Source organism: Palaemon carinicauda, chromosome 43 (genome assembly GCF_036898095.1).
Source record: "Palaemon carinicauda isolate YSFRI2023 chromosome 43, ASM3689809v2, whole genome shotgun sequence".
In the NCBI taxonomy this organism is placed as follows: Eukaryota; Metazoa; Arthropoda; class Malacostraca; order Decapoda; family Palaemonidae; genus Palaemon; species Palaemon carinicauda.
In genome coordinates this window covers 11,396,684-11,465,307 of record NC_090767.1, presented here as the reverse complement: position 1 = coordinate 11,465,307, position 68,624 = coordinate 11,396,684, and the positions used below count along the sequence as shown (strand labels likewise).

The 68,624-nt window shown below is 47.8% G+C and overlaps 2 protein-coding genes across 5 annotated transcripts in view; one reads left to right on the top strand and one right to left on the bottom strand.

Annotated features, from left to right (window-relative positions):
• The window catches only part of LOC137634033 (neuroligin-4, Y-linked-like), a 53,335-nt gene extending 44,317 nt beyond the window's left edge, over positions 1–9,018 (top strand). The window contains exons 4-7 of the mRNA XM_068366290.1: positions 1,667–2,565; positions 2,898–3,055; positions 3,839–3,954; positions 6,695–9,018. Coding sequence (XP_068222391.1) covers positions 1,667–2,565; positions 2,898–3,055; positions 3,839–3,954; positions 6,695–7,857 — 2,336 coding nt within the window. The 3' untranslated portion in view covers positions 7,858–9,018. The remainder of the gene's footprint in view (positions 1–1,666; positions 2,566–2,897; positions 3,056–3,838; positions 3,955–6,694) is intronic.
• An 8,340-nt stretch (positions 9,019–17,358) lies between these two features.
• Positions 17,359–62,470, bottom strand: LOC137633928 (DDB1- and CUL4-associated factor 5). Of its 4 annotated transcripts, none has more exons than XM_068366162.1 (12): positions 61,392–62,470; positions 57,226–57,406; positions 33,484–33,623; positions 32,595–32,724; positions 32,068–32,212; positions 30,486–30,615; positions 22,163–22,302; positions 21,594–21,728; positions 21,072–21,381; positions 19,924–20,108; positions 19,173–19,354; positions 17,359–18,791 (listed from the first exon to the last, which is right to left on the bottom strand). In XM_068366162.1, the coding sequence occupies exons 1-12, from the start codon at positions 61,615–61,617 to the stop codon at positions 17,396–17,398; spliced, it is 3,300 nt and encodes a 1,099-aa protein (XP_068222263.1). In that variant the 5' UTR covers positions 61,618–62,470; the 3' UTR covers positions 17,359–17,395. The 4 variants fall into 4 exon arrangements, with proteins under 4 accessions (XP_068222263.1, XP_068222264.1, XP_068222265.1 ...); XM_068366163.1 differs by having other exon boundaries at positions 19,173–19,351; XM_068366164.1 differs by having other exon boundaries at positions 21,603–21,728.
• Between the last annotated feature and the right edge of the window lie 6,154 nt (positions 62,471–68,624).

Genomic DNA, 68,624 nt, shown 5'->3' with positions numbered 1-68,624 from the left:
TTTACATTAAGTCTGTTACACTTGAAAATATTAATACACGAACTCTGAGACAGTTGAATAACTCCCGGACAGAAATATATCAAACACTGAATATCCAAAGGTCTCTTAAGTACACTTAATTCAAACTGAGTAATTATTATTACGAATACTCAAACAACTTTAATTCTGATCATTAACACGACACGAGCGAATATGCATTAACCCTTTTACCCCCATGGACGTACCGGTACGTCCTTGCAAAAAAATGCTATAAAAAATTGTTTTTCATATTTTTTGATAATTTTTTGAGAAAATTCAGGCATTTTCCAAGAGAATGAGATCAACCTAACCTCTCTATGACAAAAATTAAGGCTGTTAGAGCAATTTAAAAAAAATATACTGCAAAATGTGCTGGGAAAAAAATAACCCCTTGGGGGTTAAGGGTTGGAAATTTCCAAATACCCCGGGGGTAAAAGGGTTAAACACTGATGATTGAAATAATACTCTTTACAAAAATAAATATATTCTATATAAATTACACTTTGAAAAGAATTTGCATAAAACAAATATATCACTTGAAATATTAAGTCTGAACAAAACTTAGATTAGGACAAGTATGTTACGATCTGAAAATTATATAAAAACTTGACTTGAAATATTATATCTAGATAAACGTTAGACTAAAATTTTACAATCACTTGTTTCACTTCAAATTAAATCCGAATACAATATTTAAGTTTGACAGTTAATGAAAATAGATAACTCGTTCACAATACAAGAACCTATCACCTTCCTACAGGGTCGTTTACAAAACTCTTAAGAGAATTTTTATGAGTACTAACTATGATTACAAAAACTTATCACACCAAATCTTCGATATTTCACTGAACACTTTTAAAACAATACACTGAGCTGCGTGCGAGAGTGAGAAGGGGAGATGGCTGTCTTAAGGGTGGAATTCTCTATCTATCTATGCAACCCTGGGGTTGCCTTTATATATGAAACTTAGCTACTTCCAGAAACTTCCGAAAGATCTTGGAAGTGTGAGGGACTGGGCTAATGCATCAGAGTTACCATGTATTGCTCTCTCAAATGTGTACTTACGCAACGCCAGACGGCTCTCGTAGTCAGCAAGCTCCAAACACCCTTTGCGTATTCTCTCAAAAACATGACACAATACCTCATAAAAATTTTAAAAAAATTACATAAGCCCTTGTTCCTATCTTGTATGGTCACATAACACTCTCAAACAGCTTACGTAAGACTTCGTAACAAATAAACGAGAAATAAAAAATTAATTCTTCAAAATAACGTAAATACACTTGAATAAAGAATACAATAAAATCAACGATGTAAATCTTACGTAATTTACATAGTAAACTCTTGTCTACATGAGAGAAACTTATCTTAAGAGCTAGCCATTCATCCCTTCAATGCACAAATGAAATATATAAATATATCATGAATAAGCCATTATATTTACTCTACACTAGACCAGCTTTGTAAGAATATATAATATATATATATATATATATATATATATATATATATATATATATATATATATATATATTATATATATATATATATATATATATATATATATATATATATATATATATATATATATATATATATATTGATCCTGCTTAGCACATCTTACTAACCTTGATGACTTTCTTCTCAGGCTTTTTAAACACCAATGCTGACCCCAGAGGAAGAGGTCACGTCATGAACCATGGGCTCATTGACCAAATTGCAGCACTTCACTGGGTACAAGAGAACATAGGGGCATTTGGGGGTGACCCGGGAAGCGTCACCTTACTGGGACATGGAACTGGAGCGGCCTGCATTCACTTTTTGATGGCGTCGACAGCCGTGGCTCCGGGCCTCTTCCATCGTACAATACTTATGTCTGGTTCTGCTCTTAGCCCTTGGGCAGTGGTGGGCACGCCCATCCATTACGCCCTGCAGTTTGGCCGTGCCCTGAACTGCACCTCCAGCCTGGCTCCTGGTATAAACCTCCTCCACGATTCCCAATTGAAGCCATCTAACGAGGAGCTGGACCAAATGGTTAATTGTTTGAAAGATAAGCCTTTGGAGGAGTTACAAACTGTGCACGTGGCCTCACCGCAGTTCCTGTATGCCTTTGGCCCCAGCGTAGATGGCATCGTCATACGTAACGACTACAGGAGGGAGATCCGAAAGAGGGCGGACGAGCAGACCAAAGAATACGACCTGCTGTTCGGGGTGGTCCCTCACGAGTCGTACAATGCCTTAAGCAACGGTGCCATCGAGAGTGGCATAGATGTGGAGCGGCGAGATCAAATATTCCGGACCACAGTCCGAAACTCTTACGACTATCATCTGAACGAGGTCTTCATCTCGGTTGTAAATGAATACACAGACTGGGAAAATCCGGACGCCTCACCAACAGCTGTCAGGGACGCAACGTTGGCCGCGCTCAGTGACTCTCAGTATGTGGCGCCATTGCTCAAAACAGCTAACAATCTCAGGATAGGAGACAAAAATCAATTTTTCTATGTTTTTGATCACACGACCACATCGGAATCCGAGTCTGCGGATGTGAGTATTTGTGGACGAGTTTAGATCTAATCTTGACCTCAGATGTACCGTTAGACACAGGAATTCCTGCCATGGGAGGTGCACTCTGTTACGCCCTCACTTTGTGTAAGGAGAGATGGCAGAGGTAGTGGGAATCTTGCTATGTAGCAAGAGTAGGATGTGCCAGGAATTCCTGTTCCAACTTTAACTTTGTGATGATGAATAGACTTAGAATTCACTTATCCCCTTTGTTGATGTCAAACAGGAGAAAAACACACAACTTTAAACCATAAATGAAACAAAAAAAGGATAAAAATCACTCCAAAGATTTGATGGAATGTTTTCTCCAACAGTCGGTGAGAGGAGCTGTTCACGGAGATGAATTGGCTTACATCTTCGGGGCGCCACTGGTCGGCGAGTTGGGTGTGTTCACTGCCAACAACTGGACGCACCAAGACACCCTGGTTTCCGAGACCATGCTTTTCTACATTGCTAACTTTGCAAAGACTGGGTAAGTAAGGAGAAGACTTTTGTTTTCATCGTAACCAAACTTGAAACCTCTATAATTCCTAGGATAAGAATAGGTTTAAATTTGTTCATTGGGAATGTGTGCTGTGTGGGTCATAGCTACTCCTTATTAACCATAATTCAGTGGCATGCTCCCCCATACCCTTCTTGCTGCTGTATCCAAAACTGAACCTTCAAAGGGGGGGACCATGATGTTTCTGGAATGGGTTTTATCTCCTTGGAACAAGCAACCGGGACAAAGAAGAAGGTTGCTGAACATGCAAACACAAAATTGACTTCAATAATAGACAAAATGAATGATTATTCAGAATTTTCACTTGATGAATGTCTCTTACTCAACCCTTTTACCCCCAAAGGACGTACTGGTACGTTTCACAAAACTCATCCCTTTACCCCCATGGACATACCGGTACGTCCTCGCACAAAAATGCTATAAAAATGTTTTATTTCGTATTTTTGATAACTTTTTCAGAAAATTCAGGCATTTTCCAAGAGAATGAGACCAACCTGACCTCTCTATGACAAAAATTAAGGCTGTTAGAACAATTTAAAAAAAATATACTGCAAAATGTGCTGGGGAAAAAAATAACCCCCTGGGGGTTAAGGGTTGGAAATTTCCAAATAGCCTGAGGGTAAAAGGGTTAATGATCCTATATAGATGTGAGTGAATGAATGGAGACGATAATGGTTTCACTTGACGCCAGACACACTGACGTGTCATTGATGATACGCAGACAATCATTCTAACTTGATTTTTCTCTTCCAGGAATCCCAATCTGAGACCGGGCCAAGAGCTCACGACCAACGCCAAGGATAAAAGCAAGTTCAAAAAACTTGTCTGGGAAAAATACGATCCCATTTACCAAAAATACTTGTATATAGGTTAGTATATCCTATATCTAAGTTTTCAATCCAACATACAAACTGGGACTTTTCATCTACTAATAATAATAATGGTTCTTATTATGGCTAGTTTCAAAGTCACTCCTCTATCCTTCTGCTATATACATGTATACAGTGAGCCCTCGTTTATCGCGGTAGATAGGTTCCAGACCCGGCCGCGATAGCTGAAAATCCGCAAAGTAGTGACACCATATTTACCTATTTATTTAACATGTATATTCAGACTTTTAAAACCTTCCCTTGTACGTAGTACTGTTAACAAACTACCCTTTAATGTACAGAACACTTAATGCATGTACTACAGTACCCTAAACTAAAACAGGCACAAATATTAAAGGCGATTTTATATCATGCGTTTCCTAAACACGCCAAAAAGCACGATAAAAAATGGCAACCAATGTTTTGTTTACGTTTCTCTGATCATAATGAAGAAACAAACGCATTTACTGTACACATCTGTGTATAGGTTAGTTTTTGCATCGATTATATTGATTATTCAGTACAGTATGTTGATTTTGTTATTACCAATATGTATATATATATGGGTTATGAAAAAAATCCGCGAAGTGGTGAATCCACGATGGTCGAACCACGAAGTAGCGAGGGACCACTGTATTCCAACCCAAGTTTTTCTAGTCTTCCCTTCTATTGTCACTTATGATCTATGCTTAGATATCCCATGTTTTCTTTTCACTGCTCCTCCTTATTAGTCTTTTATGCTAAGGTTCATTAGGCTGTTGTCTCACCACTCATCAGGGGACCTTATACTTTCTAGTCTGCTCTTCAAGGGTTGATTCACACTATATCGTTCCAGTCCCGCTCCGCTCTCGCTCCAGTCAAGCTCCGGTCAAATATTATTACATAGAAGCCTTCACACTGGCACACCAGTCCGTTCTCGCTCCATTCTCACTCCGGTCATGATAGAAAAAATTCAATATGTACAATAACAGGCTAATAATGTTCACTGCATCAATACATTTTCTATTATCACTGAACTTTATTCCTATGCAATGATGCTTTTTCCTTCAATTCATAATTTTGCCAAGACCCTCATTGGACCGAGAGCGAGGCCAAGAAGAAGTTGTAAGCACCCTAAGTACCTAGACCAAACCTTTCAGAAGTATTTTGAGCAACTGTAACAACTTAGGAGGAACACTATTATCTAACAATAGGCAATGTTATATGGTCACTTCTTAACCTAACCTGATACGGAATCAAACCTTGGAAACTGCTGACTGCTTTGTTAATTAGGTTGAATTCAGGCTCCCTTTTCCTATTGGAAATCAAACTAGCTCCATTAATGAATAGTACCATCTCAATGTCGAAATGAAGTGAGTGATTGGTTTCCGATGAGAGTGGGGCTGAGACAGGGATGTGTGATGTCGCCGTGGTTGTTTAACTTGTATGTTGATGGAGTGGTGAGAGAGGTGAATGCTCGAGTGCTTGGACGAGGATTAAAACTGGTAGACGAGAATGACCATGAATGGGAGGTAAATCAGTTGTTGTTTGCAGATGATACTGTACTGGTTGCAGACACAGAAGAGGAGCTTGACCGACAAGTGACAGAATTTGGAAGGGTGTGTGAGAGAAGGAAGTTGAGAGTTAATGTGGGTAAGAGTAAGGTTATGAGATGTATGAGAAGGGAAGGTGGTGCAAGGTTGAATGTCATGTTGAATGGAGTGTTACTTGAGGAGGTGGATCAGTTTAAGTACTTGGGGTCTATTGTTGCAGCAAATGGTGGAGTGGAAGCAGATGTACGTCAGAGAGTGAATGAAGGTTGCAAAGTGTTGGGGGCAGTTAAGGGAGTAGTAAAAAATAGAGGGTTGGGCATGATTGTAAAGAGAGTTCTATATGAGAAAGTGATTGTACCAACTGTGATGTATGGATCGGAGTTGTGGGGAATGAAAGTGATGGAGAGACAGAAATTGAATGTGTTTGAGATGAAGTGTCTAAGGAGTATGGCTGGTGTACCTCGAGTAGATAGGGTTAGGAACGAAGTGGTGAGGGAGAGAACGGGTGTAAGAAATGAGTTAGCGGCTAGAGTGGATATGAATGTGTTGAGGTGGTTTGGCCATGTTGAGAGAATGGAAAATGGTTGTCTGCTAAAGAAGGTGATGAATGCAAGAGTTGATGGGAGAAGTACAAGAGGAAGGCCAAGGTTTGGGTGGATGGATGGTGTGAAGAAAGCTCTGGGTGATAGGAGGATAGATGTGAGAGAGGCAAGAGAGCGTGCTAGAAATAGGAATGAATGGCGAGCGATTGTGACGCAGTTCCAGTAGGCCCTGCTGCTTCCTCCGGTGCCTTAGATGACCGCGGAGGTAGCAGCAGTAGGAGAGTCAGCATTATGAAGCTTCATCTGTCGTGGAAATGTGGGAGGTTGGGCTGTGGCACCCTTAGCAGTACCAGCTGAACTCGGTTGAGTCCCTGATTAGGCTGAAGGAACATAGAGAGTAGAGGTCCCCTTTTTGTTTTGTTTCATTGTTGGTGTCGGCTACCCCCCAAAATTGGGGGAAGTGCCTTGGTATATGGATGGATGGACCATCTCAATGAGATATTTGTCACATGTAGTTGGAAAGTATAAGGAGGACAAAGGGAAACATTATCAAAATACCATGAATATCTGTCAATCTATGTACACATATATATATTATCCATTGTTTATATTACTATATAGGTGTATAATTATAGCAGGAATAATTCACGACAATACTTATTGCAGGTAGTCGCCCTAGAATGAAAGATCATTACCGCGCTCACCAACTCGCTCTCTGGATCTGGCTGGTGCCCCAACTACAACGAGTGGGACGTCTGGAGTTCCTGACCCTCAGGGACCCAGACAATCAGCACCTAGACGACGAGGAGAGACTTCAAGAACTCTCCGTTCTCCACCATCTTTTCGCGCACTTTGACTCGCCCGAGTTGTATTCTGGATCCGTTCGGCCACTCCAGCACATGGCTGGGCATTACGTTCTCCCCCCCACCACAACCACCCCAATGCCTACCACTACCACCACCCTTCCACCACGGGAGTTCTCCCAAATGTTGACCACCCCTCGTATTCCCCGTCGCAATCCCATGTTAGATCCCTTTCCAGATGTTCTCTCGAATGCCACAGCTCACGCAGAGGCCACCAAGCCCGAGGGCGTTGGATATATGGCCTACTCGACTGCCCTCTCTGTCACTATTGCCATTGGGGTGTCCTTGCTTATTCTGAACCTGCTCATCTTTGCCGGGGTCTATTACCAAAGAGACAGATCGCGGATGGGCAACAAACAGGAACAGCAGCAGCAGCAGAATCAGCACGACAGCAGTCAGAGCAGCTGCAGCGGAGGCGGTGGTGGTGAGCAGCAGCATCAAATGGCCGCAGCCATCAGCAGTGCCACAGGTCCTACATTAGGATCGAGCAGCATCAATTTAGAAGTGATGAAGTTGCCCATGCCGGTGGTGACGTCGTCGTCGTCGTCGTCAAAAGCCCCCCCTCCCCCTTCTCCCCTCTCACATACTCCTCATCCCTTTGCGCATATCTCTGCCGAGTGCCCCCCTGCCTTTGCCGATACCCCGTTAACTTTAGAAAGTCATTGTGTTACCATACCCCCTCCACCAACTATACCCAATGGTAGTGCCACCATGATTGATGGAGGAGGCCACAAGCATCAACATCAGCACCAGCAGAAATTACAGTCAGATACCCTGCAGAAACAGCATCAATACCAACAACAACTGAAAAGACAACAGCAGCAGCAGCAAGAACAACAACTTATGATGATGCCCCGGCCACCACCTCCACCGCGGCTGCTATCAGAGACTCAGCCATTACTGCCTGCTCAGGTACCGGGTCCACCTCGAGGAAAGATACCACCCTTTGAGGAGCTACAAGTATGACCCAGGAGCCCTCTGGTGGCGGTGCTGTCCACTGCTAAACATCCGCAGCAGCAGCAGAGTGGTGTCGCTAGACCACAAACTCCACCTGAGCCACATCGTCATGCCCAGGTGGTCGACTATTACGGCGGCACTTTCTACCACGGACAGGATATGACAACCTCCTTCCGAGGTGGTGGGAGTAGGCCACCCGTAGTGGCTGTACCTCCTCCAACTGTGATCTGCGCGGGGGGCAGCTCGTCCACGTGGCCGCGCAAGGCCCCAGGACCACGCACCTGGCCAGAGGGTGATGTAACAACTGGATTTGATAGCACAGATTCCATACAGCAGCAGAAACAACAGTGAGAGGAGCTGAACTTCAAGTTGTTGTTGTTGTTGTTGTTGTTCTGTTTTCAGAGAACCATCATTCATCGCCTTCGGTAGATAGAATTCTTCTATTACATTACAAGGCAGGATTCTATCGTATCGAGGGCTGACAAATTTTGAGCTACGAGCGTATTCAATTTTACCATACCAATATCTGAAAAAAAAAAAAAAACAGCCAATTCTTGAGTCGATAGAATAATTCTACTATCTAATTGACAGTCTGAATTCTGTAATGCAGAAAGAATTCTTTCCAACCAATGGCACACAGAATTCTGCTGTGCTATCAGCAGATAGAATTCTATCATACCAGTGAAAGACTTTTGTTTTCTTCTGCAATATGTTGACAGAATTCAACCTTTCCATTGGCATAGAAAAATTTGACCATGCCACTGACGGAGAGAATTCTACCCTTTAGATATCTATCCTGTCATTGGATCTCTGAATTCTATCTACCTATTGGCTAACAGAAGAAGAAGACGATCAGGTAGGGGCCGCTACAGGAGTCTGTTACTGAGGGTAGGTAGAGCACACCACCTTAGCATAGACCCAAATGTTGACATAGACAGCATTTCAGACGATGTATTGTTGACGACAAACATATTATTGACAATCTCACGATCACCGCTGCTGACGTTGTGATACTAATATTGCGTATTCTCTAAGTTCCCCCAAAAATTGATCTATGTTAAAAGTGTCAACTTTTTATATGTATTTGATGAATAATGTAAAGTGAGTATTATGATAAATAAATGAATCTATTACTGTGTTGAACATTGAAGTGTTTTCAATAAAAACTTGCTAGTAATAAGGAGGTTTGACTATCTTTGATCAGCGTTATTAATCTTAACCCTTTTACCCCCAAAGGACGTACTGGTACGTTTCACAAAAGCCATCCCTTTACCCCCATGGACGTACCGGTACGTCCATGCAAAAAAATGCTATAAAAATTCATTTTTTCATATTTTTGATAATTTTTTAAGAAAATTCAGGCATTTTCCAAGAGAATGAGACCAACCTGACCTCTCTATGACAAAAATTAAGGCTGTTAGAGCAATTTAAAGAAAATATGCTGCAAAATGTACTGGGTAAAAAATAACCCCTTGGTGGTTAAGGGTTGGAAATTTCCAAAGAGCCTGGGGGTAAAAGGGTTAAAGGGCAAAAGTTATCACAAAACCAAAAGATTAAGGCCAATGAAGGAAGGGGACAACATGTGATGAGAAATAGAGGTCAAGACAAAGAGAAAATGGCCTTAAATTTCCTGATTTTAAAGGTTTCATTCAAATTCACTTATAAATGGCAGAGGAGGAGAAAAGGAACAGTGCCAACCTATATAGATCAGCATCCAAGGTAGGACCAGGGAGAACCAGGTAGTGGCAGCTTATGACTCGGCAGGCACACCTATAGGCTCTCTCCGTCCCCCCCCCATACTTAGCTCACCGGGATGGTGAGGTTGCAGACACTACGAGACACTATCGAGTGGGGCTCAGTCCGGCAGACCGCCAGTCTTCCAAATAAGTTTACACTCTTCCAAAGAGGTCATGAACAAATAAGTGTACACTCTTCCAAAGATGTCATGACCAAATAAGTGTACACTCTTCCAAAGATGTCATGACCAAATAAGTGTACACTCTTCCAAAGATGTCATGACCAAATAAGTTTACACTCTTCCAAAGATGTCATGACCAAATAAGTGTACACTCTTCCAAAGATGTCATGACCAAATAAGTGTACACTCTTCCAAAGATGTCATGACCAAATAAGTGTACACTCTTCCAAAGATATAATTAACACTTTTCCTCCAAAGATAATATTTCCACTCATCACACCAGAGTAAAGGTTACACTCTTCCTACTAAGGTCCACATTACTCTCTTCATATTAAAATTTATTTTAAGACTTCTTTTATCAAAACATAATGCTCCCTCTTTCTACTAAACTCTTCCTACTATGATTTTCTTTAGAAAGATTCTATTCAGATATTCTTGACACTCCTCCTACAAAGATATATTTTTTAACACACATTTTCAGGATATATTAACATTTTTCCCATTGCCATACACTTTACTCTCTTCCCAATAAGACCTGAGAGGATAGAACTGAAAACTTAAACTAGGATATCATTTATACTATTCCTAATAAAATATCCTTCTCAATTTTCACAATAAAAGAAATGAGTTGGAAAGTTGCTAAACAATATCAAGGAAAACTACCTGAAAAGAACAGAAACCTGATAAAGAAAATATTGGAAATGAAATAAAAAATTTTAAATAATTTTTTTTTTCCTAACATACTTACTGAGAACTACTTTCTTATAGGAGATCAACTGGTTATCTCTCTCTGCGACCAGAGTTTTGAATAGATACCCCCCCCCCGCTCCACGCTCTCAGTAGCTTTTACCCCCGGCATCCAGGAATGTGCCCCGAGGGTAGGATTAACGGTAGGTCGCCCGTTAGTCGTGTCACCTTCCTCATTAAGTTCTATTGCATTAGCATCATGCTAGTATGGGAAGAAGGCACTCGGGGAAGGAAGGGAGGGCCATTACCCGAAAGTAGTTCTCGGTAAGTATGTTAGGAAAAATAAAAATTATTTAAAATTTTTGATTTGTTCCAACACGAATACTTACCTTCGAACTACTTTCTTATAGGAGACTTACACTTTAGGAGGCGGGAGTGCCAATCTGACCCACTGACCCGGTCGTGGAGGCCAACAGGCCTCAGGATAACGAGACCTACCAGAGAGCGTAAGCGAGGGTAACTATTCAAACAATTCACGTTAGTGCTTAGGAACTCTCCTTTTGAAAACTTCTTTCGACGTTTCTTCTCGACGTGTAGTCGTGAAGAATGTGTGATTTCCTGGGAACAGACGGTACTCCCCGAAGAGGCAAGTAAGCAACTGGGTAGGAGGCAGGAAAACCGCACTTGTGCCTACCGGTCGCTAGTCTTGAATGTGCCTGGGGTTTACCGTTACACCGCTTGGAGGGCGGAGATGACCGTTCCAATGGAGTACCCGTCCAAGGATTTTCTTGAGTAGTCCTTGAGGTAGTGGGCAGTAAAGGTTGACTGGCTCGACCAAGTACCTGCTCGCAGGATTTGTCCTACTGCCATGTTTTTCTCAAAGGCTAAGGAGGTGCTCAGGCCCCTGATGTCATGAGGTCTGGGAGTGCCTGGCACTCCTATGCCAGCTTCCTTGTAGGATCTGGCGATCACCTGCCTCAACCAGAAGGAGATGGTGTTTTTGGAAACTTGTTTCTTATTAATACCCGTGGAAACGAAGAGGCTCTTGACATCCGGTCGGAGATGCGCTGTCCTTTCCAGGTATTTTCTAATTGTTCGCACTGGGCACAATTTTAAGTCTTCTGCATTACCTGTCTTAGGGATGGCAGGAATCGAGAAACTTTCAAACCTCGGGTCCCAGAGTGCTGGGTTTTGAGTCTTGGCCACAAAAGAAGGTACGAACTTGAAGGATACTTCTTTCCACCCCTTTGAGTGAGAGACGTCGTATGACAAACCATGAATCTCTCCCACTCTCTTAGCGGACGCCAAGGCCAGCAAGAAGACGGCCTTGAGGGTGAGATCTTTGTCCACGATATCCTTCAAGGGTTCAAAAGGGGGAACGACACAGTATCTTCCGGACCTTGTCTAAGTCCCACTGGGGCACCCTCCTCGCCTGAGGGGGGCAAGACTGCTCGAAGCTTTTGACAAGCATCGCTATGTGTCTCGAGGCCTCCAGGTCGATGCCCTTCAGGAGGAAGACTTGGCCTAAGGCAGCCCGAACTCCTTTTATGGCTGGGATTTACATCCCTACTTTTTTCCCTGAGAAACACCAGAAAATCTGTTATGTCTGGGACAGAGGCCTTAAGAGGTCTAATGTGCCTCTCAGAGCACCCTTCGTGACGGAGGCCCATTTTGTCTGGTAGACCGCGGCTGACGACTTTCTCAGGTATAGAGACATTCTCTTAGCCGTGGAGGAAGAATATCCTTCTTTCTTCAGGAGCCTCTCTTTAGTCTTCAGGCGTGAAGACGTAGGGAGAGTGGGTTGTCGTGGAGCTTGAGAAAGTGAGGCTGGTGCAGAAGGTCTGACCTGGCGGACAGAGGCCACGGCGGTTGACTCGATAGGTCTTTTAGATCCGCGACCCACTCTCTCTCTCCGGCCACCAGGGCGCTACCAAAGTCATCTTTAGGTTTCGGGCCGTCCTTACTCTGTTGAGCACTTGTCTTATCAACGTGAAAAGGGGGAAAGGCGTACACATCCAGATTGTCCCACTTGTGCTGAAAAGCGTCTTCTAAGGCTGCTTTCGGGTCTGGTACAGGGGAGCAATAGACTGGGAGTTGGGCGTTGAGGTTGTTGCAAAGAGGTCAATCACCGGGGAACCCCAGCGTTGAATGATGACCTTGGTTACTTCTGGGAGAAGGGACCATTCTGTCCCTACTATCTGGCCCATTCTGCTGAGGCCGTCGGCCAGAACGTTTGCTCAATCTAGAATCTCTATGGTGAGATCGCACAACTCCTTCGATTACAAGCACCCTGCTTCTTTATGTACAGGTATGCCACTACCGTGGCGTTGTCGCACATCAACGCCACGGTGTTTCTCTTTAGCAAACTTGCAAAGTGTAGGCACGCCTTCTGGACTGCTTCCAACTCCAGGACATTGATGTGGAGTTGCCTCTCCCCTTCCAACCAGGTCTCTCGTGCCGTTGCGTCGAGGAGAAGGGCTCCCCATCCCTGGTTGGAGGCGTCTGTGAACAGTAGTAACTCGGGAGGGCCGGTCCCGAAGGTCGTCCCCTTGAGTGAGTTCGACTGGCAATGCCACCATTCTAGGGAGGGTCTCGTGTTTGGAAGGACTGGGATTAGGACCTGCTGTGAATCCGTCTGGCACCAGAGGTTCTTGAGATTCCATTGGATGGATCTGAGCCTTATCCTCCCTTGGGGAACTAGGTTCTCCAATGAGACCAGGTGACCTATCAGCCTCTGCCAGTCTTTCGCCCTCCTGGGGAGTTCTGACAGGCACGGCTGACTAATGTGCCTGAGGTTTCTTATCTTGTCCTCCAAAGGGAAACCTTTTCCCCGAATGATGTCTAATGTCATTCCCAAGTAGTTCATTCTGGTGGATGGGGATAGATTTGACTACTTCGGGTTGATTACGATCCCCAGATCCTTGCAAAACTGGAGGAGACTTCTCCCTTGTTCCTCCAAGAGGACCATTGAGGCGGAAAGAAGCCACCAGTCGTCCAAGTATCTGATAAGGCGAATGCCTCGTTCGTGAGCCCCCCCTGAGACAGCCGTGAAGACTCTCGTGAACACTTGGGGCGCTGTTGACAGACCAAAGCAAAGGGTCCTGAATTGCAGGATCTGGGAACCCCATTTCACCCGGAGGAACTTCCGACCCGAGGTGTGGACCGGAATCTGGAAGTATGCGTCCTTGGGGTCGATGGTCATCATATAATCTTTCTCCCTCAAGGACAGCAGGACTGACTTCTGAGTGACCATTTTGAAGTCTGTCTTCTTGACGAACTTGTTGAGAGCTGACAGATCTATAACCGGTCTTCACCCCCCGGTCGCTTTCTCCACCAGGAACAGGCGACTGTAGAAACCTGGCCCTGGGAGAAGAATTTATTCCATGGCACCCTTCTCTAGCATGGACGATACCTCCTCTTGAAGGGCGGTCCTCTTTAACGGGTCTTTGGGATCTAGCCATTCTGTCCGGTTGGCCGGAAAAAGCGGGGGCAGTTCCGTTAGGAACGGAAGTCTGTAGCCCTCCTTTAGTATGGACACTGTCCAAGGCTCTGCTCCTTGAGCCTTCCATGCTTGCCAATGACGTCTGAGGCATCCTCCAACCCGAGGGTTGGGCGGGGATAGGGGGCCTCCCACTCTATCTTCTTCTAGAGGGGCGGTCTGATCTGCCTCTCCTAGAGGCGGAGTAACCCGACCTGAAGGAGCTTGAGGGCGCTGGAGCTCCCCTGCGGGGGGGGCTGAGGCGTTGCGGACTAGGAGGAAGAGGGGGGCCTCTCTCCTCGTAGTGCTGGTAGAGGCTTGGGGTGTCGCGGCACTATCCGAGACGGACCTCTTATAGGGCGGTCTCCTAGGAGTCGTAGGTCTGGGGACGTTAGCCTCCTTCTTTTCAAGACCTTCTCCATTATGGCTTCTAGTTCCTTCAGAGGAAACAAAGACTCTCCCCACAGAAGGCTGCGAATGGCTCACGCCTCCCTGTCTGGTACCTTCCGAGACACCTTCGCCAGAACAGTGTCTCGCTTCCAGAGCACCCAGTTAGCTGTTAGTGTGAGAGACTGATATGTCAATAACTTAAGGGTTTTACCCCTGGAGGTAATGAGGTCCCTCAGTAGGCCTTGCTGGTCAGGGTCCTCGGGGTCGAAGGAGGCTTGTACACCTACCAAAGTGGAAGCCCACCAGTCCAGCCAAGAGGAGACGTTTACTAAGTCCCTCGACATTTTCTCCAACATGGAGGCTTCTGCTGGCGAGAAACAGACTGGGGCCGAAGAGGCTCCGTCTGAAACGCCTTGACTAAGGATGTCTACTGCTGACTCCACCTTAAGGGGCCTGGGCGTCGTCCCTCTGGTACATAGACCTTGCCTTGGGGTCTGAGGCCCTGGAGCAATTTTGAGGACCTCTGGGTTTTGGGGGCCTCGGCATTGCTGGCCACTACCTTGCCGACATACTCCTGCTCTAGGACTAGATCTCGGGCTAGAGGAAGTGCTAGGGACGTCTTAGGTTGGGAGGGAGCCTGCATGATCCTCAAAAGGCCTGACTTCCAGGAAACTTCATCCGTAGCCGCAGGTTCCGCTATTTTGTGGTGCCTTCTGAAAAGGTTAACCACTCTCCTATAGACGGAGTCCTCCATCAGGGAACCCTCCCCTCCGTCAGCCGAGGTCTCGGCTTGGGGTCGGGGAGCTGGGTTACCGGGCACGCCGACTGGACGTCTAGCTCTTTGGGGCCAGGGGTGCCGTCCTGCCGAGGTACTGGATTTCATCTGCGGGGACGTCCGCACCAGGGGCCTGGGTTAACGCAGGCAACGCTGGTTCAGCGGGGACTCTCGTCCGCCCAAGGGCTCTGGGTGCCGAGGATGTGGTTCCCGTGGGCTGACCCGACAGCGGGAACCGTTCCTTCCGACCCGAAGACCGCACCAGCTGGGCTGGTTCGGCCAGGCCGCCCGACAAGAAGCGCGTTTCCCCCGCTGAGCGGGGTGAACCGGAGGCTTCGGGGACTTACGCTTACCTGTAGAGTCCTTCCTACGGCTTGATCTCGAGGAGCCGGGTCACCGGGCACTCCCCATCGGGCGCTTCGGTTCTGGAATACCAGGCACTCCCTTGCGGTGGTACCGGTCTTCCCCGGCGGGAGCTTCGCACCAGGTTCAGGGTTCAGAACCGGCATCGCCGTACCGTCGAGGACTACTGTTCGTGTATTCTCTCTGGAGGACGCAGACGCGGATCCCCGTGGGCTGACCCGACGGAGGGAACCGTTCCTTTAAGTCCGAGGGCCGAACTAGCTGTGCTGATTCGGCCAGGCTGCCCGTAAAGAAGCCCGGTTACACCCGCTGGCGGGGTGAACCGGAAGCTTCGCAGCCTTACGCCTGCCTGAAGAGGCCTTCTCGCATTTCTCCCTGCGAGGGTTATATCTGCGTCTGGAGGATGGCCTTCGTGGTGAGAAAAAACCCTGGGCTGCCGGTCCGGGGAACGCTGCAATACAGACCTGGGAGGCTCCTTCTCGGCGAGGCCCTCGGCTGCAGAAGAGACTAAAAAATACGCCAAAGAGACTGGAGAAGAATTAGGGACATTTTTCCCCACATGGGGTCATCAGAGGAGACGTGGCCTGCTTGTACCAGGACTCCGTCTCCCCACACACTCGCGAAAGTAGCACTTACCTCGAACTACTTCTTAGGGGTTACCTTCTCCACAATAGACCAACCTCGTCTCCTACTCTGGGTAGGAGAGGGTGGTAGGGAAGCTCTGTCAGGTGAGACGCCCGGCGCTAGTCTTCCTAGGCGAACCCTTCGTCGCCTACTTCTTCTTGGTGCTATACCGCACCCACTCAAACTCCTGGGGTAGAGCAATGGGCACTTCCCCGCAACTGACTTACCTCGTCCCCTACTCTGGGTAGGGGAAGATGGCTGTATAAGAAGCTCTATTCGACGAGGCATCGGGAAGTAAGTGGCGAGGAGAGGCTCGTCTTCCTATGAGCCTCTTGGATGTATTCTTCCTCTTGGTGCCGAAGTGCACTCACTGCACTACGTTCCAGGACTAGTAGTCCTGACACGTGGTTGTAGGGGAACGTAAGCTGCCCCTACACGGCTAACACCGAGGATAAGGGGAGGAAGAACGATTTATTGTAAAATTGTTCCCTTCAGCTATTAATTCCTTGAAGGAAATCAAGGAATACTGCTCCATAACGCACACAACGCACGACACAAGCACTTAAGGAAATGAATTACTGTACTGTAAACACTGGGCAAGCACACGGGCACACTGGAAAAAACGCAAGTTGCCACGCTGGGGACACGTGGGGCACAGGACGCACATAAAGGATCGACAGAGATACGAGAGCGAGAGATGTTCACCTCTCTCGACCAGAGAACTTAATGAGGAAGGTGACACGACTAACGGGCGACCTACCGTTAATCATACCCTCGGGGCACATTCCTGGATGCCGGGGGTAAAAGCTACTGAGAGCGCGGAGCGGGGGGGTTATCTATTCAAAACTCTGGTCGCAGAGAGAGATAACCAGTTGATCTCCTATAAGAAAGTAGTTCGAAGGTAAGTATTCGTGTTGGAACAAATAGTATTTATAGAACTTGAGGAGGAGGTTGTTATTATTATTATTATTACCTGCCAAGCTACAACCCTAGTTGGAAAAGCAGATGATGTCTTAAGGCTTTACTAAGACTCCAAGTTTCTGATGCACAAGTTAATAATACTGGTGGGACCATCTGATTCAATTGACATTTGATTTGAGAGAGATGTTGGCATTTTACGTCTCATAACCTCTTGATTCACCCAAAGCTCTCTCTTTTCAAGTCACATACTACTACTGTATATGAGGTGACTTTTACCTTGTTTAACAACAACCTAAAGACCACAATCCTTATGATCTATCATGCAAAGGTTCATTTGAGACAAAAACAGAAAGATCATATATAAAGAATTTTAATGTAGAGTTATACGCTTTCAAAAATCTTCCTCTTCCTCCTCCTCCTCCTCCTGGTGCTTCTTCCTATAATTTCTGACACTATTCGAATGATGTCCTCCTCCTCGTCGTTTCTTGAATGCAAAAGACACCACCTTACTGGAGTTGTCATTTTCCCTTCCGTTGTTGTTTACACCGACGGCAGCGGAAGCAGCAGGGTTGTTCGTAGTCTCCTCGGAGACACCGTTGTTCGTTTCCTTCTCTTCCTCTAAGGAGGATATTTTAGTCTTGGCACCATTCTCTCGCCAGATAGAACCCCCCTCACTTGGACAAGTATCTCCCCCACTGACTCCACCTCCGTTCTGGACGACCACAACCCTGTCATCGTTCTTCCAACTCCCCCTGGAGGAGGAGGAGGACGTCACAAAGTCCTCGTTCTCCTCCTCCTCCACGTGGTTGTTTTGGATCATGGCTGCTGCCGCTACGGATGATGGCGTGTCAAACAATAAAGAGCCACTATCGTCATCGATAGACACACTGCTGATTGGTATTATCCCCTGCTGCTGACTAAGCGAATCTTCTTCTAAATGACTACTTGCAGCAAGCGCACTTGCAGCGACAACACTGCTATCACTCACACCAACGCTCCCCAAGTTAGATACAAGGTTGTTACGATTCCCCCCAGTCCCTTCACTCCCTCCAGGTAAACTATTCATTACATTTAGAGTTGTTGTCCTTGTAACACCATTGCTCCTAGACCTAATCTCCACTTCAGACTCCTCTCCCTCCTCCTCGCTGGCATTGTTGCAATCCACAATCTCCCACGAGAAGACGTGGCCATTTTTCGCCCCGTTTTCCTGAGAGGAGGAACACCACGGCCCCCTTCCATTTTCTAAGTCGCCCTCATCGCTCCTCCTCGAGGAGCCACCTCCTACGTGACTGCTCCTTTCCCCACTAATTCTTCGTCTTCTTCTTCCGTTGTCATTGCCACTGGAGTGGCTGCCGTCAGGGGCCGACCACAACTGCTGCGGCCTTCTTTTCCTCTTATTTACTGCGCCATTCGTCTCTGCATCAGCAGCACTTTGTGGCCGCGGCAATGACGCCTGTCCGGCCCTGCCATCCGAGGAGTGGTTGTGGTCCTGGTTGGCGTTGGCCTCCTCTTCCTCCTGCTGCTGGTGGGGTTCTTCTTCATCCTCTTCTTCCTCGGAAGATTGGAGATCGGAATCCACCACCATTATGGTATAAGGGGCCATATACCTTCGAAAGGAATGTCTCCTCCTCCTCCTCCGCCTCATTGCAACAGTGCTAGACATCGCACTTGGAAGTGAGAGGGGGGATTCTCCATTTGCCTGCTGTTCTTGCTCCTGCTGCTGCGGCTGCGGCTGCACATCTTGATTGCCGTTCCTCTGACTCTCTTCTGCTGGATGATACAGGTACCTGCAAAAAGGAAGATGCTATAAGCCCCCCAGTTCCATCAGAAAATAACCCTTTGTACTTTTAAGTTTTGTTAGGGTTCAACTTCATAAACATTATGAGACATAACTATAGAAGTGAGCTTAACTAAGGCAAACTAGCCAATTCTAGAGTATTACCAAAAGCTTTTTTTGTACAAAGTGGGATGAGAAACTAGAATGGCTCTTTTAAGATTATCTGACACATTGAACGCTTGGCAGCAGGAACCGCCCCCCCCCTCATGACAAACAGGTTCTTTACAGAATAGGGTTGGTTCCCCTGCTGTACAGAACCAAATAAGCAGCATCCCTTAAAGTCAAGTCAATAGGAATAGACTGAAAATCAAAGGGCTCTGCTCACACTCACCTTCTGCGACTGCTTGTGTTTGTCTTGGTGTAAGAGCAACGCAGAAACTTGTGCTGGTGCCGCCTCGTTTTCTTGTGCTGTCTTCTGCTGCTCAAGTTTTTGCGCCTGGCACTGGCCGCTCGGAGCTGTGCTCTCTTCTTGGCAATCATGCACATAATCCACTCGCTTGCACCCGAAACCTGTTTAAGAATAGACATGAATCAACAACAAAAAACTCTACCTTCATTCATGACGACAGCTGTTTCTTCTCAACTTCACAAGTTCTTTTATAGAAAGGAGGACCTATACTTCTTCATGGATTCCTCATCTATTGATCATGACTATGTTTTGACAAGTGTACAAAAAAAAAAAGTTGTAAACTGGCAGCTTTTCTATTTGTAAAACAAAACACCTCTCAAACGGCTCATGTCCGCTAATCTAAAGTGAGCTAAGTGGAAATTAATCCTTTCCCTAATCCATAAAAAAAAATTTTGATTCAAGAGAAGACAATTTCAAAAGTAATGCGTAAAAAATGTATCGCTCAAACATCACATGCATCCTGTATAGTGACTCCCTGGGAATCTGCTCTCCTGTGAGAGGAGGAGGAGGAGGGGGGGGGGTTTGAAGGAAAAATCAAAATGTCTTCGACATATATCAACAAAGGCAAAATGGAAACTAGCCCAATGAGGAAAGGAAACAAGGAACAATAAAATATTTCAAGAGAACATTGAAACAAATATATCCTAAATAAACTAAGGCAAAAAGTACCAACCTTATTTGCTTCGTCGTCCTCATCATCATCATCATCATCATCGTCATCTTTGCGAGTCTCGTTGGGCAAACCTCTGCACCTTCTAGAACTGCTTCTTGCCGCCCAACTCTGAGCACCACGACCTCCCTCTGCTGCGTAAGTGGTACTCCTGCTGCTGGTGCCGTGCCTCTGAGCCCCGGATGGACCTAGTTCAAATGAATAAAAATATAAAAGATATAATTGCTATTCTAGGTGTTGAGGTGCCAGTGAGAGAGAGAGAGAGAGAGAGAGAGAGAGAGAGAGAGAGCACACTTGAAACAAGAACAGGAAAAGCACCTGGTATGGATGGTGTGAAGGCCGAGATGTTAAATGAAGGGGGATTGACTGGACTAGAATGGTTGGTGAAATTGTTTAATATGTGTTTTATGTTCCCAATGGTACCAGTGAACTGGGTGGGTGGGTGTGTGTGTGTGTGTGTGTGTGTGTATTGTTCTGCTATACAAAGCTAAGGGAGAAATGCATGAGTTGTCATTCAAAGGATATCAGATTGTTGAGTGTGGTTGATAAAGTGTAGAGTGCTAATTGATAGGATTAAGGATCAAACAGAAGATACAGTTTGAGAAGTGCAGGGTGGGTGCTTTTAGAAGAGGTAGAGGATGTATGGATCAGATTTTTACAGTTAGGAAGAGATACAAGAAATATTTAGCAAAAGGTAAGGTGGTGTATGTTGCATTTATGGATCTGGAGAAAGCTTATGATACAGTTGATAGGGAACCAATGTGGAATGTGATGAGGTTACATGGAATTGGGTGACGTTGGTAGCAAAAGTTGTAGAGTTTGGACATAGGCAGTAAAGTGTCTGACTGGATAGGAAATGAAATCAAGTGAGTAGTTTCCAGTGAGAATTTGTCCGAGACAGATATGTGTGATGTCGCCATGGTTGCTCAATCCCAAATTTGTCCCTACTTTTTTATAGGGCAAAAGGTTTGTATTCACAGAGGACAAATAATGACCAATGACTGTTGGCTGTGGCAAGATATCTTCATTATCTCAAGTGTATGCTATAGTACTCAAGTAGAAGACATTTAGGTGCAGGTCAAGGCACTACAGCCATCAATAAACCAACAACTAAAAGAACAACAACAACAAGAAATCAAAATAAACACTACCGTGGATGTGGGCAGAGTCGTTATCGTCCTCCGACTGGGACGTGACTGCCGAGGAAGAGGAGGAAGAGGAGGAGGAGGACTGAGTTGCCTCCTCAGTGTCATTGTCCTCCTCCTCCTCCTCATCCGGACTGAGCATCTGCTGCGTCGTCTCCACGTCGTTGTCATCTTCTTCTTCTTCTTGGTCGTCGTGGGAGGAGAGGTCGGTATTTGAGGTCCATCCTTCCAGTTCCCGCTGAACGAGGGAGTCGAAGAAGGCCATCATTCTGGGATCCTCGTCTGTACTTCCGTGGCTGTAATCGTGATTGACGTCCTGCGGGTGGACAGACAGGCACAAGAAGGAGAGCGGGAAATAAAGAGTAATCCATCATTAGCCACATTGAGTTTCTTAACTATGGCAACTCAGCCCTTAGTGCTACATCACATGCATTTATATTGTGTGTAAATCTATACTGCTGTAGACTCTTCTTTATAATATTTCTTATATCTTCAATATTTTTTCATAGCCCAAATACCTTGACATACCGCAAATACCTGTCCACTCTCCATCACGAGACCAATGTACTCCTCGTACGTATAGACTCTCCTGCTCATGAAGTTTCTGCAGGACTTTGTTTGCAGGCTTCCCTTGCTTCCCGGTAGGGACACTCCGCTCCACAGCTGGGGGGGGGAGGGAAATAAATATAAATATAATTAGAGGGGCACTCAGTAGAGAGCAGACCTCCGCCGCGGGAGCTTATTTCTTGACCTTTGACCTGGGATCTTAATATATATCAATTGCTGTGGATTTTCATACTCAAATATGAACCAAGTTTGAAGTCTCTGTGACAACGATGTCCAAACTTACGGCTGATTACATGACGTGAATTGGTCATTTTACTCGACCGTGACCTTAACCTTCCAAAATTTAGTCATTTCCAGCTTTTTACATAACAGTAAATCTCTGCAAGTTTCGTTACTCCCATGATTCAAATCCCACTTTAACTAATCTATTGGACATAGGTTGTGCTGTTACTTTTCACTAGCTATAAAAAAGAGAGAGAGAGAGAGAGAGAGAGAGAGAGAGAGAGAGAGAGAGAGAGAGAGAAGCATACCTTGACGATCTTTTCCACCCCTGAAGAGGCAATGATCAAGTTGTGGGGGTTGAAGCGGACCTGATTGACAATGGAGCGATGACCTTTCAGAACCATGTGGGCTTCTTCTTCTTCTTCTTCAGAAACAAAGTAGCCTCCTCCTGGATCAGCAAAAAAAGAATACGAAAAATGAGATTATAAAATCCCCACCTACATCTTTATAGGGAGTGAATTGTTATCATATTCTAAGTTAGGAAAAAACAAAGCATCCAGACCAAAGTCATTCTTTGCAAAAAAAAGGACAAATTTGGAAGTGATTTGTAGAAATAATATCCACTGTAAAGACATCAAATGAAAACTAGGATATATTTATACTTATCACATCACCAACACCACAAAAATGTTATTAAAACTAATCATAAAGCCACACAAGGCAGACAGTTTTCAACTGTTATTAACAAATATGACAAATTCGAAGATAATTTGTATTTTTCCTAACCATACAAACCTTAGCTATTCACATTGGGTTTACCTTTTAGCGCAGCTGAAATGGCGAGCCATTAGAATTTAACAAGGGTGTATTACCCCCGCGCTAGTTAGCGGGGAGGTAGGGGAGTGGTAGCTAGCTACCCCTCCCCCCCCTCACACACAGGTGAATGCTCACTTTCACTTAGAGGTAGGACTTGTCTTGGGGGACAGGGCTGGCGGGCAAATATGTGTAAATAGCTAAGGTTTGTATGGTTAGGAAAAATACAAATTATCTTCGAATTTGTCATTTGTTCCGTAACCCAAATACAAACCACGTTATTTACATTGGGTGACTTACCCCTTATGTAGGGTGGAAAGTCCCCAGCCATAGTGGCTTTGGCTTTACCCAGGGACTCAGAATCCGAGTGAGTCGCACTCGAGGAAAAGGGAGTCCCTGCACCTCACAAGTTCCTTGCTCCGCAAGGGGACCATGTGGCCTACATAAGCTTGTGTGTGAAGGAAGAAGTGTGACCCGTCTTAGGCAGTTGACCTGGAGTTCCAGAAGGAACTCTGGGTTAGGACGTTCCCAATACCACCTCGTCAGGGTATGGGGAACGCGACAGTATTGACTCAATACTTGGAACACAAGGAAGCATGGTTTACGTGCAGAGGTTCGAGGTCAGCTATGCAGAGACCAGGATGCTGCTTCCCCGTAGAGGGGATGATGAAGAAAGAAATAAGGGGCCAGACATACTTCTTTCGTTCATGCAGACTAAAACCTGATAACAATGCCCTCAACCTTCTGCTACCTGTCCAAAAAGGAGCCTGAGGTTAGACCAGCTGTTGTGTAGCCACCACAGAGCGATAGAAAACGTATCGAAACTCCTGTGGGGTCACGCCCCTGCAGGAAGCGGGCTGGTGAAGGTCATTAGACGCTTCCAGACTCCAGCTTGTAGCACCTGCGTGACAGAGTAGTATTACTCGAAGGCGAGGGGACGTTGCGATGTATCCAACATCGTGCTGTAGGGCGACGTGACGGGGGAGGGTCTGGAGACAGGTCGAGATGAATGACCTTGAGTCCGATGCTGAAGAGGTTATACTGGTGACTCTCCCCCGTGTCCTTCTTGTGCTCCCAAATCGGCTGCAACTGAGGACAAACTGCAGCTGTTCCCAAAGCTAACCTCTCGATTCCTTTAATGGCAAGAAAGAGAAGGTTTTGGGACATCAGATACAGAATGGAGACTCGAAATCTTGAAGGAATTGGACCGAAGGGCCGGGGACCCCAAGATTCTGAGTCTAGCCAACAACTCAGGAGCAAACCTGAATGTTGCCTACCCCTCTTCCTTAGAAAGGGGCGGAGTCGTACGAGACCAAGAAGATTGCTTACACACTGGCCGCGGCCAGAGTGAGCAGGAGACCCAAGACGGAATACAATCCAAGGCCTGTCGCAAAGGGTCTTGAGAGATCTCTTAAGGGACTAAAAAGTCGAGCCATGCTCCAGGTTGGAGGTCTCACTCCGACTAGGGCAGAGACGATCGTAGCTTCGGCACGAGCGAGGAAAGATCCAGCGGGCAGGAAAAAGTTATTCCTTTAAGCCTGAAGGTCAGGGAAAGGCTGAGCGACAGGCTTCATTGCCGAGAGCGGAAAGGAGTTTCCTCCCCGCGAAAGGCAATAAGACCGTTATTGCTGGAGAAGAGGCCTCAAGGGAAGAGGTATATCTCCCACGGCACCAACCACCGAAGACACTTCACTTCGCCTGGAAGACCCCTGCGGATGACTATCGCAGATGACGCGACCTCCGTCCCGCGACTGTAGCAGGTTGTCTCTTCTTGAGGAGGAGGCGTAGTGTCTCCAGGCATGAAGCCGAAGCGACGCCCCCGTTCGGGAGAGATGTCGCAGTGTGGTTGCTTGAGTAGTCTGCGCCGTGGGAGAAGCTCTCCCGGGAGTTCCGTCAGGGGAAGCAGAGGGTCCAGAAACCGTTCTGCACATAGTCCCAGTGGAGCTCTCCCATTGAAAGGTTGACATAACAACCTGGTCTTGTTGAGACCCATTCTCCACAGACAAAAAGGAGGGAAGACGCGCAGGGCGTCGAAGTAGTCCCACCATCACCGGAAAGCATCTTGCCAGAGTCTCAGGGTCTGAGACTGGGGGAAAGAACAGCTGAAGCTTGAGGTTCCAAGCTGTCGCGATCAGGTCCCCCAGACCAGGACTTGCTGGTTACACAAGGCCAAAGACCCCCAGGTACACTCTCTCTACGAGGCTCTGCTCGGATAGTCGGAGAGAACATTCCTCTGCCTGGAATGAGAGAGGCCGATGGTGGTATTGAGAGTATCTCAATCATCTCGGTATCTCTACTGCAAGATGTGAAGGTGTGAAAATGCGTCCCCTGCTGGTTAGAACACGCCAGAATCATGAAGGTCGACGCGCAGCGGAGAGCGACTCGGCAGGAGCTGTAGGATCTAAAGATGGGCCAGACTACGGCCCCTAAGCCTGCCTGAATGATGGGGAGGTACCCTTCAGGTCTTGACCATAGGCCTGAACCGGAACATGCCCCCCCACCCCCTTTTCTTTGACGAGTCCGAGAACAGCATCAAGAATGTGGGGAAAGGACGAGGATATCCACTCCCATCAAGAGGTTCCATAGGTCAACACCCATTGCAGGTCTAATAGTTCCGCTGGTCCCATAGGGGCCAGGAAGTCCGGTTAATCGTTGCCTGAAACCACCGGAACTGTGGACCGCCCCACATGGAACTTATCCTGAGGCGAACCGTTCGGAACTATAGACGGGTCAATGAGGAAAGGAGAACTAGGAAACGTTCCAAGGTAGGGCTGAAAAGCTCTGCTTGACTGAGAACAGGTACTGCGACTCTCCTCAGCCTTGCCACAGTCAACTGAAGGGGAAGGCTCGGAGGAGGTGGCAACAGATTCTGGCGTCCCCAGGTGGTCACCCATCCATGTACCGACCAGAACCGACGTTGCTTAACCTCGCTGGACGGACGAAAAGCGGGGGTTTCCAACGTGGGTAAGGCCGTTGACTCAATATCATGGTCAGATACTCCAGATGTTGAGGCAGAAGAAAGAGAAGGCTCCTAGCAAAATACCATGAACCCACACTCATGGTAAGCATCCGGAAGCTTGTCCCGGAGCTGAAGAAGGTCGAACCTGAGCCTACCGGAGTTGACCAGCCCCTCCAAAAAGCGAAGGAGGCGGAAGCCTGCACCTGAGCGGCCATGAGGAAAGCAGGGAGAGTTCTCTGAGGAAAAAAAACCTGCGATGCCACGGCGGGATTGCCACACTGCATCATAAGCAGGAATAGCTGCAGTCTAGGCTGAATTCCACGAGCACCCTGGAAGATGGGATGGAATGGAAACTGAAAGTACCCGTCCTTCCGATCCAGGGTTTAAGGAGTCCTGTCGCCTCGTTACCAGTCTGATCAATTCTGCTGTTCTATGCTGGACGAAGTTTGTTTGACAAACTTGATCAGGGCTGAAACGTTGACTACGGAACTCCCGTCTCAGATACTTCCTTACAAGAAAGGATCGACTGAAGAAGCCGGGGGTGAAGCCGTCGATGATCCTATGGAGGACCTTCTCCTAAGGTATGGATCATTCTGCCCAAACGGGCAACTCTTGCCGATCCTATGGCATAGAGGTTCAGAGACACTGAATTCGCTGACAGAGACGGCAGGCGCGATATCCTTGGCTGATCACAGAGATCGTGTGGGAATGGGCATCGGGAAGCTGTCATCCGGATGAGTAACCTTAAGCATCCTCCCAGCGTGAAACCTGCAAGGGGGGGGGAGGTGCCAATCCTAAAGTTCGTGAACTCTGCCGCTTCCTTTAGGACTATGCCCCCCCCCCGGGGGAGCCTCCCGTGCCATCTGTTCCTGACAGGAGGAAACTGCAATTGGACACCTTGTCTCAGTTGTCGTAGCCGATAACTTAGGCCGACATGGTTGAAAGAAAAAGGCGCTGGAGCCCTGCAGAGTCTGGAAGAAAGCGCCTTGGAGGAGTGAAAACGGAAGTCGACTTCCTCCGCACAGCCACTGTCTAAGTCTCTGTCCTTGGGCACAAACAAACTCTTCTCAAGGATGAAAGGGTGTCTGAGGTTGTCGACATCCACAGATGAGACACCCGAAAGGAAGCCCTCGGTCAGCGCGTCCAGATGGTCCAACATCGAGCTTGCCCACAAGTTAGATACTTAACGACGAAACGCCAAGGTGCCTGAGCCCGAGAGGAGGAAAGTACCCATGACCTTCCTGTAGCTTCCTTGAACCAAACCTCGGGCCATAACCGAGGAGGGAAAGGACCTGGTAAGCCCCCTACACGAGGTGGAGAAGAGGAAGGGGTAAGCAGTCACCCCTTGGCCGATGGAGAAATCTCGAACGGAAAGCCCCCCGCCAAAAATCCTTCCAGGGAATGACGGGGAAGGGCTAACCCAGGTTCTGGAAAGAGGAGTGTTGCTCAGACCTCCCTGAAGATTCTTCCTATTCTTGCAAGTGCCATGCTCTGCGTCTACGGGGTGAGGCCGTGTTCTGGAAATATGCTCCAGAAGAACTCGCCAGGCTGGCCATGCTGCGAAAACCCCAATGGGAATCGTGGTCGCATTCGCCCTGGAGCTCGCGCGTTGGTAAATCAATGATTTGCGCATGGGCGAACGTGGAAGCGCCCATGCGCGGTCACGCAGGAACGCAAACGAAGGTGAGCGAAGGAGCGCAGAAGGAGGGCGAGCGTGGAAGGAAGGGCGAGAGCTGGTGGTCGGCGAGTGATAACCCATAGGCGAGCATTGGATACTGCAAGAATTAAGCCGACGTTCGTGCGAAGAAACACTGTCGGTTCGCGCGACGGAACCCCGTCGGTTCGCGCGACGGAGCCCTGTCGGTTCGCGCGACGGAGCCCCGTCGGTTCGCGCGACGGAGCCCCGTCGGTTCGCGCGACGGAGCCCCGTCGGTTCGCGCGACGGAGCCCCGTCGGTTCGCGCGACGGCGCGCGACGGAACCCCGTCGGTTCGCGCGACGGAACCCCGTCGGTTCGCGCGACGGAACCCCGTCGGTTCGCGCGACGGAACCCCGTCGGTTCGCGCGACGGAACCCCGTCGGTTCGCGCGACGGAACCCCGTCGGTTCGCGCGACGGAACACTGTCCGTCCGCGCGATGGAATACCGTTGGTTCGCGCGCAGGCGAACATTGGAGAGCATGTGCGCGGTCGCGCATGAGCGTAGACGTGCAGGCACGCGGGCGTGCGGTCGCGCAGGTGAGTACAGGCGGTCGGAGACCGATGGTGCGTTGAGGAGCGGTGGCGCGTTCTGGTGAGGCGATAGCCCGCAGGAGAGTGACGGAGCGTTGGCAAGCGAAGGCGAGTTGGCGAGCGGTGGTGCGTTAACAAAACGCTAGCGAGCAGATGAAGAATGGCGCGGGTGCATAGGCGATTGCCAACGTGAGAGAAACTAGTGATGGTTAGCGCGCATCGCGCTAACAGAAGGCGCGCAGGTGCATCAGGAAGGTGAGCACTGAAGCCAGCTGTTAATCAGGCGATCCTAGACGGTCAGAAACCCGTTGGCGCCCATTGGTGCACGGCAAAGAAGGGCGCGCAGATGTGCGCTGGCGATTGAAGAAAGCTGGCGCACAGAAGTACAGAAGAAAAGGTGAGCGCTGGCGAGCAGGAGGAAGATCTACGGCAAGACTCAGCTACCGGAGATTGTGGTCCACAGCAGGCGAGCGCTAGATCGCTACTGATGGTGGTCAGGGGAACTGACACGCGTGGCAGATCGATGGCGATCGTTGACGCGTAGGAGATCGCTGGCGAGCAGGTGAACGTAGACGCGTCTAAGGTCGCTGGCGAGCTGATGATCGCTGACGAGCAGAAGGCAACACGTGGAAGCCTGCGCATAGAAGAAGAGTCCTTGACCCAGACCTGAACCGAAGTTCTAGATCGCGAGGGCGAACGTGGGCGCACAGGGCGCGTAACAGGAACCAACAGGAACAGCAGAGATAATCATCATGAGAGCGCTGACGAACAGGAGAGCGCTGACAAACAGGAGAGCGCTGACGAACAGGAGCGCGCTGACGAACAGGAGCGCGCTAGCGATCAGGAAGCGCTGATGAGCAGGAGAGCGCCTGTGCGCTAACACTGAGCAGGAGCAGGCCAGAAGACCGTTGCCTGTCCGCTGGGAGACTGATGTCCGTCGGAAGACCGTTGTCCGTCGGGAAGACCGTTGTCCGTCGGGAAGACCGTTGTCCGTCGGGAAAAACCGTAGTCCGTTGGGAAGACCGTCGCCCGTCGGAAGACGAGGTCAGACTGCTGTCCATCTGCACCAGGGCGGATGAAGGAGTTGTAGGCTGCAAATGTAGATTCAAAAAGGCGCCTCTTAGCACCCTTATAGGGAGATGAGAGGCCCTTACGACGAGGCGGACGGTGAGCCTTATGGCGAAGGAGGCCAACAGCAACAGCAGCAGAAGAATCCTCCGAAGAAGAGTCTCTATGAGTGTACTCTCTCGCGAACGAAAGAGAAACACTTCGTAGAAGAGACTGGTCAGCCAGTGACCTAAAAGGAGCAATTCTCCGAAGAGGAGCTCCTGCAGTTGCCCAGCCCCTTGAGCGAAACTGCAGGTGTGACCGCTCAGCACCAAGAGCATAGTCGCACGAAAAAAAGGCAAGAGAAGAACCCCCCAAAAGGGGAAAAACTCAAGCCTGGACAGGAAAAACTTCCCTCGGAAGGAAAGTTACCCACCCAAGGGGGCAAGCCTCCTGAGTTCTAAAATGGACTGGAGAGCTGTCAATCGTCACGGGAGTACTTCCAGTAGAAGGAGACACGCCCCTGACGAAAATCCAAAGGGGAGGCAGCAACAGCCGAATCCCCAGGCCTCCACAAGACAGCTCACACTGTAGCCATATTACAGAAACGAACTAGATCGGTAACTGTAAAAAAATAAAAACAAAAAACATTAGTACACATTCATTCCCCCGGGAAGGCTTCGAAGAGGAATCCCGAGGGAAAGGAACAAGAATTACACAACAGGCATGTGCCCTCACAACCACTTACACTCACGGAAGGAGAGCTGTAACCAAAACAGAATTATAACAATTATAATTATGAAACTATGTAATTATGTAATTTAAAAATGAATGAACACTAAAGAAAGAACGAAAACCCCGAAAGGAATCGTTCTACAAGCTGAAAAATTAACAACTACAATTAGATTCATAAACTAATTGAGACAAAACATACGGCGTAGCAACCCCCCCACACGGGAAGGAAGCTACAAGGGCGTAGTAAAACGTAGTAAAAGGGTGAACGGCCTCAAGAGAGAGAGAGAGAGAGAGAGAGAGAGAGAGAGAGAGAGAGAGAGAAACCGAAGTCAAACTCGATCGCAACCCATAAAATTATGCCGTGGTGGCCTAACTGCCGAGGACTCCACGGAGATATCGTGCACTACACACACAACTCTGAAAAGGAAAATTACTGATTTCTATACTCAAATATATATACAAACATGAAAACATGTTTACATATATATTGAGTAAAAGAAAAGTAAGCGATTAAGTAAAGACAAAACAAACAATGGCTGCCAAGCGAGGACCAAGACAGAGACATCTGTCCCGGTCCGAGCCAAAAGTGAAAGTGAGCATTCACCTGTGTGTGTGTGTGTGTATGGGGGGGGGGGGGGGGGGGTAGCTAGCTACCACTCCCCTATCCCCCCGCTAACTAGCGCAGGGGTAATACACTCTCGTTAAATTCTAATGGCTCGCCATTTCTGCTGCGCTAAAAGGTAAACCCAATGTAAATAGTGTGGTTTGTATTTCGGTTACGGAAAAAATACAAGTTCTAATATTACTTATTGCTTTTGCTCTAAGAAATTCTAATAAGAGTGACTTACGTTTGCTTTGGGGAATCTTCCACATATACAGGTTGAAGTCATCCGACCCAGACAAGATGAACTGGTCCCTATCGCCAGCAAAACAGCAGCTCTTCATCGTACAGGAATTGTAGTAATGTTCGGCATCAAACTGTCAACCATTCAAAGAACGATATTAATTTCCATTTGGCTGCTACAATACATTTTCAAGTCACTTTTTAAATTTAATAAACATGGCTTGTTCTATTATAAACCTTTTTACCTCCAAAGGACGTACTGGTACGTTTCACAAAACTCATCCCTTTACCCCCATGGATGTACCGGTACGTCCTTGCAAAAAACTGCTATTTACATTTTTTTTTTTGCATATTTTTTATAATTCTTGAGAAACTTCAGGCACTTTCCAAAAGAATGAGACCAACCTGACCTCTCTACGACAAAAATTAAGGCTGTTAGAGCAATTTAAAAAAATTATACTGCAAAATGTGCTTGAAAAGAATGAACCCCTGGGGGTTAAGGGTTGGAAATTTCCAAATAGCCTGGTGGTAAAAGGGTTAATAAATTGAAAAATCAAATCCAAGTTTGACCCCACTGGTCATAATGATCCACTACTGTACAGAGGGTCGTCCTCAATTTATAAACTTAATAGGTTCCAAGAAGTTGTTTTGTAAGGCAAAATTTCTTAAATTTTTGGCTTAGGGTAAAAGTCTAACCTGAATCCTGTGCCTATGATTTCAGAGACAACAAATAGTCCCGTGTTACATATGAAATAAATAGGAAGTTATTGCAAATATCATTTTGCTTAATGCATTAAATATAATATTGTTTGATTAGAGCAGTGGTTCTCAAACTTTTTCATGAGCGACCCTATTTGAAACATTTCATTCCTTCGCGACCCAGAGTAAAGTGAAGAGAAAGAAAACATGCAATGATATATACACTTTATTTTGGAAAAAAAATAATGTGTACAGCTTTTCACCATTACATGGGGCCCAGGAGGAGGGAGGTGGGGGGAAGATGAACATACATAACAAAAGTAATTTGTGGTTAAAGAAGAATAATTCAATTAAGCAACTGAAATACACTGAAACACTGAAAGCATGATAATGTTCCTGTGTCCCTGCGACCCATCAAAATTGATCTCGCGACCCATAGTTTGAGAACCACTGGATTAGAGTATTTCTGTATCTTATCTTTGTTATTTTCACTTGGATTTGTGTTTGTATTGTAAGGACATCGCTCCCTCCGTCGTCCAGCATTCTCATCGAATTCTCCATTTCATTTAAATTCTCCTTTCGCCACACTGTGGCTAACTGTATATATTTGTTCCGCTCCCTAAGAGCTACAATTTCATGTATTTATCATTTCGCTACATATTTCTATTGCCTTGTATTTCAAGTATTTGTACGTGTGAAAAAACACACATATTGTGGCGGTTAGAGAGAGAGAGAGAGAGAGAGAGAGAGAGAGAGAGAGAGAAGAGAGAGAGAGAGAGAGAGAGAGAGAGAGAGAGAGAAAGCACTAATCAGGGAAACATACTATTCCTATAAAAGGTCAAGCAAAGTTTGTTATGGCATAGTGAAGACCCAAGAATCCCACTAACCTCCGAGACCGGTTTGGAATACTGAGTGTCGTAGAGAATGGGGGGTAACCTTCTCCTGAGGGCCACAATCTGCGTCCCCATCCGGTTAAATTTGGCACACATGGACGACTGCGCACACTGCTTCTCGCCGTACCTTAGGACCGGTCTGGAATTTAAAACAGAAAGAGAAATGATATTCGTTTCTGCTGTCGTCTTCAAAATTGGGGTGAAATAACTTGGAAACATTAATAATAATATACAATAAACATAATATATCAAAGATATGAGAGATGAGAGAGAGAGAGAGAGAGAGAGAGAGAGAGAGAGAGAGAGAGAGAGAGAGAGAGAGAAATAAGTTGGGAACATTAATAATATACAGTATAAATATATCAAGGTATGAGAGTGAGAGAGAGAGAAATAACTGGGAAACAATAATAATATACAGGATACAAATATCAAAGTATGAGAGAGAGAGAGAGAGAGAGAGAGAGAGAGAGAGAGAGAGAGAGAGAGAGAGAGAGAGAGAGAGAGAGTTAATAAATCCTTACACTTTTGGTTTACGAACATCCCAGAGGGACACGCCTTCCCTGGAATTCGCCGTGACAATAAACGTTGGCTCTGACGGATGGAACTGGACAGAGTGAAAGGCATCGTGGTATCGAGCTAAGCAGACAGGATCTGAAATCAAAATGAAATCATCATTATTTTCTTCAAAACTCGGCAGGGAAGTAGGAGCAGCACACTCACAGTCAATTGCATTTTTTTCCTAAACTAACAGAGAGCATATAAGCTCAAAAGAAAGCACAAATTCTAATACAGAAACAAAGACGCTGTACTACAGCTGTACACATTACTAGTAAGGCCCTATATAGAATATGGTGTCCAATTCTGAGCTCAAAGTATTCAGAAGGATATAAATAGACTTGAAGCAGTACAAGCTGATACCATCAAACTAGTTCCAACACTAAGGCAATTTGGATATAGACCGAGGATGGAACGTTCGAACTTATTTGATCTATGAACTCAATGACTAGGGGGACCAGTTAATAAAGGCATTCAAAATTCTTAAAGGAGTAACAAATGTAGATTACAACAATCTATTCACACTTAGCACAAATCAGTCCATAGGTTAACGGATACAAACTGGAATAGACTTCCAGCGGATGAAGTAAACAGTAACACTTAGGTAAACGAGTTCAAGAATAAGTTAGACAAGATCATAAAAACTCCAAAGGCTTAAACTAAATCGCTCTACCAAAGAGCAAATGGAGTCTACGCAGTCATCCATCCTAGTACTGACCAGACCCAACGTTGCTTAACTTCCCTGATTGGACGTGAAGCAGCGTTTTCAACGTGGTAAGGCTCTTGGACGAGATGTGCTGGGTTAAAAGCAATGGTCTGAAAATTAAAGAAAATAAAAAACACTAATTAACTAACCTGACGCTGGCGATTCTCGCATGTCGTACATCAAGATCTGTCCGTCTTCACCGGCGCTCGCAAAAACCGAATCCAGCGTGGGATTCACAGACACACCGTACACAGCTTCCCGGTGGAGAAAGACATCGACTAGGTCGCCCCTGTTAGAGCAGCAAGAGAAGAATATAAGCCAAGAAAGTAGCAACAAAATATTGCTATTGAAATAAAGACAAACTTGGTGCAACATAAGAAACTCTTTATCTTCATGAATAATTTTTTTCCCACAAGATATCCCACATGAAGTGTTATCATTTTTTTCCCACAAGATATCCCACATGAAGTGTTAAGTTTATCAAAGTACATGACAGTAATATCAAGGGATTTTTAAAGTAATATAACTTATTAACAAGTTATTTGTATTTTTCCTAGCTATACAAAACCTGAGTTCTATTATTATTATTATAATTAATTGCTAAGCTACAACTCTAGTTGGAAAAGCAGGATTCTATACGCCCAAGGACCCCAACAAGGAAAAGAAGCCCAGTGAGGAAAGGAAACGAGGAAAAATAAAATATTTTAACAGTAACATTAAATATTTCCTGTATAAACTATAAAAACTATAACAAAACAAGAGGAAGAGAAATTAGATAGTATAACGTGCCCAAGTGTACCCTCAAGCAAGATAAATCTAAGTCAAGACAGGGGAAGACCATGGTACAGAGGCTATGCCACTAACCATGACTAGAGAACAATGGTTTGATTTTGGAGTGCCCTCCAAGAAGAGCTGCTGACCATAGCTAAAGAGTCTCTTCTACCCTTAACAAGAGGAAAGTGGCCACTGAATAATTATAGTGCAGTAGTTAACCCCTTTGGTGAAGAAGAATTGTTTAGTAATCTCAGTGTTGTCAGGTGTATGAGGACAGAGGAGAATCTAAAAAGAATAGGCCAGACTATTCGGTGCATGTGTAGGCAAAGGGAAAGTGAACCGTAACCACAGAGAAGGATCAAATGTAGTACTGTCTGGCCAGTCAAAGTACCCCATAACTCTCTAGGGTAGTATCTCAACGGGTGGTTGGTGCCCTGGTCAACCTACTACCATGGATATATGTTTTGGTATGAGCTGGAAACTTGTCATAAACCTCAACAGGCGGGACTTCTTGGGGAGGTGATGGCAGGACAAGTATGTGTAAAGAAATCTGGTTTGTATGGTTGGGAAAAATACAAACGACTTCCGAATTTGTCGTTTGTTCCTACATAAACACAAACAATTCGTTCTTTACTACGGAGACTCACCCTTAGGTGGGAGCTAGTCCGCTTTCCAACTGGCTGGAAAACTTGACCTAGGGTACAAACCCGAGCTCAAAGCTGGAGAGTTGACAGCCTGAGTGGAAACAAGACAATGACTTGAACGGGTAAGTGTAGGGAGCAAGTTTTTATTATCCAAACTTAACCTAGACCTTGCCAAACTTACCTGCAGTTGGAGGGAGGTCAGCTTACGGTCTTTCGGATGTTGTGCCCCATGAGAGGGGAAAGATGAAAGAAGACCAGTCATTCTGTCCATTCCTCTCCGGCTAACAACAGGTAACATCTGCCCTCAATCGACTGCTACTAGATCTCTGAGGGAGCTGTAGAGCAGCCACCATAAGACCCAGAGAAAAAGTATCTAGGTTCCTGTGGGCTACGGCTTGCAAGTCATGAGCAGTGAAAGTCGTTTGCCTTGGCCACACGCCCGTTTGAAGCAAAAAGCCATGTAGAAGTTTCTCTCTGACGGGGTGAAGGGCGAGAGCACGGTCAATAACCTGCCGAATCCAGGACGAGTCTGTGTTCTTAGTGAATCTCCTCTTAACCCTGCTCGTAAAAGCAGACGCTTGACTTGTGGGCGAGCTCTTTTTGTGCGCTTGAGATAGCACCTCAGCACTCTCACAGGACATAGTAACAGCTCGAAATAAGGAAGGCCCAGAAACCAGAGTTTGCTACGCCCGGATTCTGAGCAACAAACTTGGGGACGAAGCCGAATGTTACTTGCACCATCTTGAATGGGTGATGTTGTAGGAGAGAGCATGCGACTCGCTGACCCTCTTGGCAGAGGCAAGAGCGAGAAGGAAGACCATCTTTAGAGTCCAGTCTCGATCTGATACAGGGAGGTGGTCTTACTTCCAACTGAGGGAAGGTAAGCTGGAAACTCCACATAAGTAAGGACAAATCCACTGAGGAGGAAATGTCGACCCCATTCAGTTTAAAGACATTGCTCAAGACTGACTAATAGCCTTTTAAGCACCAAGAGTGAGCTGGAGCTTTTTCCTCCATCGAGATATAACAAAAACTACACTATCAAGGGGATTGTGGCAGTGAGAAGAAAGACACACCGTCCACGACACCAACCAGAAAAGATTGACCACTTCTCCGGGGAGACGGCAATAAACGACTTCGTGAAGTACCCAGACATCCGTTTCGCCACAGCGTGCGAAAACCCTCCTTGAGAGAAGAGAAGCTGGATAACCTCCAGGAGTGAAGTCGTAGGGAGGCAACTGCTCCCGATGTGGTTGCCATAGTAGGTGGTGATGGGGTGGCAGCTCCCTTGGAGCCTCCATCAGCAGAAGCCGACTGTCTGGGTACCATTCTGCTTGCTGCCAGTGGTGCCACCAGTGTCATTGAGAGGTTTTGAGATAACCTTACCTTGTTGCAGTGGGGGAACTGCGTAGATATTTGTCCCACGTATGTTAGGAGGGTGTCTGTGGGTCTGGTACTAGAGAACAGTAAACCGGCAGCTTGCAGTGCAGACGTAGAAAACAGTTCTGTTATCGGCAAACACAAAGTCAGGACTTTGTTGGCTGAATGAGGATGTTAAGACCACTCAGAATCAACTATCTGAGTTTTCCTGCTCAAACTGTTGGCTAGAATGTACCACACAGAATCAACTATCTGAATTTCCTGCTCAAACTGTTGGCTAGAATGTTCTTTTTGTCTGGTATGAACCGGGCTGACAGGAAGATCGAATTCTCTTCCGTACAGCACAGAATTTCCATAGCTAGATGGCAAAGCTACCATGAAAAAGTACCTCGTTTGTTCAAGTATGCCACTACCGTTGCGTTGTCACTCATCAACACCACAGAGTGACCTGAAAGGGAAGCTGTTAAAAATGCTGGTGAGCTAAAAGAGCTGCCCTCATTTCCAGGAGGTTATGTGGCACTGATCGGAATTGAACCACAGCCCGGATCGCCTGACGGGTAACTCCAAGGGGCACTCATCCGCATTTGCTCACGTTCGTCCGTCGAAGCATAGCGAATCTAGGGGGATCAGACGCTTTGGTTGCTATAGCCAGAAACACGAGACACTCTTGCATGGAACCCACAAGCGCTAAGGAAGGACAAGTGCTGACGCGCTGCATCAGCGGAGACTCCCACACAGCCGAAGTCAGTGTTCCTTCTCTAAGGGAAGCAACGAAGACTTCAGAATTGTAAAGTGAGTCCAGGGGTCAAAGGGCCACCCGCTCATACTCAACTGATCCCCAGAGACTGATCGAGCACAGTCAGATTGACAGGAATGAGCCAAAGGAGTCAGATGGCAAGGCTTCTTCACCTTCGAGGAGGAACTTAAAGGGGGAAGAATCGCCCTTTACCTCCTCCTTCCGCCACCTACACTCGTCACATGGAGACGCCTGTGAACAGGTGTGACCCTTGCACGCAGGACAAAAGGCCGCGAGAATCTGTCTCCACGCCTGATTGACGTAAAGGTGCCACAACGGCATCCTTCTATGCCAGGACAAACCCACATTCTAGAGCCTCACGTACGCACACTCTGAAAGAGAGAGAGGGAAAGTTTTTAAGATCTAGACCAGTTGTTAATCGGGACTGAGTAAATCAGTTTGTGGGTGAGAATGACATATTGCTACCACAGCGGGTGTGAGCTAGGTGGACGGTATACCACTGCCGCCCCCCCCCACTCCCACTCCCGTTCCCCACCTAACTAACAGTGGATAGTTACACCTCGTACACCTTGCTTAAAAGTCCTCTGGCTGGTTTCAGCCGTTGCCCAAATATATCTCCGCTATAAATAGTGGAATGGATTGTATACAGAGACAGAACAATGAGAAATCAATGGAAAGTGAATGTCCCAAGGGACAACGGCAGCTGCCAATGTCCTGATCCGTAGAGCTCAAGAGAAGCCATTGCAGTATTTTTATCAGTATTATTACTTGCTAAGCTACAACCCTAGTTGGAAAAGCAGGATGCTATAAGACCAAGGGCTCCAAAAGGGAAAATAGCCCAGTGAGGAACAGAAATAAGGAAAAAGGACAAATTCGTAGGTAATTTGTATTTTTCCTAACTATACAAATCTTAGCTATTTAATATGGGTAATTACTTTCGGTGTAGCTGAAATAACGAGCCATTACATTTTCAACAAGGGTCTACTACCCCACCGCTAGTTAGCGGGGGGGGGGGGGGGTAGGGGGGGTAGCTTGCTATCTCCCCCACTCACACAAACCTGTGCTTGAGCTCACTTTGCTTAGAGGTAGGACTTCACGGGGGATAGGGCTGGCGGGCAAGTTTGATTAAATAGCTAAGGTTTGTATAGTTAGGAAAAATACAAATGACCTACGAATTTGTCATTTGTTCCGTAACTGACATACAAACCACGCTATTTAATATGGGTGACTCACCCCTTAGGAAGAGTGGTAAGTCCCAGCCAGTACTGGCTTTTGGCTTTGCCCGGGGACTCAGTATCTGAGTGTGTCAGCACTCAACAATAAAGAGTCCCTGCACCTCGCTAGAACCTTGCTGCGCAAGGGCTGCGGCCTACGTAAGCTGTGTGTGGAGGTATAAAGTGTGACTCGTCCTAGGAAGTTAACCTGTAGTCCTTTATAAGGAAACTTAGGCTAGGACTCTCCCAATACCACCTCGTCAGGGTATGGGGACGTGACAGTATTAACTTAATACTAGGAACACAGGGGAACATGGTTTACCTGCAGTGGTTCAAGGTCAGCTGTGCAGAGAACCCAGGATGCTGCTTTCCCCAAGAGAGGGGAGAATGAAGAAAAGAATAAGGGCCAGGCATACCTTTTCATTCATGCAGACTAAGACCGGGTTACAATGCCCTCAACCTTCTGCTACTTGTCCATTAAGGAGCCTGAGGTTTTAAACCTGCTGTTGTGCAGTCACCACATAGCCGATAGAGAACGTATAGAGCCTCCTGAGGGTCACGTCTTTCAGGTAGTGGTCTGTGAAGGTCGTCTGACGCTTTCAAACCCCTGCTTGTAGAACCTGCGTCACTGAAAAGTTCTTCTTGAAGGCCAGGGACGTAGCTACGCCCCTGACATCATGTGCTCTAGGGCGACATGACGGAGGAGGGTCAGGATTCAGGGATATATGGATTACCCTACGAATCCAAGCCAAGATGGTATTCTTGGTAACCCTCCTCTTTGTTTTCCCAGTGCTCACAAACAATGCCAGCACTTGGGGACGAACTGCAGCCGTTCTTTTGAGATATAGCCTCAGACTCCTTACTAGACACAGTAGGAGATGGTCTGGGTCATCTGTTACAGAACAAAGACTCGAAATCCGGAAAGAGTCGAACCGAGGATCCGGCACTCCCGGATTCTGAGTCTTAACAATGAACTCAGGGATGAATCTGAACGTTACCTCCCCCCATCCCCTTGAATGGGTGATGTCATACGAGAGACCATGAAGTTCACTGACTCGCTTGGCCGAGGCCAAAGCTAGTAGGAACACCGTCTTCCAAGTTAGGTGGCGATCTGAAGCCTGGCGTAATGGTTCGTAGGGAGGTCTCTTAAGAGACCTGAGAACTCGAACCACGTTCCGTGGAGGAGGTCTCACTTCTGACTGAGGGCAGGTAAGTTCATAACTTCGTATGAGTAGGGAAAGTTCCAGCGAGGAAGAAATGTCCACTCCTTTGAGCCTGAAGGCTAGACTTAAGGCTGAGCGATAGCCTTTCACTGCCGAGACTGAAAGGCGCATTTCTTCCCGCAAATACATGAGGAACTCCGCTATTGTTGGAATAGTGGCATCGAGTGGAGAGATACACCTTCCACGACACCAACCACAGAAAACTCTCCACTTTCCCAGGTAGATCCCTGCATCCCTGCGGATGACCTTCGCTGGTGTCCAGACATCCTGTTCGCAACTTGTTGCGAAAATCCTCTCTCAGTGAGGAGATGCTGGATAGTCTCCAGGCGTGAAGTCGAAGCAAAGCTACGGCTTTGTGAAAGATGTTGGCGTGTGGTTGTTTGAGTAGCTCGTGTCGTGGAGGGAGTTCTCTCGGAAGCTCCGTTAGGAGTTGTAGAAGGTCTGGAAACCATTCCGCGTGATGCCACAGCGGAGCTATAAGGGTCATTGAGAGATTGACCGATATTCTGGTCTTGTGGAGCACCCTCCTCATCAGACAGAACGGTGGGAAGGCGTACACGTCGATGTTGTCCCACCGTTGCTGGAAAGCATCTTGCCAGAGTGCCTTGGGGTCCGGGACTGGGGAGCAGTACAGGGGCAGCTTGAAGTTCAGCGCTGTAGCGAACAGATCCACAGTCGGGGAACCCCACAAAGTCAGGACTTTGTTGGCTACTAGATGATCCAAACACCACTCGGTACTCACTATCTGAGACGCTCTGCTCAGACTGTCGGCGAGCACATTCCTCTTGCCTGGAATGAAGCAAGCCGATAGTGGAATCAAGTGGATTTCGGTCCATCTCAGTACCTCTACTGTGAGATGGGATAGCTGCTCTGAAAAGGTACCTCCTTGCTTGTTGATGTAAGCTACTACTGTAGTGGTGATGAGTGACCCGCCAGGTATTGTTGGAACTGTTGAAGGGCCAGGAATACGGCCTTCATTTCTAGCAGATTTATATGGAGGCACTTTTCTGATTCTGACCACAGGCCCGAGGTCCTGTGGTTCAGAACGTGGGCCCCCACCCCTTCTGTGAGGCGTCCGAAAACAGCATCAAATCCGGGGGGAGGACGAGAAGATCCACTCCCCTTCGTAGGTTCTCGTCTGCCAGCCACCAATGAAGGTCCGTCTGTTCCGCAGGACCCATAGGGATCATGACGTCCGGGGAATCGTGACCCTGATTCCTCCGGGACTTGAGTCGTCACTGGAGAGATCTCATTCTGAGGCGACCATTGGGAACTAGACGGGCCAGGGATGAGAGGTGACCGAGGAGACGTAACCACGATTGGGCTGGAAGCTCTTCTCGTCTGAGGAGAGGACTCGCGACCCTCCTCAGCCTTGCTATCCTGCCGTCTGATGGGAAGGCTTTGTGGAGATTGGTGTCTATGATCAAGCCTAGATATACCAGTCTTTGAGTGGGAAGCAGAGAAGACTTCTCGAGGTTTACCATGATCCCTAGATCTTGGCAAAGTCTCAGAAGTTTGTCTCGGTGTCGAAGAAGGGCTGAAACTGAGTCTGCTAGGATCAGCCAGTCGTCCAGATAACGGAGGAGACGGATGCCGATCCTGTGTGCCCACGACGATATTAGGGTGAACACTCTGGTGAAAACCTGTGGTGCTGTGGAGAGACCGAAACACAGCACCTTGAACTGGTACACCTTGTTGTCTAGGCAGAATCTTCAGTACTTCCTTGAAGACGGATGGACTGGGATCTGGAAGTACGCGTCCTTCAGGTCCAGTGTACACATGAAGTCTTGCGGTCTCACTGCAAGTCTGACCGTGTCTGCCGTCTCCATGTTGAACGGGGTTTGCTTGACAAACCTGTTCAGAGCTGAGAGGTCGATGACTGGTCTCCAGCCTCCAGACGCCTTCTTTACAAGAAAGAGTCGACTGAAGAAGCCTGGGGACCCGTCGACTACCTCTTGGAGAGCGTCCTTCTTCAACATGGTTTCAACTTCTGCCCGAAGGGCTTGCTCCCTTGACGATCCCATGGCAAGGGAGCTGAACGACACTGAATTCGCTGTCAGGAGAGGTAGAGATGTCGTGAACGGGACGCGATATCCCTGACTGATTACGGAAATCGTCCAGGAATCGGCCCCGAGTTGCTGCCACCTTCTTGCGCAACCTCGTGGGTGCGCATTGGAGACTGTGAGCAATAGCACGTAGGTGAGCGCTGGCACGCAGGAGAACATGGGTGCGCATGGCGCACATCAGGAAGAGGGCGCGCAGTAGTGCGCTGGAGTACCGGTGAGCGCCTGTGCGCTATCTCAGGAACATCCTTCGATGTGCGCTGGCGCGCAGGTGAGCGCTGGTGCGCTATAACAGGAACTTCTGCAGGCGAGCACTTGCGCGCAGGTTAGCGCTGGCGCACTATGGCAGGAACAGCTGCAGGTGAGCGCTGGCGCACTATGGCAGGAACAGCTGCAGGTGAGCGCTGGCGCACTATGGCAGGAACAGCTGCAGGTGCGCGTGGGCACGCAGGTGGTCGTTGGCGTGCAGGAAAGCCTGGCGCGTAGTAACAGGAACATCTGCATGTGAGCGCAAGCGCGCAGGTGAGTGCTGGCGTGCTATGACAGGAACATCTGCAGGTGCGCGCAGGCGCGCAGGAGATCGTTGGCGCGCAGGGGGTACCTGGCACATAAGGGACTTGGGCACAGTTTTGTGCGCAAGCCCTTTGTGCCCCGAAGGGACCGTTGCCCGTTTTACAACGGGATGAGTAGGCGCCCACAGCACATCGGCAGCCAGGAACGGAGACGGCAGGTCAGCAGGTCTGGTGGGCGGAAGGTCGGCGTGCCCTTTGTAAGGACGACCTTCCACCGAAGGAGATCGCGAACGATCTGCGGAGAGGTCCAGGGATGTAGCTGGCAGGGTCGGCGAACGACAGCGAGGTTCTTCTGCGGAGGACTGCGGTGATGATGAACCGAAGAGGCGCCTCCTAACACCCTTGTGAGGTGAAGGAAGGCCTCTACGGCGAAGAGGAAGGCGAGCTTTACGCCTTATACGCCCTCTGGGGGCCGAGGGTTAGCGGGCTGACCATCAGCAGTCCTCCGAAGAGGAGTCTCTGTGAGTGAACTCCCCTGAGGGGGAGAATCACCGGCAAGAGAGACCGTTGGACTTAGTTCCTCCCTTGAAGGATGTTCGGAGGGGGGAACTAAACCTTCAGCTACATCAGGAACAGCAGGAGCAGAGGTTTGATATAATTCATCGGAAGCCTCTGCCACAACAATGTCGACAATAGACCGAGGATCAACCTCTGCTAAAGACGGCGATTGTTTGACAGCTGCCCCCAACCTGATCATGTCAAACAAGGCTTCCTTGGAGGGCGAACCCTGAAGCCCCAAAGAAGCCAAAAGTTGCAACAAATCATTATTAGATACAGTTACATCAATATCCTCCCCTAGGGCAGGAGGAGGAACTGCCTCACTATGGGAGGCAACTCTCTCTCCCACACCCCGGGATCGGTCAACAGAACTACGGCCTATGCTACCACTCAACGGTTTCTCGGGAGAAACCGATCGAGTGGGAGCTTCGGAGGAGGTTTGGGCTACGGAAGAAGAGTCCTTGGGATTTTCTCTTATCAAAGGAACCTTTAAAAGAGAAATATCCCGTCTAGACTTCTTCTTCCAGCGCCGGGAAAACCTCTCCCACTGGGAGGTAGACCACTCCCTACACTCACCACACACATTATCTTTATCACACCGCTGGCCCCTGCAATAAGGACACAAGGTGTGGGGGTCCGTTTCGACCGCCGACATATACGTGCCACAAAGACGGTCAGGTAATCCAGGACACTTACGCATCGCAGAGGCCAACTTCACACACTATGTCAAAGGAAAAGCAAAAATGACAAATTCGAAGATAATTTGTATTTTTCCTAACCATACAAACCTTAGCTATTTACATTGGGGTTTACCTTTTAGCGCAGCTGAAATGACGAGCCAATAGTTTTAACGAGGGTTAATTACCCCCGCGCTAGTTAGCGGGGGGTAGGGGAAGGGTAGCTTGCTACCCCTCCCCCCTCCACACACCGGTGACTTGCTTCACTTCACTTAGAGGTAAGACTTGACTTGGGGGTCAGGGATGGCGGGCACATATGTGTAAATAGCTAAGGTTTGTATGGTTAGGAAAAATACAAATCATCTTCGAATTTGTCATTTGTTCCGTAACCGAAATACAAACCACGCTATTTACATTGGGTGACTTACCCCTTAGGAAGGGTGGAAAGTCCCCAGCCTTACTGACTTCGGCTTGCCCGGGGGCTCAATCCCTCAGTGAGCAGCACTACAGAAAAGGAGCCCCTGTACCTCACAAGTTCCTAGCATCGCTAGGAACGAGTGGCCTACATAAGCAGTGTGTGGAGGAGAGTGTGACTAGTCCTATGAAGTTGACCTTGAGACCTTCAGATAGGAATTCTAGGATAGGACGTTCCCAATACCACCTCGTCAGGGTATGGGAGACGCAACAGTATTAAGTTTAATACTAGGAGCACAAAGAAGCATGGGTTACCTGCAGAGGTCGAGGTCAGCTATGCGAAGACCAGGATACTGCTTCCCCAAGAGAGGGGAGAATGAAGAAAGAAGTAAGGGTCAGACATACTCTTTCATTCACGCAGACTAAGACCGGGTAACAACGCCCTCAACCTACTGCTACTTGTCCAAAAAGGAGCCTGAGGTTAGACCAGCTGTTGTGCAGCCACCACAGGGCCGATAGAAAACGTATCGAGGCTCCTGTGGGTCACGTCTTGCAGGTAGTGGGCTGTGAAGGTCGTCTGACGCTTCCAGACCCCAGCTTGAAGTACCTGCGTCACAGAGAAGTTTCTCTTGAAGGGCAGAGATGTAGCAATAACCCTGACATCGTGTGCCCAAGGGCGACGTGACGGAGGAGGGTCCGGATTCAAGACATGGTGGATAACCCTTCGAATCCAAGCTGAGATGGTGTTCCTGGTGACCCTCCTCTTAGTCCTGCCTGTGCTCACAAACAAAGCTCGCACTTGAGGACGGACTGCAGCCGTTCTCTTCAAGTAGTGCCTCAGACACCTCAATGGACATAGTAGCAGCTGGTCTGGGTCGCTTGTTACAGAACGGAGACTCGCGATCCTGAAAGAGTCGAAGCGAGGATCCGGCACTCCAGGATTCTGAGTCTTGGCAACAAACTCAGGGACGAACCTGAACGTTACCTCCCAACATCCCCTTGAATGTGCGATGTCGTACGAGAGACCATGAAGTTCACTAACCTGCTTGGCCGAAGCCAAAGCGAGTAGGAAAGCCATCTTCCAAGACAGGTGGCGATCGAAGGCCTGGCGTAATGGTTCGAAGGGAGGTCTCTTAATAGACTTGAGGACTCGAACCACGTTCCAAGGAGGAGGTCTCACTTCCGACTGGGGGCAGGTAAGCTCATAGCTACGTATGAGTAAAGAGAGTTCTAGCGATGAAGAAATATCCACGCCCTTCAGCCTGAAGGCCAAACTTAAGGCTGAGCGATAGCCTTTCACTGCCGAGACAGAAAGGCGCATTTCTTCCCGCAGATAAACGAGGAAGTCCGCTATTGCTGGAATAGTGGCATCGAGTGGAGAGATACCCCTCCCACGACACCAACCACAAAAGACTCTCCACTTTGCTTGGTAGACTCCCTCAGAGGACCTTCGCAGGTGCCGAGACATTCTCTCCGCAACCTGTTGCGAAAAGCCTCTCTCCGCGAGGAGACACTGGATAGTCTCCAGGCGTGAAGCCGAAGCGAGGCCACGGCTTTGTGAGGGACGCCGGAGTGGGGTTGTCTGAGAAGCTCGTGTCGTGGAGGAAGTTCCCTCGGGAGCTCCGTCAGGAGCTGCAGAAGGTCCGGGAACCATTCCGCGTGATGCCATAGCGGAGCTATCAGAGTCATCGAACAGTTGACCGATAGTCTGGTCCTGTTGAGCACCCTTCTCATCAGACAGAACGGTGGGAAGGCGTACACGTCGATGTTGTCCCACCGTTGCTGGAAAGCATCTTGCCAGAGTGCCTTGGGGTCCGGGACTGGGGAGCAGTACAGGGGCAGCTTGAAGTTCAACGCTGTCGCGAACTAGTCCACAGTCGGGGAACCCCACAAAGTCAGGACTTTGTTGGCTATCTGAGGATCCAAAAACCACTCGGTACTCACTATCTGCGAGGCCCTGCTCAGACTGTCGGCGAGCAAATTCCTCTTGCCAAGAATGAAGCGAGCAGATAGTGTTATCGAGTGGATTTCGATCCACCTCAAGAGTCTCTATTGCAATATGGGATAGCTGCTGCGAAAAAGTGCCTCCCTGCTTGTTGATATAAGCCACTACCGTGGTGTTGTCACTCATCACCACCACGGAGTGACCCGCCAGGGACCGTTGGAACTGCTGAAGAGCCAGAAAGACAGCCTTCAATTCTAGCAGGTTGATGTGTAGGCACTTTTCTGATTCTGACCAAAGGCCTGAGGCCCTCTGGTTCAGAACGTGCGCCCCCCAACCCTTCTTTTGACGCGTCCGAAAACAGAGTCAATTCCGGGGGGAGGACGAGAAGACTCACTCCCTTCCGCAAGTCCGTCCATTCCAAAGACCCCATCGGGATCAGAATGTCCGGAGAATCGGATCCTTGATTCCACCGGGACTTGAGCCGCCACTGTAGGGATCTCATCCTGAGGCGGCTGTTTGGAACCAGACGGGCCAGGGAGGATAGGTGACCTAAGAGACGCAACCACGACTGGGCGGGGAGCTCTTCTCGCCTGAGGAAGGGTTCCGCCACCCTCCTCAGCCTTGCTATCCAGTCGTCTGATGGAAAGGCTTTGTGGAGATTGGTGTCTATTAGCATGCCTAGATAAACCAGTCGTTGGGACGGCTGCAGAGAGGACTTCTCGAAGTTTACCACGATCCCTAGATCCTGGCAAAGATCCAGAAGCCTGTCTCGGTGCCGAAGAAGGGTCAACTCCGAGTCTGCTAGGATCAGTCAGTCGTCCAGATAACGAAGGAGACGAATACCGTTCCTGTGCGCTCAAGATGAAATCAGGGTGAACACTCTGGTGAACACCTGAGGAGCTGTGGAGAGACCGAAACACAGCACCTTGAACTGGTAGATCTTGTTGTCTAGGCAGAATCTCAGGTACTTCCTGGAAGACGAATGGATTGGGATCTGGAAGTACGCGTCCTTTAGATCCAGTGTGCACATGAAGTCTTGTGGTCTCACCGCAAGTCTGACCGTGTCTGCTGTCTCCATACTGAACCGGGTTTGCTTGACAAACCCGTTCAGAGCTGAGAGGTCGATGACGGGTCTCCAGCCTCCAGACGCCTTCTTTACAAGAAAGAGTCGACAGAAGAAGCCTGGGGAGCCGTCGACGACCTCCTGGAGAGCAACCTTCTCTAGCATGGTCTTGACTTCGGCCCGAAGGGCCAGCCCCTTTGCCGACCCCGTGGCATAGGAGCTCAACGACACTGGATTCGCTGTCAGGGGAGGTTGAGATGTTGTGAACGGGACGCGATAGCCTTGGACGATCACTGAGACCGTCCAAGCATCGGCCCTGTGTTGCAGCCACCTGCGGACGCAACGCTGAAGGCATCCCCCCACAGGTGGACACACAGGGGGACCGCCACCCCTAGGGCTTGCGGCCGCGGCCGCCACCCCTAGGAGTCTTGCCTCCCCTGGAGGACTTACCGCCCCTCTTGACCTTGGCTGGAAAGGGCTGGGGCTTAGACACCACCTTCTTAACTGCCGGTGCCTGCTTCGGAGCCTTACAAGGCTGCTGCTGCTGTTGCGGCGGAGCTGGAGGCTTATAGGGCCGAGCTGTAAGGGCCCTATGGAGGAGGGAGTCCGTGCTGGATTTTCTCCACCTCTCAGCCGTTCGCTCCATGTCCTGAGGCTCAAACAGGTTCTCCCCCAGAAGGGAAGCATGTCTGAGCCTGCAAACATCCACGGCGGGGACCTTCGGATGGAATCTCTCGGTCACAGCATCACGCCGCTTCAACACCGAGTTGGCCCACAGGGTGGTAACCTGGTGCGCCAAAAACTCGATGGAGCGGGTGCCCGAGAGTAAGAAGGTCTCCAGGGCCTTCCTCTTGGTCTCCTTGGACAAGTCCTCAGAGCGCAATAGGATGCCCAGAGTTCCTAGCCAAAAGTCCAGCCACGAAGTGGCCTGCATGGCACACTTCGCGACTTTCTCATGGCTAAGGATATCTGCCGCCGAGAACGACACCTGCCGGGCAGAGAGCTTCTCAAGGGGAACTCCCTTCGCCAGCTCCTCCACGGAGTGATGGAGAGGAAGAGCGAGGCTGGACTCACCCAAGATCTCGAAATACCTCCTCTGCTGAAGACGAGGAGGAGGGATGAGCTTGTTCCCGGCAGAGGAACGACTGGAGGAGGGAAGAATCGCGAGCTGAGCGTTGGCCCTCCGAACGTCAAACACTTCGTCCAAGATAGTGTCCTTGCCTTCACGTGGGGCGATCACGGGGTCCATAAGCCCATTAAGATGCCTTATCAGGCTCAGGACCTGCTAGAAGGCATGTTCGGATTCCTGCTGATCTCCTCCTTGCGGGCTGGCAGCTAAGTCTCCTGTCCCCGGAGTCTCTTCCTGGGGTGAAGCGTGGACGTTCCCCCGGGGCGCCGCGGGTTCCTGGCGAATCCTCGAAGATGATTTCGGGACGGTCTTGGAGTCCTTGGATTCCCTCCTGGGAGGGATACAGGATCCCAACAAAGAGGTTCGAGGAGTCCCTTCCTCACGAGACGATTCTCCTCCATGAAGCGAAGTCTCCCCCCTTGGTGCCGAGGGGAAGACTACCGCTTCACTGGACTCACCCGAGGACGGAAAAGCTTCGTCCACGGGAGAAGGAGAAAACGCTCAAGCAGGAGAAGGGGGCTTCGCGACAGACCTCTTGGGAACCAACTTTGCCCTGGGGGAAGTCACCACGTAGTCCACTCCTCTCTTTCTCTTCAGCGTAGGAGAGGCAGCCGTTGGTTTGTTGCCCTGATCAGTGAGTGCTGGTTTCATTACCCTCACTAACGCCCGCATCAGAGGACCAAACCAAGTCTGTTGCTCCACGGACACAGAGTCCGAAATCCTCGCTGGAGGGAAAGGGATCGGGTGATCCTTTGGAGTGGACACCACAGTACCTGCCTGAAAAGAAGGGGGGGGAAGAATGATGTACTAACCTCTCCGCAGTGTCTTCCCTGTCCAGCACTATAGTCCTGCGTTTGGATGGAGGCGATCCCGAGCGCTGTCTAAGAACACGCGTTCCTGCTGCTACCACTGGCTGCGAAATTCGCCGCGAATGATCGCGCGGGCGAGCGGGCGCGCAGGCGAGTGGGCGCGAGGGTGTACAGGTGAACGAGCGCGTGCCCGAGTCGGCGAACGAATGCGTTGGCGCGATGGCGAGGGAATGCGTTGCCGCGTGGGCGAGGAAGGTCGTGGGCGAGGAAGGTCGCAGGCGACGTAAATCAACAGGCGATCGGTGGAGAGCTGGCGAATGCTGACGCGCAGGTGAGCGATGGTGCGTTGTCGCATGGTGACGCGTTGGCGAGCGATAGCGCGCAGGAAGCACAGGTGAATGATCGCGCGATTACGAGCTAGCAGACGGCGAACCATGTCCTTCCAGAACCTCTGGTCGACGACACGTTGGAGAACGCGTGCGCGCAGGCTGTAAATCACGCGGGCGGTCCGGAGATCGCCGATAAACAGGTGATCGTTGACGCGTAGGAGAGCGCTGACGAACAGGCGATACTAGGATCGCCTGTGAACGCTGGCGAGCAGGTGATCGCTGGCGAGCAAGGGGGCGACGCGTGAGATCCTGTGAAGGAACAGGTGGCGCGGCGCGTTCAGGAACAGGAAGAGCATAGGCGTGTGGGCGAACGTGTGCTTCAGAAACACGAGCTGGAGAACACGGACGATGTTGAGTAGACACAAGATGAGGAACGCGAGAGAGCTCAGGAGACAGATGGCGCGCAGGGTGTCCAACAGGGACTGCAGGATGGTCAGAGACCACAGGAGAGCGCTGGCGAGCAGGAGGGCCATGATCCTCAAAAGAGCGCTGACGAGCAGGAGAGCGCCTGTGCGCTAACACTGCAGAAGTGCGAGCAGAAGAATGCTGGCGCGCTCTTCAGGAACCACAGGATGTAGGATGTCCTCAGGAGAGCGCTGGCGAACAGGTGAGCGCTGACGAGCAGGAGAGCATTGACGAGCAGGAGAGCGCTGACGAGCAGGAGAGCGCTGACGAGCAGGAGAGCGCTGACGAGTAGAAGAGCGCTGACGAGCAGGAGAGTGCCTGTGCGCTAACACTGCACGTGAAAGGGAAGAATCCCTTTGCCCCGAAGGGACCATTGCCCGTCGGGTGACGAGTTCCCCAGAAGGTGAAGATCTAGCAGGAGTTGGAGAACGATCTGCAGAGAGGTCCAAAGGAGCTGGAGCTGTAGGCTGAGTACGACGAGGAGAGTCCCCTTCGGAGGAAGAAGATCCAAAAAGGCGCCTCTTGACCCCCTTATAAGGAGAAGGGAGGCCCTTGCGACGCAGCGGACGGTGAGCCTTACGGCGAAGGCGGCCACGGGGAAGATCATCAGGACCATCAGTCCTCCGAAGGGGAGTCTCAGTCAAGGCACTTCCCTTAGAGGGAAGCTGAACAGCAGAAGAGCCCGTAGGACTCACTTCCCCCTTCGAAGGATGTACGGAAGGGGGAGGAGAGCCATCAGCACCATCATCCTCAACTGCACCTGCAGAGGATTGCCCCGCCCCGTCGGAGGCCTTTGCCACCACGACATCGACGATAGACAGAGGGTCTACCTCTGCTACCGCCGGCGACTGCTTAACGGCGGCCCCCAACGAGACAAGGTCAATCAAGGCGACCCTGGAGGGCAGCCCTTAAGCCCCAGGGAAGCCCAAATCTGTAAGAGATCATCATTAGACAACGAATTATCAATAACCTCCCCCGGAGGAGGAGGGGGAACCGCCCCGCTATGGGAGGCGACGCCCTCTCCCCCCACCCAAGGTCGGGAAACAGAACTAGGGGGGGAGGAGTAGCAAGCTACCCTTCCCCTACCCCCCGCTAACTAGCGCGGGGGTAATTAACCCTCGTTAAAACTATTTCAGCTGCGCTAAAAGGTAAACCCCAATGTAAATAGCATGGTTTGTATTTCGGTTACGGAACAAAGAAAGATTAGCAATGACTGTCAATAAGGCGAGGGTGAGAGCGGACACATCCGACTGCCACCCAAGCCGAGAGCCAAGTGACCTCAAGCGCAGGTGTGTGTGAGGGGGGAAGGTAGCAAGCTACCCCCCCTACCCCCCCGCTAACTAGCGGTGGGGTAATAAACCCTCGTTAAAAATCTAATGGCTCGTCATTTCAGCTACGCCGAAAGTAATTACCCATATTAAATAGCGTGGTTTGTATTTCAGTTACGGAACAAACTACAAGAAGTTTAAGAACAATAATATCATTAAAATCACAAATTTTAAGTAATTTGTATTTTTCCTAACATTACTTACCTCAAATTACTTTCTTAGGAGTATCTGGGATCTCCTCCCAACCGACGAGAGTTTTGAGTAGTTTACCCTAGTCCCATTTTCTATGAGGGGTAACCTCAGGCGGAGTGATACGCGCCCTGAGGCTATCCCCCCGGGGCAGAGAGCATGCTTGCTCAGGTCTCGATCTCCAGTAAGTTCTTGATAGCTTAGGTATCTATGAAGTCCAGCAAGGCACTCGGGGTAGGATGGGCGGGCCATTACCCGAAAGTAGTTCGAGGTAAGTACTGTTAGGAAAAATACAAATTACTTAAAATTTGTGATTTGTTCCAACACGGAGTACTTACCTCGAACTACTTTCTTAGGAGACTTATACCTTAGGAGGTGGGAGTGTCCTTCAGGACCTAGAGACTGTGACGAGTATAGAAGAGGAACCTAGGTAGGAGACTAGGTTCTGCTGACCTCAAGGAAAACACGAGAAAATAGGGAAAACTACGCAAAAAACCATCTTAGTGCCTAAGTAACTCACTTCTGCAAGAATCCTAGGAGACATGTCCTTCCAATGATAGTGTATCCCATGGTAGTTTCAGGGGGCTACCCGAGTCATTTCCGGTAAGGGAATAGGGGAAGGAAGAACAAGGGGGGCTCAGGAAGGAACATGTGTCTCTTGGACTTACTACCCGCAGTTACCACTGGGGCTACACCTTTAAACCGTTTGGAGCGCGGAAAGGACGGGACCGAGCGAGAACCCGTCCAGGGACTTTCTCAAGTAGTCCTTCAAGTAGTGAGCCGTAAAGGTCGACTGGCTAGACCAAGTACCTGCCCTCAGGATTTGGCCCACTGCCATGTTTTTCTCAAACGCCAATGAAGTACTTAGACCCCTAATGTCGTGGGGTCTGGGCTTTCCTGGAAGGGGGACACCTGCACTACTGTAGGCCCTGACGATCACCTGCCGTAGCCAGAAGGAGATAGTGTTCTTGGAGACTGGCTTCTTCACAGTCCCGAGGAAAATGAACAAATTTTTGATCTCGGGTCGAAGTCTAGCTGTCCTCTCTAAATACTTCCATACTGCCCTGACAGGGCACAGCAGCAATTCCCTCAATTGTCCGAACGAGGGATAGCTGGCACTGAGAACCCTTCCACTTTGGATTCTGAGTCTTGGCTAAGAAGGAGGGTAAGAATCTGAAGGTAACTTCTCGCCAGCCCTTCGAGTGTGAGATCTCGTACGACAGGCCATGAATCTCACCTACTCTTTGCTGATGCCAGAGCTAACTGAAAGACTGCCTTGAGGGTGAGCTCCTTGTCTAGAATATCTTTGAGAGGCTCGAAGGGAGGGTCCAAAAGCATCTTCAGTACACTAGCCACATCCCCCTGGGGCACTCTAGTGGCTTGGGGGAACACGACTGCTCGAAGCTCTTGATGAGCATCGAGATATGTCTGGAGGCATCTAGGTCTAAGTCCTTCAGGAGGAAAACTTGGCCCAGCGCTTCCAGGACTCCTTTAATGGCTGGTATGGACGTGCCCACTTCGTCCCTGAGATAGACCAGGAAGTCTGGTATCTTGTGAAAGGAGGCCCCTAACGGCCTGATGTTCTTCGAGGAGCACCCCTTAGAAAAGGTAGCCCACTTCGCCTGGTACACCGAGACTGACGAACGCCTCAGGTACCCTGACATCCTTGATGCCGTCCTCGACGGATATCCTTCCTTTCTCAGGAGACGCTCGATAACCTCCACGCGTGAAGGTGGAGGGACCGAGGGTTTTCGTGGAACCTTTGGAAGTGAGGCTACCGGAGAAGGTCTGGTCTGTCTGGAAGTGGCCCAGGTGGAAGGCGTGCCAGTTCCTTTAGATCCGCGAACCACTCTCTCTCCAGCCACCGGGGCGCTACCAAAGTCATCCACAGGTTGGCTGTCCGTCTCACCCTGTGAGGACCTGTCCGAGCATCCCGAAGGGTGGGAAGGCGTAAACGTCAAGGTTGTCCCAAGGGTGTTGGAAGGCGTCCTCGAACGCTGCTTCTGGATCTGGCACAGGAGAACAAAAACACGGGGAGCTGTGCGTTTAGTCTCGTGGCGAAGAGTTCTATCACCGGCGAGCCCCACTTCAGGAAGAGGGTTTTGGCCACTTCTGGGTGTAGGGACCACTCGGGCCCTACCACTTGACCCATCCTGCTGAGGCCGTCGGCCAGGACGTTCCTCTTCCCCGGAAAGAACCTGGCTGAGAAATTTATTTGTTCCACTTCGGCCCATTCTAGGAACTCCATCGTGAGACTGCACCGTTCCTTCGACTTCAGTCCTCCTTGCTTTTTCACGTAGGCCACCACCGTGGCGTTGCCGCACATCGGAGCCACGGTGTTCCCCAGGGTAGATGGACAAACTCTAGGTACGCCCTTTGTACAGCCCTCATCTCCAGCACGTTTATGTGCAGGTTCATCTCCTCGACTTCCCATTTTCCTTTTGCCGTTTTGTCGAGAAGATGGGCACCCCAGCCCTCCTTGGATGAGTCCGTGAACAGGAGGGTGTTCGTTCTGACGTGCCACCACTCCAGGACTTCCTTCCGGGGACACCAGGACTATCTTGTGCGGGGAGTCCTATCAGTCTTTGCCAGTCCTTGGCTCTCCTGGGCTGGCCCGACAGGAATGGCCAGAGTATCTGTTTTAGGTTGTCCAGTCTCTCCGCGGAGGGGAAAGCCCTCGCCATCCGGGAGTCTAGGACCATCCCTAAGTAGGTCATCCTGGTGGAGGGTATCAGCTGGGACTTCTCCAGGTTGATGATGATACTCAAGACATTGCACAACTTGCTCCCTCAGTACTTCCTCTGAGGCCGAAAGCAACAACCAGTCATCTAGGTACCGAATCTGGCGGACGCCCTGCTCATGCGCCCAGTCTGAAACTGTTGCGAAGACCCTCGTGAAGCCCTGAGGGCTATCGACAGTCCGAAGCATAGGGTTTGGAACTGCAACGTTTGGGTACTCCATTTTATCCTTAGGAACTTCCTGCTGGAGGGATGGACAGGGACCTGGAAGTATGTGTCTTTGAGGCCTATGGACCTCATGAAGTCCTCCTCCTTCAAGGCCGCTAGGACCGACTTCGGAGTGTCCCTCTTGAAGTCAGTGTTGCACACGAATTTGTTGAGGGCTGAAAGGTCTATGACCGGTCTCCAGACCCCTGTCGCCTTCTCCACCAGGAAGAGACTGCTGTAGAACCCTGGACCCGGTTTCTTGACTGGTTCTACTGCCCCTTTCGCCAGCATTGCCGAGCCTTCTTCCTGCAATGCTGCTAATCTCAAGGGGTCCTTGGGTGCCAACCATTCCGCCTGTTGATCTGGGATCCGAGGTGGGGGTCCGCTAGGAAGGGGAGCCTGTACCCCTCCTTTAGTACTGCTACGGTCCACGGATCCGCTCCGTGGTCCCGCCATGCTTGCCAAGATCATTTGAGGTATCCCCCCACCTGAGGCGTCAGCAGGAGTAGGGGGCCTCCCCTCCTACCTCCTTCGAGAGCCGCTGCCTGAACGCCCTCTCCTGGAGCCCGAGTAGGAGAGTCTGAAGGCTAACTGTGGAGTCGAAGCTCCTCTATGGGGGGCAAGGCAAGGGAAAGATTACATGTGCCAACTTCTACATCCGACGGGCGGACGGAGCCGAGGAGACACTAGGCAAAGGTGCGGGGGGCCTCTCCAGTGGCCATTTGAGGCAGGCACTGGAGAGGCCATAGCCCTGTTCGACCCGCTAGGGGGAAAGCCACTTTGCCTTCGTCACGGATGGAGCCGTCGGGAACTGGGATAGCCGTCATGGGTCTACCCCCTCCCGGGGAAATCCGTGGGGTTTAAGTACCCTGCTATGTCAGCGGCCGCCTCCGATGCTTGGATGGGGCTGGCCGGGACGATGGCACGGCTGGCTCCATCCTCGTCATGGGTGTGTCAGCGGCCACCTCCGATGCTTGGATGGGGCTGGCCAGGACGATGGACCGGAGGTATCCGTCATGGGTCTACCCCCTCCCGGGGAATCCGTGGAGTGTGAGTACCCTAGTATACCAGCGGTTGACCTTGAAGCCTGAATGGAGCTGTTGTGGTACTGGGTATGGATGCCATGCTGCCAGGTCGAGCCAGCGGCTGCCTCCGCTGGACGGATGGAGCTCCCGCAGAGATCCATGGAGCTGCGGGCTTCCCAGTGCTGGCTGGTTGGTTCCTTCGTTCAGGGGGGGGGACATCGAAGAACCAGAGGCCGGGACAAGGCGGCCAGTCCGAAGGGGCGACTCTCTCCGCTGGGCGGGAGAAGTCGGAACCTTCGCGGGCTTATGCTTGTCGACCGAGACCTGGTGCAATGACTTCCGTCGATGATCGGGTCTGCTGGAGGAGACGTACCGCGAGGATGGCGAAGGAGCTCTAGGGAGCCAGCCAGTGAGGGCCTCTGCTGCACGGGGGTATCTACCAACTTGCTGAGGCCCGAGAGCCAGTCCTCATCCGTCGCGGGCTTCGATTCGTCTAGCCTGTGGTGCCGTCTGATGCGGGCTAGTACTTTTCTGTACGCTGGGGCCTCGTCTGCTGAGCCTTCCGTTGGATGCTCTTCTGCCTGAGAAAAAGCACCTACGACTCGGGGCCCCGCTTGGGGTGAAGGCATCCTTTGTTGTGGTACGACTTCGGCGGTTCTGGATCGAGGACGAGCATCGCCGCTGAGACGGAGGCCTCCGTCCTGGACTTGTCTCTCCCCACGTAGGACCAAGCTGCTGCGGGCTTCCTCGTGGTTGCTGGTTGTCTTTCACATTCTGGCCAGCCTGTCGAAGTCTTGGAGGCTGGGACACGGCTGCCAGACCGAAAGGGCGACTCTCCGCTGGGCGGAAGGAGTCCGAACCTTCGCGGACTTATGCCGGTCTGCTGGAGCCTGAAGTGAGGATTCCCTCCGACGTTCGGACCTGCTGTAGGGGACGTACTTCGGAGCGGGAGAACGAGCCCTTGGGAGCCAGCCAGAGGTACCCGGAACTGCTGAAGCTCCCAGGAGGTGTCTGCATGGGATGGCGACACGCACTCATTCCTCCCTAGAGGAACGACTTCTTCTGTGCCTCCTGTCGCGGCGAGATCTGGAACGGGAACGGGAATGGTACCTCCTTCTGCGGGACCTCTCTCGCCTCCTCTACTGGACCCTCGGGGCTCCATCCTCCGAAGAGAAAGAGTAGGATTCGAAAGAGGAGCCAGGAGATTTGTAGGGCTGCACCGAAGGGTCCAAGTCGTTCCGCGTCGCTGGTGGTTCCAAGTGTCGGTCCGTAGGTGACGAAGGCTCCAGGAAGAACGGGAGGGAGTGTTGCTGAAGGCACTGGGGGAGAGCGAGGTAATTTCTTGCTGGGGAACCACGCCTTGAACTCTTCCTCCAGTCTTATGGGCAACCTGAAGGACGTCCTCGGCGGTGCCCATACGAAGGGATCCAATGATGGTGAGTCCTCCTTCTCGGCGTCTTTCCCGGCTGCAGACGTACCTGAAAAACAGGCCGATGAAGCGGGGGAAGAGGCTGCAGCAGCCTTTCCCCACGTAAGATCGTCGGAAGAGACGGGCCCTGCTGGCACCAGGACTCCGTCCTCCGAACACACTCCCGTCCTTCCCTCAGACTCCCCACTTGCCTGGACCAACAAAACATCCCCACTAGCAGAAACCTCAGACTCCTGGGGAAGAGCGATGGGCCTCTTCCCCGCAACTGACTTACCTCGTCCCGTGGTTGAGAAGCTCTATCCGACGAGGCATCGGGAGAAATAAGCGGCGAGGAGAGGCTCGGCATCTTGGACGCCTCCTTCTTCTTGGTGCCGTAGCACACTCCTGCACCTCGTTCCAGACTCGCACTCCGGACACGTGGCTGTAGGAGAACATAAGCTGCGAACACAGAGGAGAAGGGTAGGAAAGGGTATAGAATGAACACAATGGGTCCACGTGGGGACCGCGTGAGACACAAAGGGGGTTGGGGACACAAAGGGTCGCACTGGGTAAGAAGAGAGCGTCGAGATGTTATTGCGACGCGACCAGAGAACTTACTGGAGATCGAGACCTGCGCAAGCATGCTCTCTGACCCGGGGGTTAGCCTCAGGGCGCGTATCACTCCGCCTGAGGTTACCCCTCATAGAAAACGGGACTAGGGTAAACTACTCAAAACTCTGGTCAGTTGGGAGGAGCTCCCAGATACTCCTAAGAAAGTAGTTCGAGGTAAGTACTCCGTGTTGGAACAAATAAATCTTCCATATATAAAACTATAAAAACTTGAAAATTACAAGAGGATAAAAAATTCAAAATAACAAGAGGAAGAGAAACAAGATAGAATAGTGTACCCTCATGCAAGAGATCTCTAACCAAAGACAGTGGAAGACCATGATACAGATGCTATGGCCCTTATTAAAAGACAATGGATTGTATTTGTGTAGGAACACATCTAAAAGCGACATGAAAAGTTTAACACTTACGTTTTCAAATCGTGCACAATGACCTGTTCGTCATTTCCGGCTGAGAATATCTTGGAATTGCAGGAATCGAAGCTCAGGCAGAAGATGTTGCTGTTGTGCTCGCCCTTCATGGCTTGGGGTGGGCGATTCTCCGACAGGACCCCATCGATATTCCACAGCAGTACACGCCGATCATCTCCTCCTGCAAGAGACAGTTGCCACTTTAGAAATACATACATAAATATACCAGGGCACTTCCCCCAATTTTGGGGGGTAGCAGACATCAACAAATGAAACAAAACAAAAAAGGGGACCTCTACTCTCTACGTTCCTCCAGCCTAACCAGGGACTCAACCGAGTTCAGCTGGTACTGCTAGGGTGGCACAGCCCAACCTCCCACATTATCCACCACAGATGAAGCTTCATAATGCTGAATCCCCTACTGCTGCTACCTCCACAGTCATCTAAGGCATCGGAGGCAGCAGCAGGGCCTACCGAAACTGCGTCACAATCGCTCGCCATTCATTCCTATTTCTAGCACGCTCTCTTGCCTCTCTCACATCTATCCTCCTATCACCCAGAGCTTTCTTCACTCCATCCATCCACCCAAACCTTGGCCTTCCTCTTGCACTTCTCCCATCGACTCTTGCATTCATCACCTCCTGTATCTACATCCTGTGAGACATCTTTAGAAATAGAGAGAGTTATTTCCTTGAACATGCTTTTCTTTTCTACTTTGGATCTGATTTTGTTTATGTTTATTCTCTTACAATATACTGTATTTTCTTCTCTTTATAGAAGAAACACGACAAATCTTGAAATACGTCATTTGCCTTTTTCCTAACTGTACAAACCTTCAGCTCTTTAATATGGATCTATATTTCGGCAAAAGCTGAAACACGACACAAAACTTTTAGTAAGGTATAATCATCTACCGCTAGTTACCGAGGGATGAAGCGACTTAGACAAGCCACCTCTCTCTCACACACAGACACCGGTGATATGACGTCATTCTTTCATTGCAGGCAGGACTTATAAGGGGATTAGGGGATGGCAGGAAAGAAAGGTGTAAAAAGGTTCAGGTTTGTATAATTAGGAAAAATACAAATGATATCTAAATTTGTCATTTGTGATTCTGTGACACCCACGAACTTAATAGTGTCGCCCTGACAATTCCCTCATTCTCAAGAGTATGTGAGAGAGCTAACGGCATGGGCGATCCGGTGTGATTGCTTGTTAACTAAGCATTGTGACTTGTGATCAGGTAAGGATTTTTGGAGTCATGCCCCATGCTTAACCTAGACAATGTCCGACCTCGCTGGGGGGACTGGTACATAACAAATATATATTATGCTGCATAATGAAATATATTACAAACATGCAGACAGAGCAGGTCAGCTTACTGAAACCCCAAGCGAGGAGAGAATGAAGAACAAAAAGGCCAGTCACTCAAACATTCATTCTAGACTTAATCCCGGGTAACGTCTATCCTTGACTGACTGCTACTTGTCCTACAAGGGAACCGAGGTGTTTAGACCACATGTTGTGCAGCCGCCACAGGACCAGTGGAAAAAGTGCTTACGTACCTGTGGGTTACGCCTTGCAGGTAGTGGGCTGTGAAAGTCCTTTGGTCAATTCTGAACGCCTGCTTGAAGTACCTGCACCACAAACTAGTTCTTTATGCATGCGAGGGACATGCTACTGCCCCTGCCATCATGAGCTCTGGGTCTACACCCTTGCGGAGAGAGCCAGGATTCAAGTCGCGATCTATCACCTATCAAATCTGAGGATATTTTATTTCTTGTAACTCTCCTTTTGACCCGGCCTGTGCTAAAAAATATTTCATTACCATCTGAGCGAGCTCATGCGGTTTGTTTGAGGTACGACCTACGGGACCTCTCAGGGAATAGTAACTGCTAATCTGGCTCATCAGTTACAAAACGAAGACTCTCAATCCGGAAAGGACCGCATCTTGCAACCACTACAGCCGGATTCTGTCTTAGTCACGAACTCAAGGATGAAGCCGAGTGTTACCCGTCCCCATCACATAGAATGGAGGTCGTAAGAAAGATCATGCAACTTTGCCAAGGAAAGAGCGAGAAGGAAGACCGTCTTACGTATCAAGTCAATGTCTGATGGCTGACACAGAGGTTCCTAAGGCTCTTTTTTCACAGATCATAGTACGTGAACTGCATTCCAATGAGGAGATCTAACTTCTACTCGAAGACAGGTATGCCGCAACCCCGAATAACAAGAGGCAATTCCCTCAAGAGGGGAAAAGTCAACTTAAAGCCGAACGGGGTTCTGGCCAGGTCGAGATCGCACAGGACATTCCTCCCTGAGGTATGGCAAACTTTGTTGTCTAGGGAGAGAGATACCGAGAGGGGCAAGGCCCTTACAGTAACAGATAAACCACTTCGCCTGATGAGAGGCAACTCTATGACCTACGGGAGTATTCAGCCATCCTTTGCGTTACACCTATCTAAAAAATTACGGCTAGTCTCAGCTGATGCCTAAATATATCTCCATACTAAAGAGCCAAAAAGGTTTAAATTTGGTGCTGGAACAATTGCATCTAAGGACAGACTTCAGTGAAGTTGAAATGGGACGACCGACTTATTTAGGAAGCCTGATAGGCCGAGTAAAATGTAAATATTTACTGTAGTACAACTTTCCTAATGTAAGAAAATAACGAGAGCTTGTGGTGTATAGTATTTACATGTACCTAACACAATTCTGATGGAAAATTACAGGCCGTTTAAAAAGAAACACAAAGGCACCACCTAACCTCACCTACAAGTTTCACCCTTTCATGCACTTACCTATGGGGGGGGGATAATACCCTTAGTTGGGGTGTATGTATGATAGCGGCCACCTGCGATTCTAATGGAAAAGAAGAAATACAAGGGCACCACCTAACCTAACCTCACCTACAAGTTTCACCCTTTCATGCACTTACCTATGGGGGGGGGGATAATACCCTTAGTTGGGGTTATGTATGATAGCGGCCACCTGCGATTCTAATGGAAAAGAAGAAATACAAGGGCACCACCTAACCTAACCTCACCTACAAGTTTCACCCTTTCATGCACTTACCTATGGGGGGGGGGATAATACCCTTAGTTGGGGTGTATGACGTAAAGCTAGTTATGATAATTAGGTCCAAAGCAAAAATACTAGATGTTTTCCAGCATTGTTATTATTATTATAATTAATATTTCAATTATTATTTTTATTATCATTCATATAATTATCATTTCCAAACATATTTTTCTTATAACTATTAGTATATTTATTATCATTATCATTATGACTATATCATTAATATTTCAATTCTCATTTTAATTGCCATTATCATTTCCATACTTATTATTTTCTTACAACTCTTACTACTATTATTGTTATCATTATTACTTGCTAAGCTAAGACCCTAGTTGGAAAAACAGGATGCTATAAGCCCAAGGGCTCCAACAGGGAAAATAGCCCAGTGAGGAAAGGAAATTAGGTAAAATTATAATGATAATTTTTACCATTAATTATTATTACTATAATTGATATTATTTTAATTCCTATTTTTATTATCATTTCCATACGCATTGTCTTTCTTTTAACTATTACTATTATATTTATTATTATCATTATTACTATATAATTATTATTTCAATTCTAATTTTAATTACTATTCATATGATTATTTATCATTTCCATACTTATTATTTTTCTTATAACTCTTACTATTATTATTATTATTACTTGCAAAGTCACTGTCTGATGGCTATAAGCCAAAGGCCTCCAACAAGGAAAGTAGCCCAGTGAGTTAAGGAAATTAGGAAAAATTATAATTATTATTGGTTCCATTATTATTATTTTCAATATCACAATTACCAGTAATATAAACTTATTGGAGCCTTTGTATATCAGCGGTCAGTTGCTCTCGCGTGCATTTAAAATGGACGCCAGCTAATGTAAATTTCGCCCCCTAACCTAACCTACAAGCCCTGTCCTTACTTACTTACCTACCAGGGGGGGCTACGCCCCCTGCGACCCTCCTTACACTGCCATATTCTTACTCGGCCGCTACCATACATAGACCCTCCTTACACTGCCATATTCTTACTCGGCCGCTATCATACATAGACCCTAAATTATTACTGTGATACTAAAAATGCCAGTCAAATTCAACTCACCCGAAACCAGCAGGTCACCGCTGGCGGAAAACTCGATGGCATTGACGCAGCCGTAGTGAGCGTACAGGTCCTTGTGATAGAGATCCCTGGACGAATCCAGCCTCCGGGATAGGAAGACCGACGAGGAGATCCCCGGACTCCAGTCCGGCCTGGCCGAGTGGTAGGTGCGCTGCGACAGGTAATTCACGAAGCAGCTGTTCACCTCGCCTAGCCGGCCCGTCCTCATTTTGAATGGCGTCTAGTGCAACAGGGACGCGGCGTTTCCGTCTTCGAGGGACGATTCCTCGGCCATCAATATTCCCTAACCGTAGTCATGGACGAAGTTTTTTTTTTTTTTTACATATTACGCTAATGGCAGTATCTAACTCAAGTTTATCGCAGGTCTCGGCAGACGTAAACGATAGGATAAATATGTGCGAGTAGCCGAACCTAATCCTTACTATATTAATATATGTATTTTTATATATATACAGACTATACAAAGTTTCTTAATTTTATATTTTGTCTAAATAGTAGGACACCCAATAATAGTCTATCCATTCACAGAGTTGAATCCCACTTCAGTCGCGAATTTATTTCAAGGGGAAAATAATGATCAAGGTTTAATAAAATAAAAATTGGTATATTCGAAAAAATAACAATTGCAAATATTAATAATTGAAGACGTCTAATAATTGGTAGCTGTAGCTAAGAATAATTGGTTAAAAACAAACACGGGTGAGAAACGAACACATGGGAAAATATCTCCGATCAGCTGTTTTTTGTTTACATTTTCTCAACTCCCCCCGAAACCCCCCCTCTCTCTCTCTCTCTCTCCCTACGTCCAACCTCAACTCCCTCTTTCGTCCTTCTCCACCTTCCCCCCAACGTCTGTTTAGGACGTGATTTCACGGCCACTTCACATTTTCTGCGCTCCCCATCCACTCCTGAAGGACCTAGGATAACTGACAGACACTTCAGCGTAACGGGGCGAGGTCAAATAGGCTTCGTCTGTGCGAAAATGGGGTCGAAATAGGGACGGACTGCTGGCGTGTGGAGAGCCGAATTGGGAAGACTAGGAGGGACTGAGGTGACCCCGGTAGGCGGCTTAGAGCTTCGCCACCCTTACTACATTCATTAATTTTTTTCACATTTTCTACCAATAGACGTTTTTAAAAACACGTCAGTCTGAAAATTACGGTCAATTTTGGTTTTTAAATACGCGTAAGTTCGAATATTACGATTAAATATATGGTTTATTCACGATAGTGATGTGGTGGTCCTGTTTTGTCACAAGACATCGTTAACAGCTGACAAACAGCTGATGAGAGATCGTTTTTAATACAGTTGTTTTTTTATCAATATTATACTTTTATATATATATATATATATATATATATATATATATATATATATATATATATATATATATATATATATATATATATATATATTATATATATATATATATATATATATATATATATATATATATATATTATTATATATATATATATATATATATATATATATATATATATATATATATATATATATATATATATATATATATATATTATTATTATTATTATTATTATTATTATTATTATTATTACTTGTTAAGCTACAACCCTAGATGGGAAAGCAGGATGCTATAAGCCCAGGGGGCCCAATAGGGAAAATACCTCAGTGAGGAAAGGAAAAAATTAAATTTTTTAAGAATAGCAACATTAGGATAAATATTTCCTATTTAAACTATAAAAACTTTAACAAAACAAGAGGAATATAAATTAGATAAAATAGCGTACCTGAGTGTACCCTCAAGCAAGAGAACTCTAACCCAAGACAGTGAAAGACTATGGTATAGATGCTATGACACTACCCAAGACTAGAGAACAGTGGTTTGATTTTGGAGTGTCCTTCTCCTAGAAGAGCTGCTTACCATAGATAAAGAGTCTTTAAATATTAATAACTGTGAGAGAGGCAAGAGAGCGTGCTAGAAATAGGAATGAATGGCGAGCGATTGTGACGCAGTTCCAGTAGGCCCTGCTGCTTCCTCCGGTGCCTTAGATGACCGCGGAGGTAGCAGCAGTAGGGGATTCAGCGTTATGAAACTTCATCTGTGGTGGATAATGTGGGAGGGTGGGTTGTGGCACTCTAGCAGTACCAGCCGAACTCGGTTGAGTCCCTTGTCAGGCTGGGAGGAACATAGAGAGGAGACGTCCCCTTTTTTGTTTCATTTGTTTGATGTTGGCTAACCCCCAAATTTGGGGGAAGTGCCTTGGTATATGTATGTACTAATAAGTTATATAATTAACTGCAAGACTTATATCGTATGGCAAATATATTACATTAAATAACACAAAATCGGCCTAAATATTATCCAATCATTACTAAGTTCAGTTCTCCTCAGGGTGCCTGCCTAACTCGTGCAATTTTGGGGTTCTCAAATCAATTTCCGTTTTGTTTTACATCAATTATGCTAAGCTACAACCCTAGTTGGAAAATGCAGGATGCTATAAGCCCGGGGGCACCAACAGGGAAATTAGCCCAGTGAGGAGAGGAAAAAGGAAAAGTAAAATACTTTAAGAAGAGTAACAACATTGAAATGAATATTTCCTAAATAAAAACTTCAACAAAACAAGAGGAAAAGAAATAAGATAGAATAGTGTGCCCAAGTGTACCCTCAAGCAAGAGAACTCTAACCCAAGAGAGTGGAAGACCATGGTAAAGAGGCTATGGCACTATCCAAGACTAGTGAACAATGGTTTGATTTTGGAGTGTCCGTCTCCTAGAAGAGCTGCTTACCATAGTTAAAGTGTCTCTTCTTCTACCCTTACCAAGAGGAAAGTAGCCTCTGAACAATTACAGTTCAGTAGTTAACCCCTTGAGTGAAGAAGAATTGTTTGGTAATCTCAGTGTTGTCAGGTGTATGAGGACAGAGGAGAATATGTAAAGAATGGGCCCGACTATTCGGTGTGTGTGTGTGTGTGTGTGTAGGCAAAGGGAAAGTGAACCGTAACCAGAGATAGAGATCCAATGTAGTGCTGTCTGGCCAGTCAAAGGACCCCATAACTCTCTAGTGGTAGTATCCCACCGAGTGGCTGGTGCCCTGGCCAACCTACTACCTATATATATATATATATATATATATATATATATATATATATATATATATATATATATATATATATAATGTGTGTGACTTGTCCTTCCACCTGCTTCTATTTATGGTCTTACTATGCCACTCTCTACCTGCAAATTTTCTTAGTTCATCAATCCATCGTCTTCTCTTCCTTTCCCTCTGTTTCTTTTGCACTCTCTAGTGACCCATTCTGTTGTTCTTCATTCGTATTATATGTCCTGCCCATGTCCATTTCTTTTTCTTACAAGTTGTTCGAATGTTCTCTCTCTCTCTCTCTCTCTCTCTCTCTCTCTCTCTCTCTCTCTCTCTCTCTCTCTCTCTCTATATATATATATATATATATATATATATATATATATATATATATATATATATATATATATATATAGAGAGAGAGAGAGAGAGAGAGAGAGAGAGAGAGAGAGAGAGAGAGAGAGAGAGAGAGAGAGAGAGAGAGAGATAAATATAATTGCAGCAGTTTTTAGACCACTGCAGGACAAAGGCCTCAGAGATGTCCCTATTCATTTTTGGAGATGGCCCATTCTCATCATTCCACTGGCCACTGCAGATTGGTGATGGTGGGAGATTTTAATCTTGTTGCTCACAGCAAACCAACCTAGTATGGGGGAACATGACCAGTGCAGCTTTGCTGATCATGGCAATGCGCAAACCCTCACACCACGTTAAGTGAATATCTGTAATATTGATCGCTTTCTTCTGAATAAAAATACAGAATATATATTCACTTCAGTCTCATCAACGGCACATCGTGACCGGACCATCTCTCCAGAGTTTTACGTATCCTTGCTTCTCATTCGATGTCCACGCATCACTCCCCTAAAGGAGAGTTGGTTCAACCGTCCCCCTTATATACATCACCCCCACAGTAGTGGCCTGTTGGAGACCTCCCTGCCTGGTGATCCCCGGATTGAGATTCGAGTCCCGCGCTAACTCGGGAGTTTCTTTTAGTGTCTGCAACCTCACCATCCTTGTGAGGTAAGACTTGCGGGTTTTGGGGGAGCCTATAGGTCTACCTGCTGGGTCGTCAGCAGCCATTGCCTGGCCCTCCCTGGTCCTAGCTTTGGTGGAGAGGAGGGCTTGGTGGGTGATTATATGTATGTATTATAAGTCTCTAGGACATTGTCTTACTATCCAGGCATTGTCACTGCCATTTGCCATTCATGAGCAGCCTTTGAACTTCTAAAAGCGGGGTGTTATAAGCACAAGGGATCCAACAGGGTAAAATAGCCCAGCGAGGAAAAGGAATGAATATACTATATGGAAAGTAGTGATAAATGAATACAAGATAACTTAAGATTAATAAAAGTTAAAATATATCTTTCTTATATAAACTATCAAGAGACTTATGTCAGTCTGCTCAACATAAAAATATTTGCTACAACTTTGAACTTTTGAAGTTCTACCGATTCAGCTACCCGATTAGGAAGATCATTCCACAACTTGGTCACAGCTGGAATAAAACTTCTAGAATACTGTGGAGTATTGAGCCTGAAGATGGAGGAGGCCTGACTATTAGAATTAACTGCATACCTATTATTATTATTATTATTATTATTATTATTATTATTATTATTATTATTATTGTTATCATTATTATTATTAGTATTATTATTATTATTATTATTATTATTATTATTATTATTATTATTACTTGCTAAGCTTAAAAGAAAAAGAAAATATTTTCAGAAGAGCAAAGAGATTAAAATAAATATCTCCTACATAAACTATAAAAACTTTAACAAAATAAGAGGAAGAGAAATAAGATAGAATAGTGTGCCCGAATGTACCCTCAAGAAAGAGAACTCTAACCCAAGACAGTGGAAGACCATGGTACAGAGGCTATGGCACTACCCAGGTCTAGAGAACAATGGTTTGATTTGGGAGTGTCCTTCTCCTAGAAGAGCTGCTTACCATAGCTAAAGAGTCTCTTCTACCCTTACAAAGAGGAAAGTAGCAACTGAGCAATTACAGTTCAGTAGTTAACCCCTTGAGAGAAGAAGAATTGTTTGGTAATCTCAGTGTTGTCAGATGTATGAGGACCGAGAAGAATATGTAAAGAAAATAGGCCAGACTATTCGGTGTATGTGTAGGCAAAGGGATAGTGAACCGTAACCAGAGAGAAGGATATAATATAGTACTGTCTGGTCAAAGGACTCCATAACTCTCTAGCGGTGGTATCTCTACGGATGGCTGATGCCCTGGCCATCCTACTACCTGGTTAGAGAAGGATTCAAGTTTTTAAGGATACTGTACCAGAGTTTATTTGACCTGTTCCTTACCTCTCAGTCATAAGTGACATAGAATCCCTTAAAAGAAATAATTTCTGCTCATCAAGGCATCATTTCAAAGGTCTATACACAGTAAGAAAGCCTTCCTTTGCTTTTATAGACATAAGCATCTAATACCTATATTACTGCCAGATTCCTGAAGATTCAGATCCGATGGACCAGTTTCTTCCACCACAGAATTCCTAGGAGTCAGAAATTATCCAGCTGTCAGTGAAGGATGGTTCAACTAGCCTTTACCTACTTCACTTTAAGGGCTGCTTTTCTGGTCTTATACAGCAGGGGAACCCTACTCTATACAGGACCTCCACGGTCGTTTTATCATGTTCGTTCGAAAGCATTCAGCATTTCACATCGCGCATTGCTCGTTTAATGTCAAATCCACACTATCGAAGCACTCACGGAACGAGAAAGTCTTCAGTTTTTCTTGAAAGCCTTAATAATCTCCAAAATCAAACCATTATTCTCTAGTCTTGGGTAGTGCCATAGTTTCTGTACCATGGCCTTCCACTGTCTTGGATTAGAGTTCTCTTGCTTGAGGGTACACTCGGGCACACTTCCATTTTATTTCTCTTCCTCTTGTTTTGTTAAATTTTTTTGTAGTTTATATAGGAAATATTTATTATAATGTTACTGTTCTTGAAATATTTCACTTTTTTCTTGTTTCCTTTCTTCACTGGGCTATTTTCCCTGTTGGAGCCCCTGGGCTTATAGCATCCTGCTTTTCCAACTAGGGTCGTAGCTTAGCTGACGAAAATCTCTATTATTAGTATTTTCTAAGGTACAACCCTAGTTGGAGAAACAGGATGCTATAAGCCCAAGGGCCCCAACAGGGAAAATAGCCTGGCGATGAAAGGAAATAAGGAAATAATTAACAAGAGAAGTTTAAGAACAATAACAAAATTAAAATAAATTTTTCGTATATAAACTATAAAAACTTTAAAAAACAAGAGGAAGAGAAGTTAAATAGAATAGTGTGCCCGAGTGTACCCTCAAGCAAGAGAACTCTAACCCAAGATAATGGAGACCATGGTATAGGGTCATCAGAAATATTGATGATATAAATTAACATATATTCTTTTGAAGGAAGTAGGTTACCCAGGGCACCAGCCACCCCTTGAGATACTACTGCTAGAGTTATTAGGGCCATTGACTGGTTACGGCTCATTTTTGCCTAAACATACACGGAATAGTCTTGCCTATTGCTTCTACATTCTCCTCTGTTCTCATTGACCTGACAACACTGAGATTACCAAACAATTCTTTTTCCTTTGAGGGGTTAACTACTACAATGCAATTGTTCAGTGGTTACTTTCCTCTAAATAAGGATAGAAGAAACTCTTTAGCCGTGGCAAGCAGCTCTTCTAGGAGAAGGGCACTCCAAAATCAAATCATTGTTCTCTGATCATGGGTAGTGCCATAGCCTCGGTAACTATGGTCTTCCACAGACTTGGGGTAGTTCTTTTGCTTGAGGGTACACTCAGGCACAATATTCTATGTATTTTTCTTCCTTTTGTTTTATTTAAGTTTTTTATAGCTTATGTATGATAGATTCTAATTTAATTTTGTTATTGTTCTTGAAGTATTTTGTTTTAATTGTTCATTATGTCTCTTGTAGCTTATTTATTTCCTTTCCTCACTGGGCTGCTTTCTCTGTTGGAGCCCGTAGGCTTAAAGCATATTGCTTTTCCAATACGGTTGTAGCTTAGCAAGTAATAATAATAATAATAATAATAATAATAATAATAATATATTTTTATTCTTTTTTTTCAATTTTACAAATAAATAATTTTTGGTCAGAAG

Coding starts and splice junctions, on each gene's coding strand:
- LOC137633928 (XM_068366162.1), bottom strand. CDS start 61,617: ATGAGGACGGGCCGGCTAGGCGAGGTGAACAGCTGCTTCGTGAATTAC. Junction 57,407..61,391: donor CGGTGACCTGCTGGTTTCGG/GTGAGTTGAATT, acceptor TGTCTCTTGCAG/GAGGAGATGATCGGCGTGTA. Junction 21,729..22,162: donor GGGTGGAAAAGATCGTCAAG/GTATGCTTCTCT, acceptor TCCCCCCCCCAG/CTGTGGAGCGGAGTGTCCCT.